The sequence below is a fragment of the Erpetoichthys calabaricus genome, chromosome 1 (assembly GCF_900747795.2).
Source record: "Erpetoichthys calabaricus chromosome 1, fErpCal1.3, whole genome shotgun sequence".
NCBI classification, from domain to species: Eukaryota; Metazoa; Chordata; class Cladistia; order Polypteriformes; family Polypteridae; genus Erpetoichthys; species Erpetoichthys calabaricus.
The window spans coordinates 63,594,824-63,666,912 of NC_041394.2; the positions used below are offsets into that span (position 1 = coordinate 63,594,824).

The following is a 72,089-nucleotide window of genomic DNA, read 5'->3' on the forward strand; positions in this document are numbered from 1 at the left end:
CGTGATATGATTTTTTGGAAAAATCGCCCACCCCTAATTTAACTAATCAAGTTTTCAAATTTATGTAGGATTCATTAACCCTTTGGCGAGCTACTTGGAAAGGGGCTGCAAGCTACCGCTACCGTTGGAGACCCCTGCTTTAATGTATTATACAAAACAATTAATTGAGCTAGAGGATCACCAGAGAGGGGCAGACCAGAGACATCTCTTATCTTGTATTGAGCTGGTGGAAGAACTCAAATTCCCCAATGTATTGATGTGAACTGTTCTTGGCGTTTGAGTTGAAAATGGCTGCATCATTTTACGGCATGATTTCTTCACTTTTTCCCAGTACTTTCCACCTTTAAAAACTGTGACTGTTCCCCTTTTAAATAATTCTGTATGATTTGACTGTGTGCATGTGCCACTTTACCTAAGTCTATTTTTCCTTTTTTTCCATAGGTTCTAAAAGTTCTAAAATACATCGATGATTCTTGCACTGTGCAGCTCAAAGGACGTGTGGCCTGTGAAATCAGTAGCCATGAACTGATGGTAACTGAACTTGTCTTTGATAACGTGCTGAGTGACCTGCCACCCGAGGAAATCGCCGCTTTGCTGTCATGTCTGGTGTTCCAACAGAAGACCCAGGTTGAACCGGAGATCAGTACTTCTCTTCAGGAGGTTTGCTTGAATTTTGTGGGGAGTTTTTTTAGCTCTATAAATGCGTCTGCTGGAGTAGATTTACATTGTTATGTTTTATAAAGCTCTTACGACTTGAAAGGTATTTTGTGACAATTCATAAAGTACTGACCAATATTTTATAGATATCCTACTCAACACTTGAATGTTTAGTTATTGCACGTTTTGTTTTATTTCAGGGTGTAAAGCGCATCGAGAGTGTAGCTGAACGTATAGCATCTATCCAGAGGGATTGTGGTATGCGAGAGTCGGTAGAAGACTACGTGGCACAATTTAAATTTGGTCTGTTGGAGGTGGTGTACTGCTGGGCAAGAGGCATGGTAAGGGATCAGTTCACTGACCTGCTTTGATGTATTGGCCTAAAATGTAACTGTTGTGTACGTTTGTATATGTGAATTGCAATTTGTGCTTTTTTTGTTTTCTTTTCTAGCCCTTTTCTGAGATAGCTCTGCTTACGGATGTCCAGGAAGGCATAGTGGTGCGTTGCATCCAAAGGTTGGATGAAACATGCCGGGATGTAAGGAATGCTGCACGGATCATCGGTGACCCTGTGCTCTATGCCAAAATGGAACAAGCATCAATGATGATCAAGCGTGATATCGTTTTTGCCGCCAGCTTGTACACCCAATGAGCAATTCATTTTTGGACTCATTAGAGCAAATGAGATGTGAACATTGTTGCTGGGAGTTTTTTTGTTCCTTGTGCTTGAGAGACGAGAGATGACAAAGACATTAAGATGTCCCACATTATCATATTAAAAAAATAATAATTCTGACCATCTTTGAGGAATGTAGGCCACCTGATAAACATAGCATTAAAAACTATATGAAAACGGATCAGCCAAAGAATAAAAAAATAGACATAAGTACCCAAATATAGAGGAGGGTAGAGGTACACATAGATATCAGCAAACTGTGTGGTGAAAGATTTGGTCACATACTAAATCTATGCATTAAAAAGACAAATGTCACTGGATATATAGTGTCAGTCGATAACAAACTTCTTTCAAGGGTTAATGTAAATAACAAAATGTTAAAATTAGCATATTTTTTTTATTTCTTAGCAAACCTTTAACCGTTTAAAAGAAATTATTGAAATCGGTGGATGAGTGAATGGACAAAAGTATTGACGCTTCTTCCTCACTGCTTGAGGGACTCTCATTTTATTCTTGGCCTGGATAGTGTTTGTGTCTGATGTTTGCACGTTACTTACTCCTTGTCCATACAGATTTTCTATTGGTGGTCACACCCTAAAGAAGTACAAGGCAGGTTAATGACAGATGAACTGATGTCACTGAACCGGCCTGGTGTAAATGTCTATGGATGTGTGCCATTCAATCGAGTCCCATCTCTTTTAAGGTTGGTTTCTGGTTTGTTTGTGCTCACAGCTTCTGGAAAAAATGTTTAGAAAATGATTGGTTGTTCTGAATTGTTTTTTTTTTTTTATTATTTTGCATTTCATTAATACATTGTCCAGCCCACTCAGCAAGTTTAGTGTCATGCGGAGCTGCTGCCCATTCTAACAGCACTGGGCTTAATGCAGGAGCTAACCCAAAACTGGGCAAAATTCGCTCATACTGAGCTGATTTAGAAGGGAACTGAGTCCAGAACTGAGGTGATAACATGCAGCATCATTAAGCACATCACTAACATTTCAGATTGTCAATGAAGAATAAATTAACCAAAAACATTGTAAAGAATGTGAATTCCATGATGAGGTTTGAAAACTCATATAATTCAGATCATTGGGAGTGTCTCGTTATTTACATACCCATACTTTTAGTGAATTTAATCTTTCATCCTCGGGGCTGAAGAGAGCTCTTCTGTTTTGCTAGCAACCATCAAAAACACAGGCATCTGGACAGGCAGACAGATATTTAATCGAATTGAGCCAAAGTGCACTGTGCCAGCTACTTGAAAATGCACACCTAATTGTCTGTTTTTATTCATTTTGATTATTGAGCATATTTAAATAATTTCACAGAAAACCCCCAATGTGCAAGTGTAACTTTGTCACTGGACATTTAAGACCATTCGCGCTATCCTGGGCTTTGGGTATTGCTAATCCTGAACAGGGAAATTAAAAAGGAGCAATAAAGGGAATGATCCATTCTTGGACATTTTAAAAAGATTTTGGTCTTTGTTGCTGGGTATTCTTACTTTCTGGGTCTCATCAGCAGGGTTGCCAGTTCCTGGAAATATTCTCAGCTCAATGACAGCTGATTTTCGGCCTGATGATGCTGTGGACCAGCCCAATGAATGACGTTGTTGACAACCAAGGGGGAGTTTTGGTGCTGTTGATTTCTTTTTTGGAGGGGGTCCCCTTGGAGTATTGCCACTGTTGACGTTTCTTTGTCCCCCTTGGAGGTTTACCGCTGTTGACATTTGTTTCCCACTTGGAGTTTTGTCATTTGGGTGACTGCACACCAAGGTTATTATAGTTTTGCCTTTTAATATTAGTTTTTATGTCTAGATTTTTTCTGACCTTACTTGGAAATTTACTTTAGTTTTAGTTTTCCTTCATCATGTATTTTTAGTTTTAATTTAGTTTTTATTTCACAAAGACATTTATTTTTATATCTGTTAGTTTCAGTTTTAGTAATTATGGCATTGAACTCCTTTGGAGTTTAGTTTTGTGTCACAATCCAGATAGAACTGTACACTTAACTGATTTGGATATAAGTTTAATGTTAGTGGAAGCTTACTACACTACATGGTTTTTTTACTATCTGGTTTTGTTTTTGTCTGATAAAAACAAGCATAATCAAAACCAAATACTGAATATGAACAATTTTTAAAGTATTTTCTATGTAATTTGTGCTGTACAAATGTGTGCTAACTGTTGGCACTTTTTATCTTTTCCTTTTATTGCCCAAAATGAGCCAATTTGTAATGAAATTTAGATGAATTTTAAGGTTTGGGTTTTTTTTACTCTAAATGTCTACAGCACACAACATATCCTACTCCAAGACAATGTTCTTACAGTGAATGCCTTCAATATTGCATTCAAAAATCTCCCACACTGGGCTTTGTTATTTTCTACAAGCCATATTGAAAAGCACATTCCGATTTCAAGCGTTTACTTTCTGTTTTAGAATTAAAAGTTACAAGGGTTAAAGACTAACAGCAGGAATATTCATTCAAAAATGAAAACTAAAAATATTTTTAGTAAATTATTATTTTATTTCTGTTAGTCTTTCCAGCTACTTTAATAGTTTCATTTAGATTTAGTTTTTCATTTCGGTTTTGATAATTATTTTATTTCAGTTTACGAAAATGTTTTTTTAATAATAGTTTCAGTTTTGATTTTAGTTTTCGTTAACTATAATAACCTTGCTGCACACACCCTATAAAATAGCACAAAAAACTGAAAACTGCCAAATTGAAATGTTTCCCTGCACAACATTTTTTTAAAAACTAGTCCAATTTGGGTTGAAAACCACAAGTGGCAACCCTGCCTATCAGACGTTTGGTCAAATGATGATTCGTTAAACTTAGTGATGTGGAGTGGATGTTGATTAAAATTATTAAGAGTGAGTTTGTTATTTTTTCAAGTCAAAGTAGTTTCTTCACAGACATGCTCTATATGCGTTTGAACCACAAAGTAGTGTTCTAATGTTAATCTTTTTCTATAAATTAAAAAAAATACGAGGGGCAGTCAAAAAGTTTCCGGAATTGTGATATAGCCAGAGAGTGGGAGAGCAGATTACGCACCCATTGTTATAGAGGGGAGCGCAGCACGTCTGTAGACCAGTTACAATAGGTCTGGATTGGTTTTGGTGTGTGGTATTGTTTTAATTACCGTTCGAGTTAGACGTGTGCATAGTCAACCGGCACAATGTTGCAGTTCGAACAACGTGCTAACATCAAGTTCATGTGTAAATCAGGGAAATCAGTTTCAGATAACGCGAGCAAGTGCTGCAGTGCCGCTGCGATGTGTGTGTAATCTGATCAATGACTCACCTGCTATATCACAAATTCTGGAACTTTTTGACTGCCCCTCATATATATCTTACCCACACAGGCACTTTACATTACAGTCTATGGGGTGTGGAGGAAAAGCATGAAAACCTATCGGATACGTCCATTTTTCACTCCAAGACAGTTGCTGAGTATTGATCCATGTCTTACGATTACGCACACACTGTAAAATGGTTTTATGAATGTCATTTTTGAACAAAATACACCAATAATGTGAAATTCAGCTATTTTAAAAGAAGACAGCTCAGCATTTTGTTTTAATGCGGCAAAAACTTTCACACCGCTGGCGCGTGGTTTCCTCCCAACAGACCAAGTCACAGTGAGCTGTTCATGCAATATTGTTAGGTTTCCGTATTTACGTGAGAATTCATGCAAGCAATAGAAAATGTATCCTTACCGCGATAAAAAAAATCATACCAGGAATATGCGATAAAGTGATTATTTCCCCATCCCTTATGTTGTAACAAACGTGTTGGAAACACTGAAGAAGCAGATCAGTACTCAGCAACTATAATTTGCTTGAAAACTGGTCATATTTGGTAAGTTTTTAAGCTTTGTCTCCGTGCCCCATAGCCTCCATTAGAAATCACTTAACTTTAGAACACACTTTTATGCAGCAAATGCATATGTAGCAATGCTTATCATTTTGACTTGAAAAATAGCAAACTTCTTGAACTGTTGTTACTCCAAACAGCCCACTTTATATGGAACAGCAATGCAATCGGGCTAATATTAGAAGAAGCTGAACAAACCCGAGAAGAGGTAACGTTTGCTTTTCTTATTGTCACAAAGCTGAGGCGTGAATGTGTAGCTTCCTCTTCATGTGCCACATGTCTTACAAAGGTAGGAATGTGAGTATATTCTTTTTATTATAAAAAGGGATATTATTAAACCAAAGAATATTTACACCACTGGCTCAAACACAAATATTGTATCTACATAATTATATTTTTCAAATGGATGAGATATTATCTGTGACAATTATTTAGCTGCTATAATTCTGCTTCCTGAAAATAACTGCTTATTATTTATAGTTGGAACCTGTCATCTACTTGAAAGGATTGTACTGACAAGAATAGGAAAGAGCAGCAGCTCACAAGTGCCATTCAGGCTGAAATGAATTGGCTGATTTAATTGAAAATGCTTTGTTTTTACCTTCAGATAGCATTCAAAGGATTGTAAAAATAACAATCATTAGTAAAACTTTACAGTATAGTTAAGTCATTAAACACAGTATATGAGTTACTAAAGTATAACAGTGACTACAAAATATAATTCAGTGTACGGTAAAATATAGTGCTTACAGCTTTCAGCAAATATTCCTAAATTGTTTTTCTTGTTAAATGGCAGTCCAAATCCCCTAACAAATGGCCATTGACCCCTTCTTCATGTACAGACTGACCATCTCTTCAACTTAAATCACATTCCAAAAGAGGAGCTCAACCCAGAGCTTAAATGAACTGTCAGCCCACCTCTACTGTGGGGGCCATAAGGAGAATATGATGGATTTTATTCAGCACTGCTGCTTCATAGCTAATAGCAACGGGAGTTCAAATTTCAGCACGATGTGGGCACAGTCTGCACATTCCTAAAGTGTTCACATGGCACTCATACAGTCTAAGCAGTTGGGGTCTGTTGACGGAATTAGGGTGGGTGCATTGTGATACCATGGCATTCCATCTTATGTTGGTTTTTGTTGCTCTTCTGCAATCTGCATTTGAATACGCAGGTTTAAAAATGAATGGATGGGTGGATGTGTTTCATATGGCTCATATCTGGTACTGTATGATGGATGCTTTTCTTGTTTAAGATCTTAAAAAGATTCACTCTAAATATTAAGACGCAGCTAACTGCTCCAAAAGTGAATTGTGTGGGATGGCCTCTTCAGTCCACGGGTGAAGCACAGCACAAGCTCAGGGGCCGTAGTCCTGTATTTTGGACTGAGCTGATCTGGGAGTTAATTAGAAGACCGCCTGCCCCAGTGAATTGAGTTCATGTTTTTAGTGTCTCCGTCTCATACATTATGCAGCTCCTTATGTAAGTAATACATTCAGTGAAGTGTGACTCACAAGACGGCCATCTCTTTATGGATAGATAGATAGATAGATACTTTATTAATCCCGATGGGAAATTGGAATGCGAGATGTGGCTATTAAATATCAAGATTGATGCTGTGACTTAATTTTAATGAAGACAACACATTCCAATTATCCCTCTACACATTCTTTTGTGCCCATGTTCACATGACGTGTATTCTTTCCGGTTAACCACAATTAGCATCTGAAAAGATTCAGTAGACGTGTTGTTCAATACATAACCTCGGCTCCTAGCTTCTTACACTCCTTGTCGCTCTCTCAGGTCCTCGAGTAATCTCCTTACTGTCCCACACACCAGACTCTCCATCCTGGGGGGCAGGTCCTTCAGTGCTATAATAATAATAATAATAATACATTTTATTTATATAGCGCCTTTCCCATGCTCAAGGCACTTACAGAATATAAGAAGAACGTCAGGGTATACAGTATATGGCATTGTACAAACCAGATAAATAAATAAAGAAGATTACAACAGTGAATTCAGAGAAAAAAAAGCCTAACAGAGAACATAATTGATGGTCTAGCACACACACATACAGGTTATATGAGCATCTTGACAGAGAAGTAAAACTGAGAGAAGGGTAATAAAGTCAGGTAGAGCTAAAAGCCTTCCTGAACAGATGAGTTTTGAGTTGTTTTTTAAAACAATTCATGGAGTCAGCTGACCTGATTAATTTTGGTAGGTCATTCCAGAGTCTGGGCGCTATACAGCTGAAGGCCCTGTCACCCATGGAGTGTAGATTAGTGTGGGGTACAACAAGATTGCCAGAAGCAGAGGACCTTAGTGGGCGGACAGGCACATAGTGATGGAGAAGGTCACTGATGTAGTTTGGCGCAAGGTCATTTAAGGCTTTGTAGGTTATTAGTAGGATTTTATATTCGATGCTGTAAGACACAGGGAGCCAGTGGAGACGGAGCAGGATGGGTGTGATGTACTCGCTGCTGCTGGTTCGAGTAAGGACTCTTGCAGCTGAGTTTTGAATAAGCTGGAGCTGAGATATAAGATTAGAAGGGGCACCTGCCAGTAGGGAATTACAATAATCGATGCGGGATGTGATAAAAGCATGGACAAGTTTCTCAGTGTTGGAAAAGGAGAGGAAGGAGCGAACACGGGATATGTTATGGTGGTGAAAGTAAGAAAGTTTCTTAATGTGATTTATGTGGGCGGAATAAGAGAGGGAGGAATCAAAAATGACACCCAAGATTTTTTACAGTAGAGGCAGGTCTGATGAGATCACCGCCAAGATGGACAAAGGAAGGAGCTCATTTTATTAAGTTGCATTTTAGTCCCAATTTGCAGGAGGTCAGTTTTGTTGCAATTTAATTTTAAAGAGTTCTGCTCCATCCAGGTATTAATTTCACTAAGGCAGGTTGTGAGCTGAGAAAACTGATGAAGTTCCACTTTTAACATTGAAGTAGAGTTGAGTATCATCTGCATAAAAATGATAACCCAGTCCATAGCTACGGATAATATGGCCAAGGGGAAGCATGTAAATACAGAAGAGAAGAGGGCCGAGGACAGAGCCTTGAGGGACTCCTTGTGTGACTGGCACTGAGCTGGATCTGCTGTTGCCAGGACTAACAAACTCTTGCCTATCAGTCAGATAGGGCTATGGCTCCTCAACTCTGGAACTCTCTTCCTCGGTCTCTCTGAGATTGCTGCACTCTCTCCACCTTTAAATTTGAACTGAAAACGTTCCTCTTCTACGAACTTTTTGTCTTCTGTGAATTTTTTTTTTACTGTGTTTGTAAAGTGACATTGGGTTTGTGAAAGGTGCTCTGTAAATGTAACTTTTTATTAATATTTTTAATTTCACCAAAAATTTTTAAATTGATACCTTGCTTGGTTTTCAAACTGACAACTTTTCTGATGTGCAAGAGAACGTTTGCTCCAAGTAATGCGTGACAGAAAACTAATAACACAACGTGAATGAAACATGCAGGACTTATCTTTGTTTGGCAAAGGTCAATGTCCCTCTCCCAGTTCCAGCCCACATCATAATGTTGTCTCAGTCCACAGAAGCCCAGTCTCTTATTTAATAGCCATGTTCTTGGACACATCTACATGCTCAGGGCACATGGAATCTGCAGCAGGAGCAGACGCAGGACCACCACTGGGCACACTCGCTAAGTCTCGATGGGCCAGTAAGAATTTCATTAAAACTGTATGCACAACACAGCATGAAGACATTGTGGTCAGGATGAAGCCTTACAACTCCAGGGAGCTCAATTCAGCTCTCAACGTGGTCGCCGTCTGTAGAGTCAGCAGGTTCTCTTCTTACAGCGTCTGTTTATTTTATTTTTGTGGCTGTCTGATGTGTCAGCTTAGGGTGATTGGTGACTGCAAATTGGACCCGTACAACATACTTCACCCCATCGGAATTTGATTCCAGTGTAGTCTCTGGCTTAATGTAATATGACAATCAACTTTGGTAGGTTTTACAGTTTGCAAGGGAAGCAAAATCTCTGGACAAAACTGTCATGGATATGCAAAGAACATGAAACCTTCACGTGCAGCAATGACATTACCCCAAACTGAAAAGCCCTAGGAACATACAGTAGTTTAACTAGAAATTAATTAATTTTTAAACCATTCATACGAGGGGGAGTCGAGCTAAAGTTAGAAAAAGGGATTTCTTAGAAAATGGAACGAACTTTAACAAAACTGATGTCATTTCTCAATGTGGTCTCCACGTTCTCAATGCACTTGCGCTACCTGCCTGGAAGTGTCTGGATTCCAGCAGAATAAAAGGTTTTGTCTTCTCCTCACACCACTCGTGGACCAGAGTTATTGTCGAACCCTACATGCCGAGGGGTACTACAGTCACTCGTGCAAGTCACTGGGACATGCTGGAGACCAACGTGAAGCCTGCTATTTGATCCAAGCGGTGTGGACTGCTGTCACAAGGAGTCCTTTTACTGCAAGACAATGACACACTGCTAAGAACACCAAGGCTTGTCTGGAGAAACTGAAGTTTGAGGTATTGCCACATCCTCCTTATTCACCAGATTTCCACCTTTTTGGACCACTAAAAAAATATCTAGGTGGTCGTCGATTCAAGACAGATGACGACGTGAAGAAAGTGGTGCACGAGTGTTTGTGTGGACATGACAAAACCTTTTATTCTGTTGGAATCCAGGCAGGTGGCGCAAGTGCATTGAGAAGAGTGGAAACACACATTGAGAAATGACATTACCAGTTTTATTAAGGTTCATCCCATTTTCTACCTTTGGTTTGACTCCCCCTCGTATGTTTTCTGAACTGTTTTTTTTTTTAGCATTTCTTTGACTGTCTGATACAATTCAAAGGATTTTTGTGGTCAACTATCTACCTGTGAAGGATTCATTTTGATCACATTGATATTGATCCTTTTATTTTTATATACTCAGGGTTTTACATCAGAGCCAGTCCCCCTTCCTGCTACTCGTGCCAGTCTCATTTATGTGCCTAGCTGTTAGCAACACAAATGTAAACCTGTGGTCAGTACACATTATTTATTCTTTAGCAGACATGTTTACCAAGGATACTTAAGATTGGCAGAAATATAGAGCGTCTCGGAGTCAAGAGGGCTTGATTAACGAGCATAAAATTGAGTGTTTGATAAAGCAAAATAAGGATTGAGCACAAGGATGAAACGGTGGAGATGCAAACTGTAAACATGGGAACAGACAAATATAATGTCAGAAAAGCTGTAAGAAATCCAAAGTGAGAGGACCACCAAGATGGGCATCACTTGTGTTCAAAGCAGATGTGCTCTCTGGCTGCTCCCATCTTACATGCTCACAGTGGTCCATCAGATGCAAATATCTCAGTGTGCATCTGTTGATAACACAAACTCTGGTGAACGCTGCACATCACACATTTCCTTGTGCTCTGTGTGCTCCTCAGCTGGTACCACTGGCATGAGACTAATATTTCACTTTTATACATGACTTAAGCTGCTGTTCTGCAAGTGTCTTCATTTGATGAACTTCTGTTTCTACTTCTTTATGCCTTTCTGCATTCACTTTGGACTGTGCAGTATATCCATTCATCCATTATCTAACTCGCTATATCTTAACACAGGGTCACGGGGATCTGCTGGAGCCAATCCCAGCCAACACAGGGCGCAAGGCAGTAAACAAACCCTGGGCAGGGCACGCACACACACACACAGACACGGGACAATTTAGGATTGCCAGTGCACCTAACCTGCATGTTTTTGGACTTTGGGAGGAAACCGGATCGCCCGGAGGAAACCCACGCAGAGACTGGGAGAACATGCAAACTCCACACAGGGAGGACCCAGGAAGCGAACCTGGGTCTCTTAACTGTAAGGCAGCAGCGCTACCACTGCGCCACCGTGCCACCCTGCAGTATATTCATTTTTTCATAAATGGTACTTTGCTTCATTAGTATCAAGAAGTCGCAGGTTTTAGTCATTAGGAACTGTATGGATCAGTTCACCACAGCTATTGGAGGTGAGCAGATACTGCACATAAACCTTAAACACATTTCTTTAACATTGTAAGGGTCATGTTTCCATGGTAACCAGTACACATCTCTTCAAGCAGATATTGTGGCCGAGACCCTAATTAGATGATGCGAGGTGTTCTGTCAGCATAGCCAGTAAAAGCTGTATCCATCTCCCAATTCAATTTCCTGTTTGACTATGTGGGTATATATACTGTACATCATAGATCTATCTATCTATCTATCTATCTATTGCTTAAAAAATTAAAGGAACACTTTTTAATCAGAGTATTGCATCAAGTCATTGAAGGTTCTGGACTATTGATCTGGTCAGTTAAGCAGCAGAGGGGGTTGTTAATCAGTTTCAGCTGCGTTGCTATTAATGAAATTAACAACAGGCGCACTAGAGGGGCAACAATGAGATGACCCCCAAAACAGGAATGGTTTAACAGGTGGAGGCCACTGACATTTTTCCCTCCTTATCTGTTTTTTCACTAGTTTTGCATTTGGCTAGGGTCAGTGTTACTACTGGTAGCATGAGGTCATACCTGGACGCTACAGAGGTTACACAGGTAGTCCAACTTCTCCAGGATGGCACATCAATAGGTGCCATTGCCAGAAGGTTTATTGTCTCTCCCAGCACAGTCTCAAAGGCATGGTGGAGATTCCAGGAGGCAGGCAGTTATTCTAGGAGAGCTGGAGAGGGCCCCTCATAGAAGGTCCTTAACCCATCAGCAGGACCAGTATCTGCTCCTTTGGGCAAGGAGGAACAGGATGAGCACTGCCAGAGCCGTACAAATTGACCTCCATCAGGCCACTGCTTTGAATGTCTCTGACCAAACAATCAGAAACAGACTTCATGAGGGTGGCCTGAGGGCCCGATGTCCTCTAGTGGGCCCTGTGCTCACTGTCTGGCATCGTGGAGCTCGATTGGCATTTGCCATAGAATACCAGAAATGGAAGGTCCACCACTGGCGTCCTGTGCTTTTCACAAATGAGAGCAGGTTCACCCTGAGCACATGTGACAGACGTGAAAGGGTCTGGAGAAGCTGTGGAGAACGTTATGCTGCCTGTAACATCGTTCAGCATGACCGGTTTGGTGGTGGGTCAGTGATGGTCTGGGGAGGCATATCCATGGAGGGACACACAGACCTCTACAGCCTAGACAATGGCACCTTGACTGCGATTAGGTATCAGGATGAAATCCTTGGACCCATTGTCAGACACTACGCTGGTGCAGTGGGTCCTGGGTTCTTCCTGGTGCACGGCAATGCCCAGCCTCATGTGGTGAGAGTATGCAGGCAATTCCTGGAGGATGAAGGAATTGATACCATTGACTGACCTAAATCCAATAGAACACCTCTAGGACATTACGTTTCGGTCCATCCGATGCCGCCAGGTTGCACCTCAGACTGTCCAGGATCTCAGTGATGCCCTGCTGCAGATCCTCCAGGACACCATCCGTTGTCTCATTAGGAGCATGCACCCCAAACCCCCCCAAAGACGTTGTCAGGCATGCATACAAACACGTGGGGGTCATACAAACTACTGAGTACGGTTTGGAGTTGTTACAATGAAATTTTGGCAAAATGAACTACCCTGCCACATCATTTTTTCACTTTGATTTTCAGGGTGTCTTTGAATTCAGCCCTTTGTAGGTTGATGATTTTCATTTCCATCAAACTATGAGGCATCCTTTCGTTCCTAACACATTACCCAGTCCATATCTACGGAAGCGTATTAGGGCTACAGTGACACAGTGAAGAAAAAAAAAAACTAAATGTCGAGATTAAAGTCCACATGTTGACTTTATTCTCGACATTTCCACTTTATTCTCGTAGTTTATTTTGTCAGTAGAATGTCGCAAACTAAACTTCATCTTAAAAGGGATGTTTAATTTACTAGATTTTCTCAAACCCCGTCATAAGTTAATGTAGCACATCAAATCCTTTGTGTTGTGTTCCCCAACCCAGTTGTTAATCACTACGTGCTTCTTAAACTGACTTCCTCCACACTAAGAGGAGGCGCCAGCAGCGATCGCCACACATTGACTTCATGATATTCCTGTTTATGAACATTCAGAATACTAAGATCAATACTTGATATCTTTTTAATGATGAAATGCATTAAAGCATGTATTAAACATGGGTGGCGGGGGGCACAGTGGCGTGGCTATAGTGCTGCTCCCTAGCAGTAAGGGGTCCCCAGGTGTATGTTCAGTGTAGAGAACTTTATGGCAGGTGTGATGAGGCTCCAAAAAACTGGATGTATGAATGGGTATCGCACAGGTTTAACTTAAATATTGTGTAAATGTTGGGTTTGTGATCTGGTGGTCGGAGACACGAACACAGAATTCAGTGGATGTTCATGATATCAATGATATCAAGTATTTATCTTAGCATTCTAAATGTTCAGAGGGCAGGAATATAATGAAGTGAATGTATTCTGTGCGGCGATCGCTGCCGGTGCCTCCTCTTAGTGCAGAGGAAGTCAGTTTAAGAAGCTCGGGGAACACTTAACACAAAGCATTTAATGTGCTATATAACTTATGATGGAGCTTGAGAAAATCTAGTAAATTAAATATTGATTTTAAGATGAAGTTTAGTTTACGACATTCTACTGACAAACTACAAGAATAAAGTGGAAATGTCGAGAATAAAGTCAACATGTCGACTTTAATCTCGATATTTTGTTTTTTTTTTTCTTTCACTGTGGCCCTAATATGCTTTCGTGCATATCAGTATAGATATCGAGCAGGATTTTTCCCATTGAGATCTGATGTGTTTTGAAAGTGTTTGTTTAATTTTTTTGAGCAGTAGGCCTATATATTTTATATATATTGTGATAGTTTGAGGTCTCCGTGACCCCTTGAACCCTCAGACTAGACGTCAGACACCAGGTAAAAGTCCAAATATGAATATTTATTTTAATAATAAAGTGCACAAAGCACCCTCCTCTCCACAATACTCAATAATAATAATAATAACAATAAACAATAACCAATCCTCCACTCCCAGACGCGTTGCCACCCTTCCACCCAGCTCAGCTCAACGTCTGGGATTTCCCATCGTCCTTGTATACACCCTGACCCGGAAGTGTTTCCCATCCTACAGTCCATGTGATTTCTTATCACTTCCGGGTCAGATAAAAAGTCCTTTTCTTCAACCCAGAACTTGCCTACGACGAACTTCCGGGTTATAGGGCACAAACTCCTCTCTGGGCCTCCCTGCAGCGTCATCTGTTGGCCCCTGTGATATCCAGCAGGGCTGTAAAGGAAAACTCCATCATCCATGATTCCCTGCTGGTATTCGGGGCACTTCCATGCAGCAGGCCTGTCACCCTGGCCAACACCCCCAGGCCGCCAGATGGAGCTATCTGGCGGCCTGGGGGTGTTGGCCAGGGTGACAGGCCGGCCATATCCCACAGTATTCCCCCCCCCCAGCGAAGAACCAAGGTTCGAAGCGGCCAGCCCCGCGAGGGACGTCCTCCTCCAGGAGGGTCCATGGGTCGGGCCATGGCTACGTCGTCGAGACTCCTCGGAGAACCTAGGGGGAACGTTGTATCGGAAATCCCTCTGATCCCCCGTCCTCCGAGGACAACTTCGCCATAAGTGGCCCGGCCGGCAGCAGTCGTAGCATAGCCGCCGTCCTCCCGTTTGTAACCCTCTGCGTGACTGGAAACACCTTGGGAACTCCGTCAACTCCTCCCCTTTCTCCGCCAAGGGAGGTTTTATAGCCGCCTCAGTATACTCCGCCCTTCTCTCTACTGTGTCAGGAGACCCGTATTTTATTTTGGGGATCTCCTGCTTTCTCTGGGGCTTGTGCTCAGCTTGAGGCTCTCTATAGAGAAAAGAGAGCCTCTTTGCTGTTTGCACGCCCATTGTTCTATGCAATTTAGGAGGCGGCGTCATTAGTACCACATCGCTCCGGGTAACAGCACTTTCCAGCTGCCCCGGTTTGATTGGCACTTCCTCCGCCCCTCCAGTACCTAGTGACAACTCCCTCATCACTTTATCAGGAGACTCCCGTTTCTCTTTTAGGATCTCCTTTTTAATCTGGGGCTTTTCCACAGTTTGGATCTCTCTATTAGTAAAAGAGAGCCCTTTTTCTGTCTGAACGCCCATCATTTTTACCTTAATTAGGGGCGGCGTCTTCAGCACCGCATCACCCCGAGAGACAGCACTTTTCAGCTGCTCCGGTTTGACTGGCACTTCCTCCGCCCCTTCTGTCATCACACCACAATCTCTTGTAGGGCTCGCAGGGGTTTGGCACCCGCTACTTATCAAATGCGGGCCCGTTTCACACTGCGTCCCTATTTCATTATATACGGTACCGGCATTTCCTACTTGTACCGCCAAATCATATAACACGGGACGCTCTCTACCAAACCGCCGTAGGTATTCATCCAGCTTTTTTAACGGCGCTTCAGCTGCTGCTCCCAACTCTCCAACAATCTTCTGTATTGTTGCCACAATCTGTAAGAAACTGTGCACGGGCTGAAGCAACTTCTCCAGCTCGTGCACGTCCAAAAAGTTATTTAATTCAGCCGGAGGTATGCTCAGGAGATCACTAGCCTTACCCTCCGGCTGGGAGCCAATGAGCACGCCCGCTCCTGGCACGTGCTCTGACGGGTTCCGCAAGGGAGCCTGGGATTTGGAGTTTTCGGAGGTCCGCGGTGCCGCTTTTGGCTGACTGCGGTCCGTCTGTCTCAATTTATCGACAGATCGCTCAGTCATTTCCCGAACCTCCTTACCTTTTTGTAGGGAGAGCGGTGCTTCGCTCGCCTCCCCTTTCCTTTTCAGAAAAACCAAGTCCGTCTTTTCCGGGGTGAAGACGAAAACATCAGGACGCGTACCGTCTGTTTCCCCCACTCTTTCCGGGGTGGTCACGTGTCCTTCACCAGCACCCGACATGCGGAAGTCCTTCGTTTTATTTTCAGGCCGTGATGAGCGTACACCATCATCTTCAGGAGGTTTTCCTGCCCTCCGCAGAGTCTCCAGATGGACACCTGGGAGGTATGTGCACGGGACAAAATGGGTTATTTTAAAAAGGTTTTCAAATGCTTCCCCGGCACATACCTCTTTGAAGTCGTCCTCTTCCGGATGTCTCTCCCGAGACGCGTAACCGCTCCATGGCTCGTCTTGAGCATAGGCCATATTAAACATAGGACCTCCACTTGGGCTGCCGCTCTGCTTAAGTTTTTTCTTCCCCATGACGTTCTTGAAAACTGAAGGTTTTAGCGACGTTGCAGTGTGTCAGAAAGTTGTCTTCTCAGGGTTCTGTCCACAGTAAAATTATTTAAATTCAGGTCCTCTGCCAACTGACGACCAGAGAATCCTGTCGGCTACGCCAACTGTGATAGTTTGAGGTCTCCGTGACCCCTTGAACCCTCAGACTAGACATCAGACACCAGGTAAAAGTCCAAATATGAATATTTATTTTAATAATAAAGTGCACAAAGCACCCTCCTCTCCACAATACTCAATAATAAACACAATAATCAATAATCCTCCACACTCCCAGACGCGTTGCCACCCTTCCACCCAGCTCAGCTCAACGTCTGGGATTTCCCATCGTCCTTTTATACACCCTGACCCGGAAGTGTTTCCCATCCTACAGTCCATGTGATTTCTTATCACTTCCGGGTCAGATAAAAAGTCCTTTTCTTCAACCCGGAACTTGCCTACGACGAACTTCCGGGTTATAGGGCACAAACTCCTCTCTGGGCCTCCCTGCAGCGTCATCTGTTGGCCCCTGTGATATCCAGCAGGGCTGTAAAGGAAAACTCCATCATCCATGATTCCCTGCTGGTATTCGGGGCACTTCCATGCAGCAGGGAGGGCTCCATCTAGCGGCCTGGGGGTGTTGGCCAGGGTGACAGGCCGGCCATATCCCACAATATATATATATATAGAGAGAGAAATGAAAGTCTGTGATACAGTTTGCATATTTATAGCTAGAAATCCACAAAGGTAGAAAATGAATCACATATTTTAAAATATTCTTTTATTTCAGAGCTTTTGACACCTACTGGGTGTCATCATCAGAGGAAAATGATTAGACATCCAGGAATCAAAGGCAGTACATAGCACATGAGGAAGGGGTGTAGGAGGGGTGGATTAGTAAGGTGGGGTTCAGAGGGTGTTGGTCTTAAAGTCTTTTTTCTTATTTGGATGTTCTTCATTTCAAGCCTGCATATGCTGAGTTTGTGCCCAAGTGTCAGTTAATGGCATTTTCATTTGGTAGCCATGATTCAGCCAGCTCTCTGACACTCTTAGTATTTGCCTAGTGGGACACAGTGCAAGATTCATCAGATACGTGTGTGTGTGTGTGTGTGTGCGTGTGTGAGATTTGCTGATCATGCACTTGCCTCTACGGTCACAGTCTTAACCTTTTTCACATACTTAGCTCCAGCACGGTAATCTGCCATATTACATAAAAGAAATCTCAAACTGGTTCCACAAATGTGACAATGACTTCAGTTTACTTCAGACTGGCCTGCACAGTCTTGACATATAAATTCAATACAACACCCATGGGATGAGGATGGCAGGTCGAGAGTATGAATGTTTGGCCAAATATTCAGCAGGAACTTTGGGCCCGTATCAAGTCTGTATGGACCAAAATCCCTTAAACAGCATCTTGTTGAATCCAAGCCTCAAAATCTTCAGGTTGCGCTGGGTTGGCAGATGGGTTTTACCTGGAACTACATTGGTGTATCTAATTAACCAGACACTGAGTGCTAAGTGTATTATCCATTTTGCTTCAGATGGCACTGCTTTAAATATTCTTGCACTCCTTTTCATAACTTTGGGCAGCTGTGGTGACAGCAGCTGTAAACAGAGAAGCTGGCCAGTGATGACATCAGTGAAAGAGCAAAGTGAATAAAGTGAATGGATCTTCTAAGAAGAGCACAGACACAGAATAGACGGTCTTCTTGTTTTTCAGAGTTCCTAGGTTCAAGCCATGCCAGTGTGACTGCTGGCAGGCACTGATGAGGAATCCAAATCTGAAGAAGATCCCAGATGGAGGAGAGCTGGAGAGGCTGAGAGCGGAGATGTGTGAATTCCTTTTTTACAACACTTCAAGGTATTTCTTTTTCATTCTTTGCTGCCTAAGAGCATTTAAAATGTGTGCCCTCCATGAAATTAAGTTCACTGAGTGCTCAGCTCCATGCTTTTTTTCACACCAGGATACTCACAAAGCCCATTTTCTGAATTTCCTAATTTAAGCACTTTGTCACAGGAGGCCAAAGCCTATTTAAAATTCATTATTTTAAATATCAGGTGTTTAAAGTGCTTCATTCATTCAAAGTGTGGTTTTTGGATTAGTTAAATCTAGTAGCTGCGGCAGGATTTAATTAGAGTGTGGGTCTAAATTTGTCATGAGTGGGCCTAATGTCTTTTTTATTACTGTTAAATATACTATATATATATATATATATATATATATATATTATTTATAGCATTATATACTATATATATATTAATTTAAAAAAAAAAAGAAGTCCAGGCATACAATGACTTTTTTTGCACTTCCAGTTTAAATGTTTTTTATTAACAGTAATTTAAATCCACTTACAATTGATAAAGTTAAATTGACTGCCATGCGTTGGGCTGGTGCTCTGCCCGGGGTTTGTTTCCTGCCTTGCTCCCTGTGTTGGCTGGGATTGGCTCCAGCAGACCCCCGTGACCCTGTAGTTAGGATATAGCGGGTTGGATGATGGATGGATGGATGGATGGAAATTGACTGCCTACCTTTTGTTGATACGTAAATGGCAGTCCATTGCAAGGCACAAACGGCCAAGTAATATCGGTTATAATTTTGACCAGTGTAGAATTATATAACAGCAAACATTCAGATTACTATTTTGCAATTCCTTGCAATTTGTGTATGCATATATGATACGTGCTTCTCCAAATACACGAGTGAATCTGTCCTTAACTAGATTATTACAAAAATGTCAAAATGTCCTCTTCTGATATGCCATATTCCTCCTGTGCACTGTTATCTGTTGTATCAGTTAGCAACAAAGCTTCTTGTCTTACCGACTGTAACAGATGTTGGAAACTTTAATAACGATTCAGTCTGTGGCTTGTGGACATCCAACAAATCCGTAATCTGGCTGTTGCCACACATTTGGCGGCTGGGTGGTTGTATATTTTTCCAGGATACTCAGTAGTCGCCTTGGTAGTTACTCATAGCTAAAGCGAACACAACTAGCCGTGGGGTTTGTACTCGCCATTGGTGCTTCACTTAAATTTTACTACCTACTTTAAAACTCTTGAAACATTTTGCACTTCATGTTTGTTAATCTCGCTAATCTTCTTATATAATTTGCTACCGTGGCTGTTCGTTTGTCTGTTCAGGATTTTAAATCACCTGTAGCTTGCAAACCGTTTGAACTATTGACCTGAAATTTGGTTCACATATACTACGTGACGTCTACTATCCGCTTTCGGGGTGATGATTTTTATTACTCTTTTTATTTTTATTTTATTTTATTGTAGAATCAACTCTCAGCAACGGCCAGCAGGGCGGCCATGCGGTGTATGCATACGAACGCCGTTCTTATTCCCTACCACCTTCGCCATCACTTCCTCTACCTCTTTATATCTTAAGTCTTCAATCTGCCTCAAGAATGATTTAAGTGCCAGCTTAAGTGAAAAATTAAGGAAAATGTACTAAGTAATTGCAACACAAACACCGACTTAATCAGTTTTAACACAAAAAGATGCTGATGAAAGAAGAGAAGAAGTAGGCCGCTAAGGTGGAGTAAAGAAGAGCTGCTCTGGAAGAAGCAAGCGCATCAACTTCTGAGCAAACGAATGCTAAACGTACAGAGAAAGAGGATGAAAACTAGGAATGCTCAAGTCAAGTGTATTCACTACGCCGTTACTGGTAAAACATAAAATGGCTCTTTGTCAAGACATCGTTTACGTTTCCTTCCAACAAGACCCAACTCACAGGTAACTCGTGATGGGTGATTTACAAACAATTCATTCTTTTTAAAGAACTCTTTTCAGTGAATCATACAGATCAATTCAGAACTCAACGGGATGGCTAAGTAACTCCAAATATGTAAAGCTGCATTCCATTTACCTTGCAAGTCAGATGTCGGAGCTGGGAATGGCGTCACACCCGAGTTGATCATGTTCCAGTAAAACATTTGGAAAATCAATATTCGACACATCCTGGAAAACCTTTTTTGTGCTCCGATATCTGAGGTAAATGGAATGCAGCCATAGCCTCCTGTTAAAGTCGTGTTTGAGTAGCTGTGATTAGCAACATTTTAAGTCACTCGTATTTTATAAACATTGTTACGCTGTATAATTGCCATCCAAATATGCGCTTTTCAAAATATTTTTTGTAAGAGTTAAATTAACTTTTGTGGTGATAAAGTGAACTGTGTAAGATATTTTAATCAAAGGAGATATGTATTAAAGTGCATGTACAGTATGCAGTCAGAGCCAGTCGATCCATTAGGAGACACAGGTTGTCGCCAAGTGCTCCGTCATTTGAGGAGTGTAATTTATGCAAGTTAAGGGGCATGCGCTGCGGACACCGAGGGGGATCATTGGAGAACTAAGTTAACACAAAGGAGCACCGTTTGTGTTTCTGAAGGCACCCGCATGAGCGCGTTTGCTCTGGACTCTGAGGTGGTGGTCTTCCAACTCTGATAATATTGAATTGGCGCTGTTTACGAAAGTAAAAATGCCCACCCTCCGTACATCAATAGGCTATTGAAGCTCATCCAAGTCTACTAATACTGACTACCTACTATAGAGGAGGGACAACATCAATGGCTCCCCTTTATGCATATTCCATGGACTCTACCAAGGTGCAACATACATCCCCACCAAGGGCCACAAATGGGCTTCGACCAGCACTATATGCAATAGAGGCTAATTTTAATTTGAAGAAAAAAATTAAAAAGCAAAGTTATAGAGTGGGCCAATAAGGAAAGTAGGTGGGCTGCTTACCCAGGCCCAGTCCTGACACCACCTCTGGTTAAATCATTGGCTACTTTAGGGTTTTGATAAGTTAAATGAGACAATAGGAACTGCCAAATGGGATTTGTGGGACGAATGACTCTTAAATGTCCTCACAGGTGGCGCAGTGGTAGTGCTGCTGCTTTGCAGTAAGGAGACTGTGGAAGATTGTGGGTTCGCTTCCCGATTCCTCCCTGTGTGGATAGTGCTTTGAGTACTGAGAAAAGCGCTATATAAATGTAATGAATTATTATTATTATTAAATACTTCCTGGTTGCAATCAATCAAGTAACTGCCAAGTTAGCTATTCCATGTAAGGTGGGGTGTGCCATGCCAAGCATACTGGACACAACCTGTTTTAAATGTACTTTAATATCACCATTATAATGGGAACGTTTTTCATTTTCAATATTGAATCATTAATCCAAAAGCTCTAAGTGCCCGACTTTTCAAAAATGTGCTGTAATAAGATGCCTCTCAGCTCTTCTATACAGCAGCTTATATGTCAAACATTCATTCTTGTCCAGAGTCCACTGTTAAAGTTCAGAAGTCAATCGACCTACACGAATATCTTTGGAACAATGGAATAAATGCAGACCTGTACATTCTACATAGAAAATAACCAGAAACTGAGCTAGGAGTTCAAGGGGAAAGAGGAAACCATATCCACTTTTTAGAATGTTAATATGAATTTTAGAATATACAATGTTCAATGTCTTCAAAATAGACATAGAACTTGAACTGTGGGTATATGTTTTTAAAGTCCAAAAACATAAAAGATAGTGAAAACCATTTTCCACAATGATTCTCCATTATTTCAAAAGTCTTCAGAGAGTTCCTTTGGAAGTGAGTGTGTTCTAACAGTTTGAAACAGTCGCAAGTCCAGTCACTGGGGTGATTCTTCAGGCGAGTGCCAAAGTGTTGTGTCTAAATCTGTTAGTCTTCAAGAGAAAAAGAAAGGATAGGGTGATAAAATTTTAAATGTAACATATGATTAATATGACTTAACTCAAATAGCAAGAATACGCTTAAAGAATATACCTAAAAGTCACGAATTTAAACATGTCTTTACAATAAAATGTGTCAAAGTAAACTTTGGCAAGTCAGTACAAATTGTCATTTTTTGCACAGGTTGACACAAACTACAGACAGGTAACAACAAAACACATCGTTAGCACAAATGGCTGAAAAGAAAGCACGTGGAACACTGAGGGAATAAATAGGAACACCTACTGGTGAGGACAGCTCTGCCATGTCTCAGCTCAGTGCAGCCTTTCTATGCGATATCCAAGAAAGGTGAATTCCACAGGAGCTAAAGTATGTATGGTAAAATGTTCTAGAAAGAAAGTTTTTATCTTACCCTTAGTCTCTTCTGAAACACCCTCTGTGGACAAAGATGAAAATATATGTAATCATATTTACAAGTACATGTAAACTGTGAGTTGTCAATGAGAAATAGTGTTCAAGATTGATCAGAGATACACAGCAATGTAAAATTGTTCAGGACTCTAAGAATAAAGAAATGGTAAAAATGGTAGAAACCAGTGGCTTATAAAATCTTGTTCTTGACCGGAATACTTAAGAACATTATGTGGTACCAGACGTGAGACTTGAACTCATTCCGATGTTCGTTTAACAGATAGTGCTTAAAGAACGTTACAATGTGCAACTTTCATAACTAAGATGTTTGAAGGAATTACCCTATCCAAAATGATTACTTACACAGTAACACTTGATTACCACCCAAGCATGGTCTTGATGGACCAAGTCACTGCAGTGTATGCATTTTCTAATTTGGAGCAGATGATTATGAAGAGTAAACTTAGTACCAGACCAATGTTCAGAGGTAATGAAGCGGATTTATTTTGGAGGTGTTTAACATAGCATTCTCAAACTCACTTAATGAAATTCAAGATTATGAGGGGCCAGCAACCTGTTCTGCCAGCATTTGTCAATAAATTCTTACTTCTCAGGCCAGTAACAGTCCATTGCAGGTATCACTAACAAACACACACACACACAAACACTCACATGGAAGCCAAGTTGGAATCACCCTACCTAATCTTTTTGGGTGTGAAAGAAAACTCTGAATACCAAAAAGGGGAGAATGTGAAAATTTAGGTTGGAGAACAACCAAGAGTGGGATCAAAGATTCAAGTCTACAAACCACTGTGCTGCCATCATAGAAAAAAAGGAGTTGATTAATTGGACTAAAAAGCACCAATCAAAATTAAACTCCCCTTAACAAAGAAAATCTTTTTTATTTCCATGTTAATGGAAGGTAGGTAACGGGGTTAAAATGAATTATCATGTTATATTCAGATTCTGATTCTACAATTTTTACAACATCAAGAAAAATTAATTTCAGCATTGTGTGCAACAACCTCAAAAAAATGGTCCTATCTCCTCATATAAGTTGCATCATGTTTGCCTTGTTACAGGCTCCAGGCCAGTGGCGTAATTAGGAGGGGGCGGAACATTTTTGGAGGCGGCATTATTGGCTAAAAGGCTCAGTACAATTTGTGTGTAAGCAGCAGGGTTCGGAAAAATATCACTCATGAATGAAAAAAGTAAACTTCTCAGATTTTTATCCACAAATGCTTCAAAAATAATTTTCAGAATGTCCTTCTGTGATGGCATCAGACACAGCAGTTGAAATTTATGAGGCAATAACAGAAAAAAAAAACAAACATTACACTGATAATAATTTCTAGGAAGATAAACAATTTAAAATTTACAATTTCGCTTTATCAATCCGCATGCGTTCTTGCTCTGCACAGAAAACATCCCCACCTATCACTTGTACACTACACTGGTTCTGGTTTTCGCAGTGTAATTATATTAAACTAATAATAAGAACATGGCTTATCAGTGCATCTATACTTTATTCTTGTCTAGTTGATGCTTATAAATAATTATATGTCAAAAATTATTGCTGTTTCTCTATATATGAATAAATCTATGCAAAAATTATCTTAATTTTTCTCTATGCATCATTTTAATTTTCTGTTTAAATAGGTTAACATATTCAGATATGCACCGAGCAGCACAAACTCTAGCTACGCCATTGCACCAGGCCTATTGTTATTGCTCCCCACATCTTTCAACAGTAGCTTGCCCTATTCCACATTTTTGCATGAGTTGTTTCTGAGATACATATTTTTTTAGATTTACAAACATGCACACCCACACTCTCAAAGAAATGACAACTTGTTTGCCTGCTACAGTATATGCTTAAAGATGAAGAGAAAGAACTGCACACAAACTAACACACACACCCAGATCTGTAAAGGTGGACAGAGACATTAAGTCACCTCGGGTCCAGTCTATCTATCTCTGCAATTTGTTTACTTCATTGACTCAGTGTGTTTAGTTTCAAATGAAATATTGTATTATTGATGCTGTTCATTTGATTCAAGTTACTGCTCATTTTACTCCACATATATTTGTGTACATATTAAATATTACATAGGTGAATGTACTTGATTGTATATTACTGTGCAGTATAACTGGTTGTATTGTATTGTAAAATCTTCCATTGAGTGATTTCCTGTGGTTTAACTGAGGTGGAATTTACATGGAAGTATTATACGGACAATTCAATATCGATTTTTTTCACCTGCATATTTGTTATAACAGAACTCCTAATTCCCTTGTCATGCTGACATTCCACAAAAATGAAATCTCTATCCAGATTCAGTAAGAGAAATTTTGTGTGTTAATGATGCAGTACCTTATAGTTCAGCAAAAATGTTTTCTTGAATGAATGTTTGAGGAAAAATAAAAATATCGAGGTCACAATGTTAAAATAAATGAAAGTTGTGACTTTATACTGCTATGAAGATCAAAAAGGAAATGTGGCTTGCCACAGACACCCTAGAAAGTTATAAAATACCAATGGAAGATAATAAAATGCAGAGTGCAAGTTGAAACATGCAAAGTGCAAAGACCTGGATTAAGTTATGTAAAAGTAAAGAGGTCAAGTTTTATAAAGGAGGGGTGTTACTTTTATAGTTTGTGTCACGTCTTTTAATACATTAGTTCTGACCTCCCGTGCAACACCAAACAGTTAGCTAGACGACAGAAAAGGATTTCAGTAAGGGGCAGATGACCTAAAATGTTTCTAAATCCGATGAACAGCATGTGAAGGTGGTATACTTATACAGATGCACTATATACAAGGCAAACGTTTCATCTGTATTTCTGTTATTCACATAATTCATATAGTGACTTCAACAGTATTTAACCAAGTAAATAACCAAGGTGAGATTTCCTTGAGAAAAATACCCTTTTCAAAGTTTGGAAAAGGGTAGATGACAAAGTCAGCCTTAGGGAATATTTAAAATAAAAATAACATTTAAAAAAGTATGTGTGAATGGTGATCTAACTGCTTGCAAAGAGAACTTCACACAGTAGAAATTTCACTGTTTTTGAAATTAAATAACCATTTTGCGTGAACTTATCACATGTTAAAGTAACAACTGACAACAGAGCATAGCAGGTAACATATTTGATTCTTGTACTTTTTGATTATACTGGAAACCTGAACTTTCATATTATCTTGAGAAATCAGGAGCTGTAACACAGATAATAAAATTGTACCTTTCATCTGCTTAGTATCAAGTTCACAAGTATGCATGATGAGTGAAACACAGTTTAACAACTAATGAAGTCTATGTCTAGACATGGAGAACATTGTCTGTGTTAACATAATTTGGTGAGTAAAAACAAAACTAAAAAAATGTGTTTCTAGCAAACCTGAGGCTTACTGTTTTAGTGAAGAAGTGTCCTTCTACTGATGTCTTGGTGAACGGGTGTAACGTTTGTATATCATAAGATGCGAGGGGCTCAGTGTTGCTGCCTCACAACCAGGAGTTCAGTATTTTTTTTAAACATTTTTATTTATAATAAAAGATGTAAGAAACAATCAATATGAAAAATAATAGCAAACAATAATTCAATTATAGAGGTAAGGTTAAAAGTGCAAAGATAATTACAACAAAAATCAACATTACAGATGATTAGAAGAGTTTAAATAGGTCATTATGGACATTGACAGCATAGATAACCTTCTGTACCTTTTATGAAGTTTAAGAGATTAAAATTAAAGGCTAAAGCTCAAGTAAAAATCGTGAGTGGTCTCCCCTCGACTTTCTCGTATACTCAGATATGGGGATGGATATTTGAGGAGTAAACTACAAGACGATGATTGTGTTTTTATATCATGTACATTAAAGAACCATTAACATCAAATCAAATTAATAATATATCGAACAATTATTATAAAAGTAAAATTGAATAAATCAGACTCTGCAGCTGCATGAATAAAAAGGTAAAGTACCATTTTCGGTTAGCGGAAATAGCACAAAAGTTGATAGAAATCTACGTTTTTTGTACCTAATACTTGTATGCGAAAATTGGTTGACCTAAGTGAAAGCGTACACACAGACACACACACAGACAGACATAATTCTAAAAGTAGTATTTTCTGACTCAGGGAGGTCTTAAACGTTGAGATTCATCAAAATCTCGAAATGGAATTTTTGGAGGATTCCAATACTTTCCCTATACTTTGTATACGAGAAACTAAAAAGGAATTGAAAGATGCAATATTACGGCTAAATTGCCATTTGCAAATGTGAAATTTGGGAGATTAGTGTTCGAAACTCAGTAACAATGTACGATGACACAGAAGCGAGCATCCTACCAATACGCGTGCTTCAAAAGGAACTATATGTTACGAGGAACTTGCAGAAATAGATTGAGGTATTGGTGGTTCCATCTTTCAGATTTTAAAGTGAAAAAATCTTGGAAAATGACTATTCTATGACTATTTTTTGTCATGTTAAGCTTAGCATAAATAAAGTGTTAGGTTATTATCAGTAATAAAATTTTTGCAGTATATGTCATGAAAACAGCCCAGTGTACAATGGGACAGCCAAGGAGCTTAGAGAAGCTGCATTTCCTTCTTTAATTCCAGACCACCTTAAGTGTAGTTTACCTACAACAGAAATGGTTTTAAATATCCCAAAACAATAATTACAACAGTAAAACATACAGTAACAGTGAAGCAAACATATAATTCTAAAATAAGGTGAAGTTTTTTTTAGATGTTGGTGTGCAAAATTTGTTTTTCTTTTTGGAAGAATGTGCATACTTAAAATATCAAAAAACCTCACCTTGAGTCACTTCAGTAACTTCCTCTGTAGGGAGAACAAACATATACAGTATTAGTGAAAAGTGTTGTAGTCTATGGATGAGCCTGCATTATATTCACAGCCATTTCACAATTCAACCCCACTCTGAAAGAGTTGTTCCGTTTTATTAGGCCTACTTTGTGGAAATCATAATTTGTATTTGTAATGCTTGTTCACTTGTCACAGTCAAACACTAACTCAATTCATGACTATGTTTTGAAAAACAATGACACAAATGCTTTGCTCTGCCACAAATACCTTCATATAGTCCTTGTTGGGCGCACATAAAAGTCCACCATGGAAGGGCTCAATTACTTACTATTTTATCAAGAACACCCTAGAAATTATTTTACAATAAAAAGGGCTTTTAGTAGTCTCAGTTTAGTCAGAGAAGGTGAACACAGCAGCTCAGTCCTCCACTATATCAAAACTGTCTCATCTGCAGCCCTGGAGCAGCTCATTTTATTGAATGCGTCCTTTTTGGGTGGTTTTGCTTATAATGTAAAAAATCACCTACTGGCCCTGTCTGTCTGTCTGTCTGTGTCTGTCTGTCTGTCTGTCACAACTCGGCTCCCAGTGGAACAGTTTTGTTGAGATTTGGCATACTTATTCTTTAAGAAAATCTTTTGGGAATGATCAGTTTTTCACTATGATATCTCAAATACAGTGCACTGTACACATTTTTAAAAATTTAAAGTCTCTCATTGAAAAGTGAAAATTGGTGAATTTTCAAATTCATCAATCTTAAAACAGAGAAACCTGTTTTAAGACCTCAATTATGGATTAGTTTATCGTTTTGAGAGTGGTCACTTCAGCTTTATATTTTTTGCTGCTTTACTTGTCCAACATCTGCTCCAGACAAGCTTGTCAAATTTTGGGGAGAGGTGCACATACACTAGTCACTTGGACACCTGCTGCTTGAGGTACATGTAAGTTACCAATAAAAACAAAAACAGAAAGTCTCTTATTTAGAGTAACTGATAACAGGAATTATGTGTCGCTCTGCATGTATATATAAATATGTCCTTAGTGTTTACTGTACATTACGCTAGAAATGTCCTCAAAGCTGCATTATCTGCAGATTGTAGTATTTCTCTAATGCTATACTGTAATTTATCGGGAAAGCTAAAGACTTGCTAACCATCATGGTCCAAAACAACCAACAACTTTACGTTTAGGCTATAACTCTCCATTGGGTACTTCTTTCAAAAATGTTATGTTTAAGAAATTTGAACTACAATTAACCATAGACCCTGCACAACCAACAAATAACCACAGGACATGAATCAATGCCATTTTTATATTACATGAATTGGTCTCTGTTGTCTATTAAAGCTGTTGAGCCTTAGGCTACTTCATGTATTTAAGTACTTTACTGTTGAACCTTAAAATACTTACACATTTTATATGACTTATCTTTACTTTCTATTAATGTGTGCCTCCTTAGTTTTTGAGTGATTTGATTAGTTGATATGACACAAAGCTTTTACTAATATAGAGTAAGTACAGGTCTGGTAGTCAGGGGTCTTCAAAGCTATATAGGAAGTCACTGCGCACTGGAGAGATTCCGAAGGACTGGAAAATGTCAAATACCATCCGATTATATAAAAAGGGTGACAGGGGAGATCCAAGCAACTATAGGCCAGTAAGCTTAACATGCATCACTGGAAAATTAATGGAAGGAATTATTAAGGAGAAGATCTGAGTAACACCTGGCAAGGACAGGAGTTATTCTGAACAGTCAGCATGGGTTCAGAAGAGGGAGGTCGTGTTTTAAAAACATGATGGAATTCAATGAGGAGGCAACAAAAGGATATGATCAAAATGGAGCATATGATATTATTTATCTGGACTTTTAGGAAGCATTTGATCAGGTTCCACATGAGAGGCTGGGCATCAAACTAAAAGAAGTGGCAGTTCAGGGTGATGTTTTTAGATGGGTGCAGAATTGGCTCAAACACAGGAAGCAGAGGGTGATGGTGCGAGGAAAATCATCAGAATTGGCCAATGTTAAGAGTGGAGTTCAACAGGGGTCAGTGCTAGGGCCGCTGGTATTTTTAATATCTATAAATGATTTAGAGAACCTTAGATCTTCAAATTAGTGTCTACTTAGAATTCCAAGAGCTAAACTTTAAAGAAGTGATGAGGCGATCTTCTGCTGTTATGCGCCTAAAATCTGGAATAGTTTGCCAATACGAATTCGCCAGGCTAATACAGTGGAGCACTTTAAAAAAAACTGCTGAAAACACTTTACTTTAACATGGCTTTCTCATAACTTCATCTTAGTTTAATCCTGATGTTCTATATATTCAATTAAGTATCATTATTATTCATGGTATTCATATTCAAAATCCGTACTAACCCCTACTTTCTCTTCTGTTCTTTTTCTGGTTTTCTGTGGTGGCGATCTGCGCCATCACCACCTAATAAAGCCCCATGATGTCCCTACATTGATGGATTAAAGGCCAGAAGTCCACATGACCATCATCATCAAATTCTTCCATGAGAACCCTGAATACAATGAGGACTGATTGAGGTCATTTATGTTAGGTAGAATGCCTAGAGGGGGCTGGGTGGTCTCGTGTCCTTGGAACCCCTGCAGATTTTATTTTTTTCTCCAGCTGTCTGGAGTTTTTTTTGTTTTTTCTGTCCTACCTGGCCATCAGACCTTACTTTTATTCTATGTTAATCAGTGTTCCCTATTTTTAATTATTTATTTTGTCTTTTTTCTCTTTCTTCATCATGTAAAGCACTTTGAGCTACATTGTTTGTATGAAAATGTGCTATATAAATAAATATTGTTGTTGTAGATAGCAATATAAGTAACAAGCTGGTTAAGTTTGCAGATGATACCAAAACAGGTGGATTAGCAGATAATTTGGAATCCGTTATATAATTACTGAAGGACTTGGATAGCATACAGGCTTGGGCAGACTTGTGGCAGATGAAATTTAATGTCAGTAAATGTAAAGTATTACACATAGGAAGTAAAAATGCTAGGTTTGAATAGACAATGGGCGGTCGGAAAATCGAGAGTACACCTTATGCGAAGGATTTAGGAGTCATAGTGGACTCTAAGCTATCGACTTCCCGACAGTGTTCTGAAGCCATTAAGAAGGCTAACAGAATGTTAGGTCATATAGCATGATGTGTAGAGTACAAGTCCAAGGAGGTTCTGCTCAATCTTTATAATGCACTGGTGGGGCCTTATCTGGAGTCCTGTGTACAGTTTTGATCTCCAGGCTACAAAAAGGACATAGCAGCGCTAGAAAAGGTCCAGAGCAGAGTGACTAGGCTGATTCCAGGGCTACAAGGGTTGAATTATGAGGAAAGATTACAAGAGCTGAGCCTTTACAGTTTAAGCAAGAGAAGATTAAGAGGTGACATGATTGAAGGGTTTAAAATTATGAAGGGACCAGTAGATTGAGACTGTTATTTTAAAATGAGTTCATGAAGAACATGGGGACACAGTTGGAACCTTGTTAAGGGTAAATTTCGCAAAAACATTAGGAAGTTTTTCTTTACACAAAGAACGATAGACACTTGGAATCAGCTACCAATTAGTGTGGTAGACAGTAAGACTTTAGGGACTTGATTTGATGTTTTTTTGGAAGACATAACTGGATAGGTCTGGCAAGCTTTGTTAGGCTGAATGACTTGTTCTTGTCTAGATTGTTCTAATGTTCTAATAACTGTGTTAGTAGAAGTATTTGTGTTTCTATTGGAAGATGTAGTGGGTTTACACATGTAAAGTGAAGACCAGCTGTTCAACAGAAAATTGAAGAAGATGAAGAATGGAAGACGTGGCACTACACTGGCAATGAGGTTGTAATTCTTCATGAGGGGAGATATTGATCACTATGGAATAGAAGGTCTTGTCATTTGTGATGTTGTTGAAGGTGTAAATTCCAGGGCAAAAGAGAGAGTTAAAGAGGACTTACGAGAAGATGAGAACAGAACACTATTAGCAAGGAAAAGAGCTAAGGCTGTAAGCACCTGTCCTCTACTTGGAGAGAGAAAAAGAATGGAGGACTGGCAAGGATAGGTGTAAGCATATGGTCATTTGGTGGACGAATTCAGACTTGATTTCTCTTTTAAGGATAATGTGAGAGAAGACTGCATAGAGGATAATAATCTCTTGGCCAGGTAATAGGGGGGTAACACACAGTCTCTAAAAGGCTGAACTGCGATTGAGCTGTCCTGTATCTTTATGGAAATAGATAGCAAGGAAGCTGTTTTGCCCTGATTAAAATTCCACAACCCAAAGAAAAAACATAATTTTCTTTCTTTTTTCTTTCAGAGAAAATGGACCAAGAGATAAAAATAAGAGTTAACACGCTAAAGATCAAAATGTCATAGTCAAAATAAAATTAACTGGAGGCAATAACCAGTTCCAGAGATAAAATTCTCTAAGCAAAACATTTGTTTATTGCACTTTGTTTCGTACTACACAAAAACACAGGAAAAGAAAGAGACATCATAATGCACTTCATAGCATCACATAACCAGTAAAAGATAAACGCACCAGTGAAAAGACAGCATTAAAACTGGTGATGTCATGATTCGGTTTTGTTTTATTAATTGTTTTTGGACAGAATACATTTTTCCTTGAGGTTTGCTATTTTTTTCTGGAGCTTTGAATTTTGATTTGAGTTTCACTTTTATTTGATTTTAATATTTTGTTTCACAGCTATGATTTTATTATGTCACTTTACTATTATTGTTTCCGTTTAGCACCATATTACTCAATGATTGTTACAATCCTCTCTTCAATTGAGAACATCATGCTGATCGATTTGTGATGACCTCCAAGTAATGCTTTTTAAGCTGGTGCTACACAGAGATTGTTACCAAATGTGATGCCTTTGTAGCCAAAATGGGTGGCCCTTCAGCCCAGAAGTTATTTCAGCGTTTGCCCAAAAGTGTCCACAGAAGGGGTTTTAAAGCAGATTTCAGCCAAGAGATGTGTGTCTACCTCAGTTATGGAATGAGGAGAAGTGAGGACTGAAAAAAGAGAGCGGTTTAGTGGCAGAGAGGTATGTCTGCCAGTCTATCTGTCAGTGAGATATACGAGTTGTATACAATAGGCCCAAAGGGCGACCAAGGTTTGTTTTCTTCAATTGTTCCTTTATATGTTTTGCTCTTCCTTTTCCCATTTGTGTGTTCTTTATTTACACAATTCAATACAATCAACACAATCAATTTTTCATCTCCAGTCCTAAGCATTATTTTGGATTTGGAGAAATGCCAGGGTGTTATGTAAATGGAAGTTATCATTTGATTGACACATTTTTTACAAAGTGAATTGCAAAGTTTCTGCACATTTAATTTATTTGTGGCAGCTTATGAAATTAGTACATTTATTATCAAAATGAGTAAAACTGATATAAATGGAAAGTCACAGACACAAAATAGATCTTTAAAAATCTTACCCTGTGTCACTTCTGTAACTTCCTCTGTGGGCAGAAGAGAGAAAAAGATAGTTGAGTCAATGCAGCAAATTGTATGTACTGTATATGTACACATTAGTTGTACTTGTAAAGCACATAGCAACATCCCAGGATTTGTATACAGTAGCTCCTACTGACACTTGTGAAAATCTAGGCATACTTCCAGGGTCCTCCTGGTATCTAACAGTGTTGTAGTTCTTGCATCGACTCTCTGTGTGCTTCTTATACTGTATTTTGTTACAATTGTGTTGGGCATGTGAAGCACATTATGATGTTAATGGTGGTGATGTAAAGATCGACTGTTTGATAGTTAATGTACATGTATAATAAATATCAATACTCTCCACACACATCTCTCTTATTATATAAAAAAATCTTTCGACGTGACGAGACTTTTTAAGAGACGAGACAAGAATATTGCCATGATATTTTTCAAAGTCACGCCCTCCTAGCAACCATTTTGAAACAAGACCACAGTACTCTCACCTCTCAGTTTTGTTAATGCTTTTGTCAGATACACTTCCTGCATTCTCAGCTCTTATAAATTTTAATGTTTTCCTCACTTTAAGTTCCCAATTAAAGAAGACCTATTGTGTCCAAATCTTATTGAAGAATTTCATCATGAAAGGTTATCAACAGAAAAAATGAGTACATGGGCAATCCTAGCATCGAGAAACAATGAAGTCAAACGAATTAATGCCAAAAATATAATTTGGTTACACTGCAAATTGGTTAAATGCGTGTCAATAGACTATGCTGAAACAGTTGGTGGTGATTGTGCAGAAGATGAAAACATCAGCTTACAATATCCTGAAGAATATTTACAACTGTTAACACCATCCAGTCTTCCACTGCACAAATTACCGTACAAAGAAGGGTGCAGCCAAGAAAAGTAATGTAGTAAATCTTCAGGGGATAACATTAGACAACAAAGGAGATCTTGATACGCCATTTGTATTAAAACGTTAACAGTTCCCCATTAGAATAGCTTTTGCAAAGACAATTAACAAATCTCAGAGCCAAACATTCGAAAAAGTCATTTTATTTAATAGAGAGAAAGAAATGAAATGCAATCATGGGCAGTTATACATCACGCGGATGCAAATGTGACACTTCACATGAAAATTAAAATCTGTTTAAATTGTACATGAACATCCCCATACGCAAGCGACAGAACCACAAAAAGGCTAGCGCGTAGCACTGGCCTGGGGGTTGGCGAGCGAAGCGAGCAGAGGGCAAAGCCCCCTGGTATACATACAAATTAATTTTTTTTACAAGTACACAGGAATGGAGGCATACAAAAAAGTAAAACAAAGGTAGCATAAAATTAATTATAGTGTTTTATTGTACTTATTTAGTGTGACAAGACATCACAGTGGCTTCCTCAAAGAGCCAGTTTCAAATCTGTGCACATTCTGCCATATCATTTCTCAAATGAATCCTCCCAACATCCACAGACCTGCATGATAAGCTGATTGTGTGTGGACAGGCATCCCACCCAGGACTGCCATTTGTCAGATTGTACCGAGCACAGGCTGTGATTCACCACAGCCCTGCTGTGTAATAAAAGAATTCAGACGAATAGTGAATGAATGTGTAAAATGCATGTGTCTACCCTTTTTGCGAGGTTTCTTATGTAAGTCAGGTTCACCATTTTTTATGACATTCCCATGTTTCAAGACCTTTGCCAGTTGGGGGCAAGTTAAGCAAAATAGGAAAAAATAAAGAACATAATTAGGAAAATGATATCAAATAATTATAATTTTTCAGAATTTATATATTTTGATCATTCCTTTATTCTTTACTAGCCGTCCCCCGCGGCTTCAGTCGCATATAAGTGAAACAGGAGAGCGAGGAGGGGCCCTACTCCCTACTCCTGATGTCATGCTTCCCCCTGCCCTCTGCCCGCAGCCTCTGTCTCAGATTATTGCAAATATATCACTCCTGCAAGCGAAATATGATCTTTAGTGCGATGAGAGAAGTCACAAAATCATCCAGAATGTTTAAGCAAATTCTAAAAAAAAACCCGATCTAAATCCGTTAAGTAGTTCTCTTGTGAAAGACTAACAGACATTCAGACAGACAGACGGTGGATTTATATATAGATATAATATGGTGGCAGAGATTTACTTTTTAAGTGTGATGGATTACTTTCAGTTTATACAGTATATTACGCCACTATAAATGAATGATTTTTCAAAGGTAGACCTTCAGCAGTACCTTTCTGACTGAAGCAAATTTCCCTTAAGCTATATACTTATTTGTCTCACCAATTCAACAGCAATTTCTTTTATTTACCCTTTATTTGAACATTTGTCTACAGGATGTAAAATTAACTGGTTTTAAGGTTTGACTAAATAAATAAATCTATATCTGAAATTAAAATGCTACTGACATTTGATGAATTGATACAGAGGAAGAAAAACTTCAGTATACCATAGAACTATTCTCACCTTCTTTTACTTCAGTCACTTCTTCTGTTGGGGGGAAAAACATAAATATTAATATGGTGTTGAGTGACTGCTTATTTTCTTCCTCTAATTAAATGTCTACACATTCAAAACAAAACTCTACCAAAGATGACACAAGTGTAGAACTTGCTTTCAGCATGTCTACAATGACAGTTTTCATGAACTCTGGGATACCTCACTGTTTCTCTAATGAACAGAGAACGAGAAAGAACAATGGGAATATGCTATTCATTCATTTTTGAAAATCATAGCTTTGTTTCATCACTGAAACTGAAATTTGAAAACATGAGTCTAAAATGATTAGATAATTAAACACAGGGGATCTCTGAGTCACACACTAGTATTTCATATTTCATTTTCTTTCTCTTTATTCTTCTGTTTCCACTATAAAACACATAGTTACTCATTTTTTTTAGTTTTATCATAAATTTTGAATGCATGACATTTTACTTCAGGGCATGTAACATATCTTATACTTCCCTTGTTCACTAAAAACATTATATTGATTGAAAAATAAAGATTAAAATATGGGATTCTGTATTTCCTTTCTCCAGGCTTTGAGAACTTTGCTGTTTCAAAAAGCATCATCATTTTTAAAGTTGACCTGAAATGTCCACTTCACAGCACCTGTAAAACTGATGAGCAAATGCAAATGTGTGAAAACAAGCATGTTTTTCAAGGGACGAGCGTAACATTTCTTCCTATTAGTCCTGTGGAGCACAGACATTTACAGAGATGTAGCGTCTTATATCAGACTCAGTGGTGCAAATACCGCCACGTACCACAGTATGAATGAAGCAGTTCATTGTGATTTGGAGTATGACTGCTGTTGTGATGTGAAATTTTGCATACAAGCTGATAAATATTTTGTATGTCTTTATTTGTAACTTAGACAAAGCAATGTAATATTAGTGTTACATTATTGATAATAACAGCAATGGTTTGATGGTTTAAGAACCCCTTCCCCCCCCTTTAGGACTAAGTCTCTTTGAATTTTACGACAGGATTTGGGGGAAGTGCCTCAAACAAGTTTGACCAATATATCTCTGCTAAAGTCTCTCAGTCAACCCCCACAAAAAGCCAGGCTGCCTAACTGCCAAGCTTTACCTTAACATATGGTTTTGGTGGTGGCAGGTGTGAAGGTGTTCTGTTCCCCCATTGGTCTGAAGTATGGCTGTTTGGAACTGTCTTGTATTAAAAGCCTTTGAGTACCACGATGCCCTACTGGCTGTAGGGGTTGGACAGAACATCTATAAATTTGCTTGCTTTACATAACCCTCTCTCTCTCACCAAACTGATGAAGACCATCACACACCATGAACTGAAAAGGACAACACAATGAAGAGCACAGCTCGGCAGCCATATTGAGACAGGTTCTGAAGAAAGCTGATCACAAAATGATGCCTTAACTAGAGACATTTTAAGTAACTAACAAGTCTGTGTGCCGCTTGAAATTACACATCAACATTTATCAGGTTGTATGGTTGCCAATATTCAAATGTACTTTGCATATTGTTATTATTTAAAAATATTATCAATAATACATTGTTTAAATTGTAACTTATCTCCTGCTTGTCTTTTACTACACCTAATTGCCTGAGGTTATAGATGTAGAAGGGAAGGTGGGGAGAGGTTATATACTGTAATACCTTATAAACAGTGCTAAGTCTGTGAGATTTGAAGCATTCTGACAAAGGCTACATACTAATAATACTAAAGGGGAAAGTAGAGTAATATATTACTCTACCAAGACAAAAAAATGCCATCCCATGTGTAAGGTAGGAGGACTCTAGCATTCCTAACGTGGACTGTTGATGCCCTTCAGGTAATGCGTAGGTAGCTAATGAACATTCATGTTCTCTAAAAGACATTTTGTAGGATGTCAAAACCATGGCCACAGGTCCCTTTACTCATTGATGTGTGTGATTCCATATTCAAAGCTTCAACTAGACTGAGTAAAACAACCTTCAAAATTGATACAAACTGCTTGGGTGGAATCATCTATAAAATATGGCACTATTTGAAGTCTAGACCTTTTAAATCCCCTTATGTGATCATTGTGTACTGCTCATCAATGATCTACAGTGCCTTTGTTGAGTTTGATTGAAATGGGAAATGCATCATACTTACCTTCAGTCACCTCTGTAACCTCCTCTGTAATAATAACAAAGAAAATGAATAAACAATCTTGTTAATTTAATCACAAATAGTAGTGAAACATAACTTACTCCATTTCTCTAGTACTAGGGTGTTGTAATATGTTAGCCATTATGAATGTAATGAGAAGTCATGTAGAATGACACCTTTTATTGGCTAACTAAAAAAGATTACAATATGCAGGCTTTCGAGGCAACTCAGGCCCCTTCTTCAAGCAAGATGTAATACAGAAATTGGACAGATACAACATTGGAAAACCTTTAAGTAAAACAGCTTAAATGTAAAAAAATAACAGACCTTTTCAGGCTAAGACTCATTTAGCACGAGAGGAGAACAATGTATAGTCAAGATCTTTTGATAAGATAACTGTCCAACAGTCTTTTGAAGTTTCTGATGAGTTTTTCAATACAATGTGGGTCTCTAGACAGGTTGTCTGTGTCAATCTAAGAGATGCAAACAATCCTCATATCTGGCCATACAACTATTCAAACCATGTTATAATGTATTAAATTTTAGCATGAGTTTAACTTCCCATTCTTTTCTCTCTTGCTGTGTTCTGAAGTTGCCCATAAGTACTGTGTCTTACTGTGTCCATGGCATTTGAAGTGAACTGCTACAGAAACATCTGTGTTGCCGTATTTGATGTGGTCTCACAGGTTCCATAAACACAAGGAACTCCAATTTCTGTATTACATCTTGCCTGAAAAAGGGTCCTGAGATGCCTCAAAAGATTGCATTTTGTAATCTTTTTTAGTTAGCCAATAAAAGGTGTCATTCTACTTGACTTCTCACTCCATTTCTCTAGAAACACTAACAAGTAGAAACTAGTAAGATTCAAATGTATCCTTTATCAGTTTCTCTCATCAAATAACAACCCCCCCGAAGATTTCACAATATGCAACTATCATAGGAGGCCTCCTACTTTGACTTTGCAGATTCCATGGTTGCAGCCACGGCAAGCACCAACCATATTTTACCAACAGTTCCTTGGTTTCCATGTATATTACTGTATTCAACAGGGTCCATTCAGACTCCCCTGAGAAACTCTTTTGAAGCTAAAATTTTATATTGCTATGATTTGAGCTTGCTTTTTTACCTTTTTTTATTTAGATACATTTTTTTAGTTTCTTAGGGTTTTATATTTTCAAAGTTAGAGTCTCAAGGTTTATTATTATGTATTTTATGTTTTTCCTTTTAGTGGTCTTGCCTGAGGGAGATGAATTTTTTTAAGTGCATTGCAATATTATTTTCCTTTCTCAGAAATCAGTTAATGAGTTGCTAGATGCACATCATGATTGCTAAGGACCACCTTCAGGACTCATAACATTAAGATTTCAGATTCTTCAGTATCAACCCTGAGTGCCGAATGCCTGTAGAGAAAAATACATTTTTGAGTCTTGATTTTTGTGGTGAAATGTCTTTAAGGATAAATACATTCTCAAGTCTTGAATTCACAGCAAAGTACATTGTTGAGACTGGACATACAGTATGTGGTGGCACACCACAGTAATAAAGTGTACAGTGGAACCTCGGTTTGCGAGTAACTTGTTTTATGAGTCCTTTGCAAGATGAGCTAAAATTTTTTAAAAATTTTGACTTGATAAACGAGCGAGGTCTTGCTGTACGAATAGTATGTATATGCTTTGTCTGCTGAACGTCATGTGATCACAGCTGAGCTGATGGTTCTTCTCTCTCTCTCTCGCTCTCCTATTCTCCGTCTGAGTAGGCGTGCCTCACTCATATAGTCAACATCCATACGAGCGTATACTGTTTACTACAGCATTGTGACTGTGTGTGCGTGTGTGTGTGCGCGTGCTGTGACGTGCGAGTCCCTGTCTTGCACCCTAAAACATGAAGCTGAGTCTCAGTACTTTAGCAACACCAGCTTTATTCAACTTGAAACAGCAACGGCATGGTTATTTATTGTAGCGGGATCTGCCAGTCTCCTATACACAGCAGTCAGGCAGGGTCGTGGCCAACTAGTACCGTGCCCTGCGCTTTTATAATGTTCCTTGTTCCTTGTATCACCCATCGATGGCAGGCGCTTATAGCATGTCCGTGATCTTTTCGGATTCGCTTTTTACGGTGAACTGCTACAGCGCTGGGAGACTGTGATTGCTTTGGGAGGCTCGTCTGCGTGTCGTCCCGTTGGGTGGAATCCCACAAGAGTTTAGAAACTCACTCAGACCAGTCAGGATTCTTTTCAAAGGTAAAGTGCAGGTTAATTTGTTTTATGTATTTTTACTTTATATTTTGTATTAATCATTTTTATATGAATAGTTTTGGGTTGTGGAACGAATCATCTGAGTTTCCATTATTTCTTATGGGGAAATTCACTTTGATATACAAGTGCTTTGGACAGCGAGCACATTTCTGGAACGAATTATGCTCACAAACCGAGGTTCCACTGTATTTTCAAGTTTGAATTTTGTGGCAGTCGCAGAGAATGTCTGAGTTTTAATTGTTGTGGTCACCACTTGTGTTGTGGGGTACAAAAACTGTACATTTTGGTGTATATTTCCATTATATTTTGTTCAAGACAAAACAACAGATGAACTACATTCATGACACATCAAAGCATATCCTCTTTCTAGTTGTACCTGACTTTTAAAACAGCTGTTCCAATAAAGAAATGCTGGTGCCTAAGGCTATTGATTAGTTTATAACCTGGGCATCTGGGACAAAAGTAGCTATATTATTTTACAGCCTGGGAAAGGAAGACATGGCAACACCTCAGGCAACATCAAAAAAGTTTTATTGTTTGGGAAAACAGACAGTGAATTCATTCATCATATTGACAGCCAACCAATCAGAATATCTAAAAATTACATCTTGCAAAACCCCGTGGTAGAATTTTAGAATAAATATGCCTTGTCTGAGGAGTGATATAGGAAGGTGGGATGAAGAAGAAGGGAAGAAGACGTCAGGAGAAGCTGCCGGTAACACGTAGGCATTTCCATCTGATCATCAGAAAAGCATCTCACGAACAGCAACGAGTGCTAGATCACAAGCTGCCTGTGACATTCATCCTTGTCATCTTTAACTTTTCGTAAGCTTTTTCTAAAGACTATATATATCCAGACTTTACTATCAGTTCTACTTTCTATTATTCTTTGTTCCACTGGTAGTATTATTCCTGTAATAAATACCATGCTGCTTTTAACTTTCTATGCTTTGTCTTAATGTCTAAAGTGATTGAATAAATAAAGTAGATTGCTTTGAGTACCTAGTGCAGCTGGAGGTTTGCTATTACCTCTGTGCTGAGCGGTTTATTAAGGGCTGAGGGTGAGAGCTCCACCCAAAAGTAGGGAACAGTACGTAAAGTGAGGCATCCTTGGCTGATAAATGGCCTATAGTCAAGGATGCTGAGCCTTTGCAGGTTTAAAAATATTCTTGTAGACCAAAATTAATATTTAGGTCTAAGATATCTTTAAATCACCGTATGTTGTTTGTGTCGATAATAAGTAAGTCTCTTGAAGTGCTGAGAGAGTGACAGGCTGTGTTATTCCTAAAGCACTTGTGTGGTTTAAAGTGCCAGAGGTTAACCAGCTGTGTGTTTGTCATTCATTGGGCACTGTTCAGTTTCTGCAGGTATGCCTATAGATATGTATGCGTGTGTTAATCTTAAGGTGCAACAGTAGATCAACCCGGTAACGAATCTGATGAGTACACTTACCTCTAGGTAAAGGGTAAGTAGTGGGGAATATCATGATAACACAACTTGTTTTATAATTGTGGTACATTTTTGATTTTTTGTGTTGTCACGGTTTGCTGTTCAGTTTTTTGTATGGATTCAATCAGTAAGCAATTATTCTTCTAAAGTATTTTTGGTATTCTAGTTTTGACATATGCTCTTTGATTTTGACATATTCTTGGCATTTTGTCTCGGGTTGTATTGAAGTATTTTGATGAAGGACTCTCTGCATTCTTTCATGACAATTCCATTTAAACTCTCCAGTTTAGAAAAACAAATGTCAGTGCTCAGAAAAGTAAACTTTTGATTTTCAATTTTTGCCATACTTTAGGTATAATTCATCCCCAGTAGCATTTCCTGACACACATGCATGACAAAACATCAGTCTGCCTTTGTGTTTATAACTTTACTTTAAACAAAGATATCAAGTGTGGGCAACATCTGTAGTTTAGCACATGTTAGCCAACATGGACAGTTTTGAATACCTCATGTTCACCTATTTTTCCAGTCAATCCAATCTTAAAACAGCAAAAGTCAAAGAATGAGTGCTACTACCACTCTGTTGATTTCAACACTCAGATTTCTTGCCAGATACCATTATCATCAAAAGCCCACTACTTATTTATAAAGCAACTACTATCATTGGTTATTCTGTACCAGATTTTTCAGATCCTCATATGCTGGCCTTCTCAGTTCTCTAAGGACTATTTTAAGCAGCTCTCAGTTAATATTCATTTATCCTTGCAGTCACTGTTCATTCCCTTTCTCATCCTGCGATGCTCAGTTAGTGTTAATGTTCAGATCACGCACTAAGTCTCACATTTTCTCTCTTGCATTGTAGATTGCATATTCTTTTCTAACTGAATCAATTATTAAATTGGAGTGCTAGTTAAAAGCCTTGACAGCAATATAGAACCTTTGATAATTCTTTTTAATAAAAAAAACTTCACTTATATAAGAGCTAAATGGTGGAAAAGATTGAAATGAATAGACAGATAAAGCAAAACACATCTTTTTTTCTTTAAGTTCTGCTATTTCACAAGACTACGCTATTTAAAGTTACATGCAAGACAAAGCTAGCATAAATGTGCAGAGATCAACCAATGTTCTACAAACAGAATATAATGATTTTATTGTCCCTTTGGGCCTGGCATAATGTATTGCTTGTGCGTGGTGACAGAAAACAAAGATCTCAGGACGTGTAGCCAGAATGGTAGTGAAACAACAGAGTGGTAAGCCATAGGCCATAGGATGTAACTAACGCCAAGAAACAAAATGTATAAACTACAATCAGAGGATTGAAAAAAATATAGTTGTAACCAGTAAATGTAAAACAAATACTATGAAATGACACAAAGGTTTTATTTAAATTTGTGAATTCAATCTTGGATGACAGCGGTGGGCTGGCGCCCTGCCCAGTGATTTGTTCCTGCCTTGCGCCCTGTGCTGGCTGGGATTGGCTCCAGCAGACCCCCGTAAACCTGTGTTAGGATATAGCGGGTTGGAGAAATGACTGACTGACTGATTCTTGGATGACTAGGAATGTTTGGTGCCAGCAGTAAAACAATCTTCTAGTTACCATTAGTCCTTAATGCACTAGCAGAATTTCAAAAGACATCTGAACTCAAAATCAATTTGAATAAAAGTGTGTTTTTTCCCAGTGAACTATCTAGCATACCATAATAGACTGGCCATCTATATGTTCATTTTATCAGAACAGTTTAAACATCTAGAGGTATAACATCACAAGTAAATATAAAGATCATTTTCAATGCAATGTTGCTATCAGCATGGGAAAAAACAAACAAGATGTGAACAGATGGTCTTCCCTCCACCTCATGAAAACAAGTAGAATCAATAATGTCAAAATGAACATGCTTCACAAGCTTCTATTCTTATTTCAGTGCATCCCTATATACATTTATATATTGTTCTTTAACAAACTAGACCCAATTATATCCTAATTTATAGAGCTGGAGTATAGATGTCCACACATTCAAACGTTGACTCTACAAAGACATAAAGCAGAAGGTAGAATAGCACTACCAAACTTTCAATTTTGTTAATAAGGTGCAAATATAATCACTATAAAGACCTAGAAATTGGCACAAATTAATAAATTTACCAGTCTGGTCAGCAATGGAAATAAAATCTTGCTGTACTTCTTTATATGCCCTGCTTTGTCCCCCAGTAAATATTAATGTTTGTCAAAATACCAGTAATCCAACTGTCCACCAATTACTCAGAATAGGGAACCAATACGGGACACACTTCAAGGCAGAGCTTTAATCTGTTGTTACTCCACACGACAATCACCTTTTTCAACCCGCTTTAAAATGTACACAATGTTTAATCTTTGGAAAATATCGGAGATTAAAACAGGTAATTTTATACAGATGTCTTTGCATCTTATGAACATTTACCCTTCAAATTTAACTTTCCAACAACAGTTTTTCCACTACTTTGAAATGATAAATTTTGCTAAAAGACACCTACCCAGTTTTCCACACCACCCTCTCATCGCTATGACAGAAAAATACTGATCAGTCTGGAAGACTCAGACAGCATCTCAACAGTATATAAAAAATCTCAAAGAATCTTCCATTAAAAGATCTTAGGGTTTGGTGAAAAAAGGATATTTCAAGTAATAGCTCAGAAAAGGAGTGGAAGGCAACTATGAATTAAATACACTCTAGTCTATATGTGCAAAGCATTCTATAATTCAACATTAAATCTTTCAGCGATCAAATCTGTGTTGTTTAAATTTGTCCAAAATGAATCCAGGGCAATATCCAACCTGTGAGCATTGCAATCTAGCTCCAGCCTCACTGGGCCACATGTTTTGGGAGTGCATCATCATTAACATTATTTTTAGACAAAAATCACTCCAAACCCATTAGCAGTTGTGATTGGTGAACTCCCAGAATGGTTTAAAGTGGAAAAGAACAAATTGATTGTACTGTAATTGCTATACCACACGACCGCATGTAGACTTATCTTGCTTAACCGGGAGAATCTCAATCCACATTTTATAAGTCATTGGTAACTGATGTTCAATACTGTTTGAAACTGGAAAAAGTCAAAGTCTCGCTTAGTGAAGATCTGTTCAAATATGGCAAGATTTAAGTAATAACATTTAGAATTAGCATTTATTTTTTGTTTTTTATTTTTTATTAACTATTTTTGTCCATGCTTTTGACAATCCTCTCTTTCTTTCAGGTGGGAGCTGAATTCTGTTTGTTAGAATTTCTTTTTTGTTCGATTTTGTATTTTTTTTGTTTCTACTTTCTTTTTGAACTTTCTAACACTTTTTTCCCCACTAGTTTTACTTTGAAGTCATTCATTTTTTAAGTTTGTGTCAGTGACTTGAAGATGTGTAAACTCCAGGAACCACATTCCACCAATAATATTATAAATAAAGATCTAAACAAGACAGTGCCATGAAAGAATGTAAATCACACTTTACAATGTTTAAAAAAATGTGGCAATAAAAAGGAATATAATTGCTTGATTTATTGGCCTCAGAAACTTTGAAAAACATACTCAAGTTATTTTTAGAAGCCTGGAAATAGTTGGAAATAATTAAAATCATGAGTCAGTTCATAGCAGATAAAACCCTTCTGCTAAAGATAGAATACTGATATTTTCCTCCATTTAAATACAGGACAGCATAGCTTAAGAGGTAATTCTAGACTCCCTTAACAATAACATCTAATTTCTTCATTCATGTTCTCTTTCAGACACTGGGAGTATGGTCATCTAATTGTAATGTGTGTCTTTCAGACCACGTCTGAACCTAATGTTGCACATGTTACATGATCTATACTACACCTGTAAAACAAGAATTTGATGCAAAATGAAAAGATAACATGATTTTTCCCTTCATTTCATTCAGTAATAATGTCTGTAAGTAAAATAATATGGATAAAAAGTTGCATAATTTTCCAGTTACAGTAAAACAAAACATTTAAGTTTTTCTTTTATTATGGTAATAAATATTTTTCTCATGAACATATTTATTTGCCATTCTGCTGATACTGAGCTGGGTGAACTGTACATCAATACAATAGAAGACAAAGCCCGAAGAACTCATCACCAGACTATATCAGATTTTACTTGGAATTGGATCCATAGGTGATAAAAATGGAATGAGGTATAAAGTACAGTGTTGCAAAGTATTGGTGCCGTAAAGTTTCTTACCTTCTTTCACTTCAGTCTCTTCTTCTGAAAAGATAAACAGAAACAAAGTTGTTGTTTATTTAAAATCTTGGCCATAACTTCTATGTATTGTTGACTTTGAGAAGCTAAGTGTAAAAAATGGTCACACTCTAATATTTTCTGTTATAAAAATAATATGTCTTAACTTCTTCTTCTTCCTCCTCTTTGTCTTTTTACCACTTCTATGTGAGGTCCACTTTGGCTTCCCTCTCTTTGTCTTCACCCTTTTGCCCACATATTCATTGTCTTTCCTTATCACATGTCCATACCACTTCAACCTACCTTCCGGTACTTTTTTATTCTTTGTATCTCCACATCCATCTTAACATTCTCATTTCAGTCACGTCCAACTTCTTCTCCTGAACTCCCTTTACTGCCCATGTCTCAGCTCCATCCATCATTGCTGTTCTTAAAAAACTTACCTTTAACCTTCACCTTAATTTTTTGAATACTCAATACTCCTAATACATTGTTCCAATTGTTCCATCCATACTGGACTACATGGGTTATCTCTGCATCTAATTTTCTATCTTGAGCAACCATTAATCCTAGATATTTAAACTGATCCACTCTTTTCAATAGCTCTCCCTGCAGGCTAACTTCTCAATCCTGATCATCATGAAACCTAGTGTATTCTATCTTCTTTCTATTTATCTTCAACCCTCTGTCTTCTAAAGCCCTTCTCCATTCTTCCATCTTTCTCTTCACTTCCTCTTTTCTGGTGCTACACAACACAACGTCATCAACAAAAAACATACACTGGGGGCACTGGTCTTTTATCCCATGAATCAACGCATCCATAATCAGATCAAAGAAGTAAGGACTTAAATGAAGATCCCTGGTGCAGACCTCCTCTAACTGGGATCTTGTCTGTTACCCCAACCCTGCTTTTAACTTGAGCCCTCACTCACTCATACATATCCTGGACAATTCTCACATATTTCTCATGCTTTAACTTCTGATTTATTACAATATCATATAGACAATTTAAAGGAACACACTGTAGCTTTACTGTTATGAGAATTTACCTGTGAATTCACATTATTAGTGACTGGGATCTCGACTTGATATTACTGGAAATGGTGAAGAGCCACTTACAAATTATACTGGACTTTTAGACCCCTCACAGATTTGGATTACAGAACAACCGTCTCAGCTAATAGAGCTAAAAGAGAATGCCCATGGCTACAGTGGCTAATCAGGCTTCTAATTGCGAGGTGTCTCATTCATTGCAGCAGGCTCTTTCTCTTTTATCTCACGCTTACTAGAGATCTGATCTTCTGAAGACATATTCATGGTTTCTTACCTGGATACTAGTGGATTTACTGCATCCTCTTAATAGCTTATTAGTTAATTTACAATGATAGGGTGAATCAGGTCTGTTTAGTATTTACCTTCCTATAAATTTTATAGTTACTATATAGTTATAGTTTTTATAGCTGATTCATGCCTTTGTCTCATCCAGACTGGACTATTGTAATTCACTCCTCATCAGAATACCCAACAAGAGCCTTCAAAAGCTCCAACAAATTCAAAATAGTGCTGCAAGAATCCTGATGAGGGTGTGGAAATATGAACATATCTCACCAATCCTTCGGTCACTTCATTGGCTCCCTATCCATCTCCGAATACAAACTGTTTGTTTACTCACCAGTGTATCCATGGAAATGCTCCACAATATCTTAAAGAACTCCTTATATTACAATCCACTACAAGAAACCTCCGTTTTACAAATACCCACTGCCTTTGCCCCCCTGTGACCAAACTAAATACAATGGGTGACCGAGCCTTTGCAGCCGCTGATCCACGGCTCTGGAATGCCCTACCAGAGAGCCAAAGAACACAGCAGATTGTGGGCTGTTTTGAAAAACAGCTAAAGACTTTTCTATTTAGGAAAGCTTATTAACAAGAATGCTATAATTATTGTTGTTTTATCTCTGTTTTTATCTTGCCTTGCATTTGTTTAATCTTTTTATGTTGCACTTTGAGATTTACTGCTAATGTAAAGTGCCTCTATAAATAAAATGCATTATTATTATTATTATTATTATATATAGTAGTTAGATGAATACACTGTTGTCATGTGTTTGTCTACACCCAAAATACAGTAAAGGGAGCTACAAATGTCAAAATATGCATTTGATTAGTAAATATAAAAGGAAGAAGTTACACCAGGTGAAAGCAAAGTACCAAAGGAAAAATATGAATCAATCTCACTTTCCTCCAGTTTGTAGTTACATAGGCTTGGAAGTGGCTAAGCATCCAAGAAGCTGTCTCCCTTATCACCCTCTGTTTCCCTCTCTATCTCTTTCTCAACCCTAGCCTCTTACTTTCACTAGTGAATCTTGGCCTTTTCTCTTTCGTCAAAACTCTAAAATCAGGTAAAGTCTGGCATGAAATGACTTTAAACCACCTGCCTATTAGGGGTTCACGTAAACTCCTCCAATTCTTCTTTCTTCCTGCTGTTTGCCACTGGCCCCTCTTATATGTTTCACTTGCTAAGCTACTTTAATGATGTAACTGCATACTCCTGACTCTCCCAAGATTGGTCTCCCAGCTGTCATAACTCACCCTGCACAAAAAAATAATTTTCTGTGACAGAACCTTACGTGCCACACAGACGCCAGAGCTATAGTAGTAAAACAGATACTATATTAGAGTTCAGCATGTATAGTAAAAGAGTCAGCTAAACAGAGGTTTTACTGAAGAGTCCACGTTGGCTTGCTTTTCTCACACAACTCTAGCTGGGGAATCATGAAAGCCTAGTTAAATTAGCTCCTAAGGAGCAAACAAAAACACCAGAGAGATGAAAAGGAAAAGTGAAAATGTTTTGAATAAAAAGCACACACACAAAAAGATACTATAAGATTTCAAAAAGGAGAAAAGAAAAATAATGTTTAAAGTGACCAGGCAGAGATAACCAAAGTATTTAATAATAATACAAAATGACTGTCAATAAGACAGTGTCTAGTAAATTAAATTAAATCATAAGAGTTCATAATGTTAGTTTGTATTCTTGTTTTTTTTATAGGTGATAATGCCACTATAACATTAAAGTACAGAATCCTCCACATCACCTGGCCAAGCCTTGAAATCACATATGCTTCTACTTTTACTGTAACAAAACCAGGCTAGAGCTTCAACTATTAACCCTCCATTGTCCATTGCACTCCAAAGCCTCTTTGGCCTTTATAGAGTTAACTTCCTAACCAACCTCTTGTCTCTATTCTGTGCAGTCACACGTTTGAGCTGACTGCTATTACCTGTTGGCCTGAAGCTTTTCTGGCCTTTTGCATGTTTTCTATGAACCCCCATCCCCTTTCCAAATGCAACTACTGTATTTGTCCTCCATCTTTAAGGAAAAAGTGAGAGGGTCTCTGACCTCTTGCTTAAACTCTATTGCATCTTTTTCATTCTAACCAGAGAGTCAGGGTTACTTGGCATCTACTCTTGTCCTCTTTCCCCTAAGAGTCTGTGGGTACAATGGGTATCTTACCAGAATGTTACTGTTTCTCTTACACTGATGACTCTGTCCATTTCACTTCTAGGCAACATATATGCCTGGAATGACTGGTGACTGGCAGCCACTGTGTTTTCACACTGGTCTGGATTGACTATCCCTGCTAGAGTGGGGCACCTTCATGGTTGATTTCTTTAGCACATTGGCACTTTGGTGGTACCGTAGTATATGGTAATCTATTGGCAGCTTGTTACTCCTTAACAATGTACTTTACATGCAGTATATAGTTTTCAAAATTGGCATGCAAACAGGACAATTCATTTGATTAGGGTCACATAGTGTGGTGAATGAAGAGACAATCTTGAGTTTTACAGCCAGTGCCTTTAAGTACAACTTAACTCCTACATAACTCCTTCTATTAAAACTTCTAACTCACAACAAATAGTAAGGTATAAAAGAAAGCTATGAATACTAATACACCATAACATTTACACAGTATATTCTAAATACAGTATTTTTGTTTATGAATATTTTTATAATATTGCAACAGGTGATATAAATTGTGTGAACGTGAAATTATCATAAAAAATGGTCTCACCTTCTGTCACTTCAGTAACTTCTTCTAAAAGGAAAGAAAATATGTATTTCATTCAAAAGCTCAAAATTGCCATATATGGATCCTTAGCAGTTGAACAAACACTGGCATCAACGTGTCAACCTTCACATTCATTAATACTGGTTCAATTCAGAGGAAAATCAGAGTGCATGAAGAAAAAACCTACAACATGCAAGTTATGCCCAGGTAGCAGTGAGGCCAGGATTTGGTGCTCAGTCTGTCCCTGGGTCATCTTTAGGCTGTGGCTAACTGTGAACCCCCAAAACAACAACTTTATATAATTTGCAACAAAGGGAAAATCACAGCTTTCATTAGGGCTTGTAAAAGGCAAAGCATGCAAATAAACTTTTGAATTGAGTTTAAAATGTAATAAAAACCTTTGTGTATTAATACAATGGTATGAAAAAATATTTGTCCACCTCCTAATTTCTTCTTTTACTTCAAATTTCTGACACTCAATGTTTTTGGAACTTTAACCAAAATCCAATATTAAATAAAGGGCACCCAGCTGGACAAATAGCACATTTTTGCTTGCATAAATTTTTGGAGTGAACAAACATATTCAAAACCAACCAAAATTACCCTCTTACATTTGTTAAGTCAGCGTTTCTCAACCTTTAAGTATTTGCGACCCGAGTTTTCATAACAGTTTTAATCGCGCCAAACCCCCCCCCCCCCCCCCCCGTAACGTTTTTTTGAAAGGAGCCCACTAATACCAATTTGTTTCTTTTTTAATTAATGATATGCATATTTTATTATACCTACTTAATTTTTATCGACATTTATCTAACTCTATATTTATTTTTCTAGTATCAGAATGTAGTTTAAGTTAATTTGTTTTGGTTTCAATAGATGTATTTTTCATATTTTCGATTCTTGTTTTCTTTTTTTCACATTTTTACGCCCCCCTTTTTGTTACTTCGCGCCCCCCTAAGGGGGCCCGCCCCACAGTTTGAGAACCACTGTGTTAAGTGATTGAGCCACAGTCAGCTGTAATGACTGAAGCCAAGGGTTTCTGATAATTTAATATCAGTCATTCATAAAGCTGTAGGGCAATTTTAGCCTCCTCTTGTGTGTAAAATTTAGAAACATTTGTAAGTTTTAAGGTCCTGTCGCAGTATTTGTGTTGGGTTTATGTCTTGACATTGAACAATGTAGTAAAAAAATGTAATTTAACTTGTTTTCGGTCATTCTGAAGTGGGGCTCAAAAGCAGCTTCTCCTGGAGTCCCAACTGAACATTCAATCACAGTCCTGCCTTGTGCCAGAAATGAAGGCTCAAAAATGATCCCTGCTGACGAGAACTTGAAAATAAAAATCTGGTGGAGCCCAGCTAACAGAGGCAGAAACCCTGATGGGCCTTCGGGTGGTGGGATCTTGAGCAGCAAGTTTAGAACCACCTGTCCCAAGGTCATGGATGAGAGAACAGTTAGGCTACCTCCTGGTGAGAGCGAATTAAAAGAAGTACCACTTCATGATTACTAGAAGTGGATAGCACCTCCTAACAGGGATGAGTGAGCTAGAGGCTTAGGCTGAGTGGCAAAAACTTAAAACAGTGAAACTGGAAACAATGACTTAATCTGAGCAGCCAAATAGACTACAGTGGGTAACTACAGCATAGACAGGAACTTGTGACTCACTGGAATTAGTGACAGTGAAAAACGGTGGGTTCAGCTTAGGTGCAGATTTTTAAGTTTTTCTTTTAAAATCATTATTAAAAAGTCAAAAAGAGTTCAACACATATTACAGTTGCTGTAGACATTATTTAAATTATCAAAAATCTCTTCAAACTGCCTTTTTAAATTTGCACTGAATCTCCAGGGCTTGTTGTAAAAAAAAAAAAAGAATATTCATTTGCTGAAAAACTAACCTTTGTTTTCCTGAATATTTTATCAACTTCATTAGAACTTTCAAATAAAAAATTGCTGTAGTATTTTTAGATTTTTAGAAATGGCTTTGCAGGGCTTTTTTGTATGGCTGTGGAAATTTGTTATGTATAAGGACTACTCAAAAAATGCCCGAATTCTTCAAAAATGGCCAAAGGCCTATAATCATAACACTAAGACATAGCAAAATTAATTTTTTCTTCAATTACGACAAGTCATCCAGGTCTGCAGGCTTCCTCACACTACCACACTGCTGCTACCATATTTAACTGTTGGTATGATGTTTGTGCTATAGAATTTCATGTTTGTTTTATGCCTAATATAATTGGACACGTCGCCCAAAAGAATTTCCTGTAAAATAAGGGATGCGTATTTATGTTCTTCATGGTTAGCAATGTCCTCTGCCTTGTTACTCTCTAATGAAATCTGTTTTTGCCTGGGGTTTTACTGACGCTCGAGCCATGAACATGGTTCTTTGCTGAGGCAAGAGATTCCTGAGGTTGTTTGGATGTTCCTTTAGGATTTTTTGTGACTTCCCATGTAATTTTATACCAGGTCCTTGGAGTAATTTCGATGGCAGTCCACACCTATTAAAACTTGATATTGTTCCAACTTATTTATAGTATATTTGCAGATAACAGCTTCACTGCAGTTTGTTGTAGTCCCAGAGCCAAAGAAATGGTTTTGTAGCCCGTTCTAAACGGATAGATATCATACCATTTTTTAGATCTTCAAGAATTTACTTTGATTGTAGTACAGTATATTGGAACAAGTATGGATAGGAAATTTTTTATAATCAACTCATCACAAATAAACTGAGTTCAGATGCCTATTCCAAAGCATTGCATGAGCAATATTCTTGCTCACACAGTAAACAGTTATAGAACCGGTTCTATCTGATGGAGAAAACAACTGTTGCTGATTTCAGGTAAACCACAATGGGAACTAAGTAATCATCCCCTAAAAAAATATCTTTCTCGGAAGTTCAGTTTAGCCTTTGTCCCTTTCTCTGGGACAATAACTGCTTACTTGCACAAAACACCTGTTTTGATGTCTTCTGATATCAAAGTTGAGCCAATTACATGAGCCGCACTTAACAGGAGTCAAAGACTTGTGCCTCATTCCATCTGATAACTGTTGATTTGCAAATGTTTACGGAATTGTATTCCTGTCTTTGCTTTCAGTTGGTGCTCCAAAAATGCTCAGTTGAGTTCCCTCAGACTGTACAGCAGATTATAAGAAGTCTGGAACCCAAGTTCATTTTGGAAGATTCTAGGACAATCTCTCACAACACACGTTTTCAATTGAGGATGCATGCTGGAAACTCAGCCACTTAGGTTGATAGACTCAATATTCGTAATTAATGAATATTCTGTTTACAGTTAGGCTTTGAATTAAATGTAATATATGTTATGTTAAGATGCCTTGCTTCTGAGGTTTTATTCTGAAACACATGCTAAGGAATGCTACTTATCCTTTAAGGTTGGATGTGAGCAATTACTCATGTAACACATGCTAAAAAAGCTACTTAGTCCCTGAGATTTCTGCATCAAGCACGCACTAGTTATACCAGTGGTTCTTAAACTGTGCGGCGGGCCCCCCTAGGGCGGCGCGAAGTAATAAAAAGTGGAGCACGAAGATGTGAAAAAAAGAAAACAAGAATCGAAAATATGAAAAATACATCTATTGAAACCAAAACAAATTAACTTAAACTACATTAATAAATATAGAGTTAGATAAATGTCGATAAAAGTTAAGTAGGTACAGTATAATAAAATATGCATCTATGATATATCATTAATTAAAAAAGAACAAATTGATATTAGTGGGCTCCTTTCAAAAAAACGTTAGGGGGTGCGATTAAAACTGTTATGAAAACTCGGGTCGCAAATACTTAAAGGTTGAGAAACGCTGAGTTACACAGTGCTTAACCTCTACGGTTACATGTAAAAGGTGAATATTAGTCATTTCTGTATTTCATTATAAGGTTATATAACTAAAGCTTTGCTAATGATAGTAAGTCAATGCTAATTCAGATATTACAGTAACATAACCAATTCATAATTTTCAGTAAAAGTAATGTTTAAATATTAATAATAAGTTGAAGACTAAGACATCCGCATCTTTATTTTGTTGGTGAATTGGTGAGGCAATTGTAGCTTAAAGCTGGTGAAATAAACAATTAAAATAATAACCAGCTATAAAGGCCTACAGTGGCCTTGTGTTTTAGTTGAATCTTCATATTTGCAACTTGATTGTGATGGTAAGGGTCACAATAAGATAGACTTATATGGACCATGGCTGGTAGTAGTAAAGCATGGCTGTATTCCATCAGATGACCCTAATTATCCTTTTAACTGGGGGAGCAGTCACTCTATCACAGAATGCCAGATGATTTTGACTCTGTTCATAAAAAAATTAAATATTTAAAAAATATTATTTATTCTCTTCAGTGCTCTTTATCTAAAATGGCTTTTTGATTGAAGATCTGAGACCATTCAGCATCAAACATTTGCAATAACAGATGAAATTAGGAAAAAGGAAAACAACTTTTTATGGCCTTGTATATTGACCTATAATTAAATATTAGAAAGCCCATGTTTGGTTGAATTGTATTAAACATAACACACTTGAACACTGGACAACAATGGTTTGATAGCAGAACTATGAAAATTCATCTCACCCTCCGTTGTCTCAGTCACTTCTTCTGTGGGAGAAGGAACAACACAGATTTACTAATGGGTGCTTAGTACACTGGATTTTAAATTTGAAATGAGCATTTAAGAAAAAAAAGCATTGAATTTAAAACTGAAACTAATTTTGTTAAAGCTGCAGTTTCACGTATAAAAATTAATAACATTATTCAGCAGTGGGTTAGTAGCTTTTAATTCTAACAAAAATTGCTGAAATTTTAAAAAGGACTTAGATAATGTTAGACCAAAATCAACACATTTGTGAAATAACCTGCAACTTTACTGAACTAAGATTACAAATTTAATGCATGTACTTACACAAGTTGAAAAAGGTTTAAAATAAAGTTTGCTTGGAATATTTGTTTGCACTATACATTAGTACATAAAGATGAGACCCTATGTTGCTGGCTATTTAAAATTTGCATATACCCTCCACATAAAGTGAGATACCCACTCAGATAGGGTGCTGCATAGTGAGTGGTGTGTAGGGAATGGAAGGAGATAAGAGTTTCATGAAGGAGAAAGGGAGGAGGCATTTGAGGGTTTAAATGGGAGGTGAGTGTGAGGTGCAGCAGAAAGAATGTAGATGGGGTAGCTAGGAGTGAAAGGGATGGAAGACAAAAAGAAAAACCAACTGAAGTGGAATAAATCAACTCAACAAAATGTGTGAACAAGGCAGGGAAGTGATGTGTCCTCAAAGGAAGGGGTGACATTACGAATAATGGTGTTTTAGCAGTGTCAGCACAGTGTATGCTGGCAAGTATACACACCATGCCAGAAACAAATGAGAGCCTATTGGTGATGGAAAGTTAAATGTATAGTGAGTGAACTTACCTGATATTCCAGAAAGTTAAACTGAGCATTTGCTATCAAGTAATTTCTGTGTCAGATTGCTTGGAGAAAATGGCATTCCTGCAGCATGGGGTTGTGCATGGATGAAATAGGCATCAGCTTATCACAGAGGAGCTGAATAATGGATCCTAAGAAGCTGTAAATAACTATTTAATTTTACACACACACACAAACACTCATATGTGTATATATATATATATATATATTAAAGTCAATGTATGTGTGTGTGTATGTATGTATGGCTGGCTGGAGCGATTTTCATGAAACTTGGTACACATGTTTCTCATTGGATAACTAAAAATACTGTAGGATGAAATCAACCCTAACCCACCCCCTTGTGTACGGTAGGGGGTGATCTTGCGGTCTTCTATGCATGTTATCATCCAGTTGATACGCAGAACGACCACCAGAGGGCGAACTGGAGGTGACTGCCAGCATTCTTTATGTTTGAGCACCACCGCGCCCCTGTTGCTTTTGAAATTAAAGAGAGTTGGCCGGTTCCGAACGTCAGCTGGATGATAACATACATACAAGACCGCAAGACAAGCACAATAGTGAGTCTTCATTGTTTGTTTGTTTATTTTCATTTTTAAAGTTGTGAGTTTTTTTAATTATATTTTTCTCAAACAATTAAAATAAAAAACACTTTATTTTCCTCCCAGACAACGCCGAGTATTTCAGCTAGTGTATATATATATATATATATATATATATATATATTTGCAGTTGGAGATCCACGAAGGGAGAAAAAACGAATCACATATCATAAAATAGTTTTTATTCCTGAGCTTTCAACCCCTATCAGGGGTCTTCATCAGAGGATAATGCTTAGACTTATAAGAATCAAAGGCAATATATAGTAACACATTCAGTATGGGGGGTTGGGGGGGGGGGGGGGGGTGGGTGGCGGTGACTAAGTCAGTATGATCAGACATAAACCCAGCATATGCCAACTTAATAAGGACATATAAACAATGATTAAACTATACAACCAATCCCCCCCCCCCCCCCCGATCATACTGACTTAGTCACCATATATATATGCTTGCTTGTGATACATAAGGGAAGGGGCAATTACTGTTTTGTTTGTGGGGCCACAATACAATCAAGCTACAACACAGGCTTGCTAATTTGGGAAAAGGGCATTTTATGTTAAAGGGTACACAGACACTGAGAGTTCATGTGTGCTTATTGGAGGAACTTGTTAAATTTTTGTGTTTTTGTACAAACATGTTTCTAAAGCCAAATACTGTTGAATTTTATCGTTGAATATATATTAATTAAAACTGAATAATCTGAGCTGTTCATGCATACTGTATATGCATTTAGTTGACTAAATGAAGTAAAATTGAAGTTTTTCTTCAGGGCACACACATACACACACACACACACACACACACCAAGCACACACTAGGGACAATTTAGGATCGCCAATGCACCTAACCTGCATGTCTTTGGACTGTGGGAGGAAACCGGAGCACCAGGAGGAAACCCACGCAGACACAGGGAGAACATGCAAACTCCACACAGGGAGGACCCGGGAAGCAAACCCAGGTCTCCTTACTGCGAGGCAGCAGCACTACCACTGCGGCACTGTGCCGCTCATATCTTTTATTATTTTTGAATTATTATGTGATATTTATAATTATGTACGGCGGTTCCTGTAAATATCTTGATATTTCTTGTAATTTGTGGGTGGAGCCACAGGAGGCGGGCCATATTAACATCACCACTCTTGAGCTCTCCCTCCATTTATTTAGCCAAAGAAGAGAAGGCTCAACAGTAGAAAAACACTATTTATGAAGCAGTCATATGTACTGTATTACTATTTTCTTTGATTTTTTTGTTTTTCTGGATTTGGACTTGTTTGCTTAGGATTGTCTTTTAGGCAACTCTTTTTTGCATATGTTTTTCTTTTGAACATTTTACTTGTATTTTCCTATTTTTTCTAATAAATTCTTTATTTAAAAAGATTCTTTGTTTGCACATTTGTACAGAAGTCAAGGGTTTACAGTCATCCTTCCTCTTGTGGGTTTTTTTATATTTACACTTTCTGAATTCACTGTGTATATGCAGTATGTGTGCATTAATATAAAAAGCTTTCTATGTACTCTCACAGTTATCTGCTTTATATCAATTTCTTCTTGTTAATGTTTAAATGGTTAATTTTATTTTACAAATAGAGTTCCAATATATACTGAATGATTTAGTATGGCATGATTTACCAACAGAAAGTGTGAAAAACATTCAAAGAAAAGCAAGTAATCCTAATACTGTACAACCTTACCTTCTGTCACTTCAGTAACCTCCTCTGTAAGGGTAAAAAAAGTGTTTGCATAGATAGGCATTAGTTTAGGAGAATTTACAGCAAATACTATACCTGTTCCATTAAATGTTAAATATAACTGATTAAGAATTATGTAACACATTTTTAAATTAAGAAAATAAAATAAAGGTTGTTGCAGCCATTAACACTGCCTGCTACTCTTTGTTTCCTACTCCATGAAGAATTGTAAGAATTTTTCAGTTTGGGACATTTGGTAAATATGCCAAAGGCTAATAAAATATTTTTACTGAAAAATAAAAATTTCATTAAACTAATTTAGGCAATAATTTCTAAATTCTGCAGCTAAGGCACCAGACTTTAACACACCACACAGCTTGTTCAGCCGCGATGTAAAACGCACTGTGACCCTAAGTTAGTCACTTAACCTGCCTGGACTGTGATGATAAAAAAACTGCAAGTAGAAAATCTTAATTCAAGTCTTCTTAGATAAATACATGATAGTATTGAGAAAGAACAGATGAACTATTAACCATATATATATAAAATAAATTCACGTTATTCCTTATTATAAAATTGTGTTCTTATAACTCACAGTATTACGCTTGCCCCACTTCAAAAAATGAGCACATTTTCAGTTAAACAAGCATTTTTCAAAATAGTTGCAATGTGAAGTTGATGTTCTGTCAACTTTTATTTACAGATGATTGATGTTTCCAATTTTTTTTTCTGAAAAACATCTGCCGCCCATCAGCCTACCAAGTTATCAGCAGACTAGGTTGTGCCCCACATTTAAACCATAAATTGGGGTGCTAGTCTCAGAGGGCCAAAATAGAGGTGAGTTTTAATTACAACCATTCAGTTATTCGGTGGCTATTCCTTGCTTTTAAGTGAGCTTTTTACCATTTTTAAATGAATTCCACATGTGGATGCAGGAAGAATTTCAAATACAATACTTAACATCATTTGTGTTTTTTATTACACATTTTTATAACGAGCTATATCGTATTTACCTAAATCTTTTCAAAATACACTATTAGCAGAAATCAAACAGAGTCGTGCTTCATAATTAAATGGAATGGCACTGAATTCCATTGAAACTGAAATCACACAAGAATGCCCTTGGTGAAATACAACAAGATGCTAAATCTATGCAGAAGGTGTTGAACCTAGTCAGGTAAACTAGCAAGCAGCCTTTGGTCAAGAAACTGCTATCAGTGGAAATTTGTAAACATGGGACACCATATGACTAAATGAAACAAGGGAGCCACCACACAACATGGACTGCACATTGCTGATTATTTATTATCACCGAGATTCATTTATTTATTTATTCATTTACTAACAAACTGCTTATTCCAATTGTTCATGAGGAGCTGACACTCACAGCAGAATCAGGAGCAAGGCAGGTAAGAACTAACACTAGATGAGATTCCAGTCCACCATAGGGAATATACACACAAATTTCAGTAAATTGCTATTATTAATTTTTTCAACTGTATAAAAGTCTTGTTTCTTTAAAATGCATCAATGCTCAATAATATAAAATCCTTATGTGGGAATATAGATATACATTTTCTGAAAACTAGATTTATTGCACTTATTAATTAGAAAATAAAGAACCAGTTTTTTGATGACCACTCCCTTCACTGTGCAAAATCAGTGTTTGACTGTTAGGATTACGTTAAAGTGTGGGGATATATCACACAAATCAGACCTCTAGAGGCAGTGCTTAGTGTTTCTTTACATTGCCAAGGATGGCGATTGGATCTTTAGATGCTTCTTTACACTCAAGAGTATGCACACAAAACTTGAATGTTTCTTAAACAGCGTGTGTTTGAGTGAATTGGCTTTGATTCGTTCAATTTACGAAGGAAAACTTAGCAGAGTTTTAGCTTACCTTCAGTGACTTCAGTAACTTCCTCTGTGGGCAGAAGGAGAGGAAGAATAAAAGGAAGGTAAGGACTAAAGTTGGAATGACTTATTTTATTTAATATATATGTGATAATATGACAAAAAAACAATCAAAACTAGCTCAATATATAATGTTTCCCTCAGTGTGTTATACAGTACAGCATGTAAAAAAATAATACCTTTCGAAAAAAAATTCTGTTCAATTCACAATTCTAATATGAGAGTTAAAGGATCAGTCCCAAAAGTCTGCATCAGTTCTTTTCAGACATGCAGTATATTGTAGAATAATAAAGCCATGCACCTATTCATTCATTCTGTATTCTGCTTAAGCCAGCTTTGAACTGTTGGGGATTGCAACCTATTATGGTAGAACACAGCGTGGCTGGATGCCACTCCATATTTCTGCAAAGTATCATTGCAAATGCTTATTTTTTTCTTTTATAGAAATGATTTGCCATTAAAGGCCACAATGAACTATAATGTAACATCCAGATGCAGAAATTGCTTCAGTGAAGGTAAAAATAAAAAACCTTTGACAACTTTTGTATTTCTTCTTTCTTTCTTCTATAGTTTTCAGGTACTGTGGCAGTTGTACCGCAAATTTAAATGTGTGATCATAATCACCACAGTGCAGATTTACTGTATGTGAGCTTTTTAAATTGGAACACTGGAGGCAGTGCTTACTGTATCCCTGCATTGAGTGGGAAGTGGACATTTATAAGCTTCTTTACACATTGGGAGGTTTTACAAACACAAAATGTAAATAGTGTGCAGATCAAGGTTTTTGTTTTGCTTCATTCCATTAATGAAGGAAAGCATAGCAGAGAAATTAACTCACCTTCAGTGACTTCAGTAACTTCTTCTATGGGCAGAAGGAGCATAAGAATAGAGTAAAGAGAGGTTGTGAACTGACATTTGAATGCAAAACGATGAACATGAATAATTGTATTATAAAACTGTATTCATATGACAATTACATAAAATAAACTCTCAAAATATCATGTTTTCCTCAATGTACTATGAACAGGTAGAAAAAAATAATGAAAATCCTTTCAAAGTATTTTTCTAATATTAGTCTTAAAATATTCATCCCAAAATCTGTGTCTCTTTTAAGAGACATTGTACCTTCTATAATGGGAAATGGATCCACCTATCCATCCACTGTACAACACACTCAATCCCTGTTCTTTGGGGTGGGAGCATCTCCCAGCAGCACTGTGTGTAAGCCAAGGAACCAACTCCAGGTAGGATGCCTCTTATAGTATGAAATGTTGAACAATTTCCTTGATTGACTCGAAACGCAACTATTAATATTCAAAATACTATAACTGAAAATCATGAAGGGTCTTGTTACAAATACTTTGTCACCTGTTAGAACCCCAAAATAGGTTATAACTGCCCATCTATTAGCACCTTTCTTATAGTATGCTGTATATCTATGTTTTAAATGCATAGTGATGTCTATTATGATCATTTAAATTAAATAATTTAAATATAAATATTTAGGGTAAAATGCTACATAAAGTGAAAATGTTAGACTAACTAGCTAAATGGTTCTTATTGGCAACGTTATATTCTTAGAAAGTGTGATAGATGGCCAGCACCTCAACCCGGTAGGGACGCCCTGAGGATGGAAGGATGGTATGGGATAGCCACTTTTGGACACTGTCTCCCCCAAAACGCTAGGGACTGGGACTTGGAGTTCGGTTTCTCAGCCCTATTGGGTGCCATTGGTGCCGCCAGGGGGAGCTGTCAAAGGACCTGGGGATTCATCCTTTCCCTAGAGCCTGGAAGTACCAGGTAGTAACGAGGACGGAAGCCCCAAAGTACTTCTGAAACTGAAGAAAAAAGGCAGTTCTTCATTAGACCTGGAAGTGCTAGCCAGTCACATGGTCGGAAGGACAGGAGCACTTCTGGGTCAAGGACTATTTAAAGGACTGCTGGGAATCCAGCAGGTGAGCCGGAGTCAGAAGGAGTAGGACAGAGCTTGCTGGGAGGTGTGGAGGAGAGATTTGTGTTTATTATTATTGTTATTAGTGTTTTCTTGCCTGTTTATTGGTGGCTGTGGTGCTTGAAAGACATTATTTAAAGAAGAAATTAAAATAACTTCTTGGTGCTTTTATCCTGTGTCCACTGTCTGTTAGGGTTAACGGGGCAACAGCGACCCCTAGCATTTACAAAAAGCTTAATATGAAATAGGATATTGTATTACTTTATTGACTTTTTCTAACCTCACGGTGCCATATCTTCATTGTAACCCTAAATAGAGTAGTCTAGCTAATGTGAAATAGATATCTTATGAAGTAGAGTCTCACCCATGATAGATTCAACTTTTTCAATGTCTATTCAGAGATGTATCTATTTGGATGATCATCTCAGAATTTCTCAAACAGTAACCTGTACTAAAGCCACCAGGTGTGAATTCTGTTATCGTCTTTTTAAATATTTCAATGGCTACCACCATTGTTACATCTATGTGGGGCATTTTAAACTGGAGGGTATAATACCTTACGAAAAAATGTTGCTATGAAAACAATAAAATAATTTTTACACATAAAGTATTTGTTATCTCTATGGCTCTCAAAGGACAATATATAACATAAAAGTGGTAGAAATGAAAGAGAAGTTCTTGATGTTAAGGCTTGCTCTCCACATTTGTTGGAGGTGATATGAATGTGCTACAGGTTAGTGATGAAGGAGTTTGGAATTTCCTCAGTTGGTGACAATGGCTCATCACATGTAGATCTGTGTAGTAATGAAAGTAATGAGATGCAAAGAAGTAGTAGGATAGAGAGTTGTATGCCTAGGTAAACCTTTGTTAGTAGCTATAATAAGAGGGGAGCTCATATTATTTATTTTGATTTTCAGAAAGCTTTTGATAAGGTCCCACATATCATGCTATTCACCCAGTTAAAAGAAGTGGGAATTCAGGGTGCATAGTGTTGATGGGAACAAAATTGGCATAAACACCAGTAACCAATCTTGATAAGACTATAAAAACAAGCTTGTTAAATTTGCAGATGACTTTGCAAATTCATTACAGAGGGACTTTGCAGATGATACTGACTGAATAATTACAGATGGACTTGGGACAGCATACAGGCCTGGGAAACATTTATATTAGATAAAATTTAATAGGATTATAAAGTATTATACATAGAAGTAAAACTGTTAGATATGGCCTTATGTGTAGAGTACAAGTCAAGGCAGGTTATCCTTAAGCATTATAACGCACTAGTTAGGCCTCATCTGTAGTTGTGTGTGCAGTTTTTGTCTCCATATTACAAACATAGACATAACAGTGCTAGATAAAGTCTAGAGCAGCGTGAACATCCTAAATATAGATCTGAGTGGTGATGAGTTATTAAGAAAGACTGAAGGTGCTAAACTTTTTTACTTTAATGATGTAGATTAGCAGATGTCATGATTGGAATGTAAGATTATTAAGGGAATTAGTACAGTGGATCCCTGCTTTTACTTTAAAAGGAGTTCATCAACAAGAACATGGTTTGAAACCTCTGAAGGACAACTTTTACAAAAAAAAACCCTAAACTTAAAGATTTTACACATAAGCAATGTATAGTTTATTAACACTCAAACTTACCTTCTGTCACTTCAGTAACCTCCTCATCTGTGGGCAAACCACATAAGTATAATAAATACAGTATATCAGTAAATACAAAATACACCACTACAAACATGCAGGACATCTAGAGCAGGCAGTCATGCCATCAATATATAAGACAGTAGTCTGTAGAAACCTCCCCTTGAATTCAAAAAATAATAACATCATAGTACTGGTCTTTCATAACAATGAATTTGAGATAAATTTACCCAGAGCTGTATAGAATTGTGTAACCGTGCACATCTGTTTAAACTGAAATTTCTCTTTCTCCCAACTTTAGCTTGTCTCTTTTTAAAATTCAATATACATAATACTGCTGTGAAGATGACAAACAATATGGGGTACTGAGATCCAGAAAGAATTTATCTACGAAAATCAAACTCCTTTAGTTACTCTACCTGTATCATTGAGTCTGGCATTATTATTGAGTCTCTATTTTCCCCAAGCAAAACATCCAAAATGCCTACCTTACACCTCAATACAATTGTAACTGGGATTATAACATAATAAACAAAAACACAGATGGCTAACTTACTGGTGAAAGATATATCTTGTTTCTTTTAAATTCCAGCTTAACCTACTGTATATTTATTAAACATTTTCCATTTTGTTATAGATTCCCTTCCTTATAGATTTAATTTTTCCTTTCCTTTGCCTGTCATATTTTTAAGGAATAGCAGTTAGATCAATTAATTCTAACTTTAACCCTTATCAGCTACTCCTGATTCACCCAAGAATTTAATCCAGACAATTCAGTTTACACTATCATCCTTAAGGCAGGAGGGATTGGATTTTAAAACCAGAATCTCCGACATTACGGGGAGTAATAGAAAAGCTGCAGTTATGCTTACCTTCTGCTTCTTGATTACTTTCATCTGTGTACAGAAAAAAAAAGGAATTTGATTAATTTTAAATTTTAAACTCAATTCTGAATCATATCATTGTATTGATATACAGTAATAATTCAATTGTTTAGTGTTTGGAAATGAGCTACAATGATGTGTACATAAAATAAAGGGGCATGGGTCAGTATGAAAATGAGTGTTAAATAATATCAATTAAATGAGTTTTAAAAGCAAAAGCAAACACTTCAGTGCTTGGGATAGTTACAGAATAGGGTTTGCTTTATGCTGCCAAAATTAATGCCCTCAATTTAATACCTGCAAAACCATTTACTTGAACATTTCTCTTAACTTTTCTGATATAAATTTTTGAACTATGCATCGTTAATGTGGAACAAATTTAAACATGCAGCCGTATACCCACACCATTCATTCATTATGATAATGTCTATACTTTGCTTTTAGTCTGTTGTTCATTACCTTACATAGTACGTGGAATGTATATTATAACAATATTTTTGAAGAAACATTTAATTTTCTGTTGGTAGAGTGAATTGACTATAGCAAGAAAGAAATACATTGCATGATAAAAAAATGTACATTTTATAGCAAATTATATAAAACTTCATTTGCTACAGATTAATTGTTAAGTTTGCATTCCTACTAAAACAATTTAGTTTTTCTCATTTAATTTTTTCATTTGGACTGAAAAATATTTTTTCTTCTGCCATCCTTAGTTATATACTTCATGTCTATTTATTATGCCATATTTCAAAAAGCAAATCAGTCACCTGAGTGACCCAGTCAGTACTCACACAAATGTTCAAATTGATTTTCTGATAATGCTGGCTACTCCTATTGATCATTCATATTATAAAATTGCTAGATCAGTAGCTATATGTTTGAGCAGTAGCATATTTGTTTGGTAGAATGGTTATTCAGGAAAAAACTTGTGAAAGAATAAGCTCTGGAGAGTGTTTCCATTCATTTATTTTTACATGATTCAAAGTTATTTTCCTTGTGTATTCTGGTGGATATAAACAATAAAAGTTTTTGCATGAATTAAGGTAGTGGCCAAAATATTCAAAGTTTAAAAGAGTCATAAGGTAAAATTTAGGTGCTATTAATGGGTATTTAATTATTAAGGTTTTGGAGATAAAAATAGGCAGGGTATCATTAATATCATTATCAAGAAACTGGACTGGCATCATAACTCAAATATATAGTGTCACATGAGGCTTACAAAGAGTGAAGCTTCATTTTAAATACAAATTCTTTTCTATTGTAAGGTGAAGTTGGTTGTACTTTAGGGAAGGATATTGGCATATTATTTCCATAGAAAAAATCTGGTTGTGAGTTAACTGATATTTAAGATTTTATAAATTAATATATTCAGGTGAACATATAAGACCAGGATACAGCCCATTTGTTAACATTTATTTTTATAATTGGATAATGGACAGGTCAAGTAACTACCTGTAGTATCAGATAGTGAGGTTCTGAACTGGTATACAGTCATGTGAAAAAGTTTGCGAACCCCTCTCAGCCTGCATAATAATTTACTCTACTTTCAACAAAAAAGATAACTGTGGTATATCTTTCATTTCCTAGGAACATCTGAGTACTGGGGTGTTTTCCGAACAAAGATTTTTAGTGAAGTAGTATTTAGTTGTATGAAATGAAATCAAATGTGAAAAACTGGCTGTGCAAAAATGTGGGTCCCCTTGTAATTCTGGTGATTTGAATGCATGTAACTGCTCAATACTGATTACTTGCAACACCAAATTGGTTGGATCAGCTCGTTAAGCCTTGAACTTCATAGACAGGTGTGTCCAATCATGAGAAAAGGTCTTTAAGGTGGTCAATTGCAAGTTGTGCTTCCCTTTGACTCTCTCTCTACAGGAGCAGCATATGCACAGGATTGTGAGAATGGCTACAGACAACCCACAGATCACCTCCAAAGACCTGCAAGAACATCTTGCTGCAGATGGTGTATCTGTACATCGTTCTACAATTCAACGCAATTTGCACGAAGAACATCTGTATGGCAGGGTGATGAGAAAGAAGCCCTTTCTGCACTCACGCCACAAACAGAGTCACTTGTTGAATGCAAGTGCTCATTTAGTCAAGCCAGATTCATTTTGGAACAAAGTGCTTTGGACTGATGAGGCAAAAATTGAGTTATTTGGTCATAACAAAAGCACTTTGCATGGTGGAAGAAGAACACCGCATTCCAAGAAAAACACCTGCTACCTTCTGTCAAATTTGGTGGAGGTTCCATCATGCTGTGGGGCTGTGTGGCTAGTTCAGAGACTGGGGCCCTTGTTAAAGTCGAGGGTCAGATGAATTCAACCCAATATCAACAAATTCTTCAGTATAATGTTCAAGCATCAGTCACAAAGTTGAAATTACGCAGGGGTTGGATATTTCAACAAGACAATGACCCAAAACACAATTAGAAATCTACAAAGGCATTCATGCAGATGGAGAAGTACAATGTTCTGGAATGGCCATCACAGTCCCCTGACTTCAAATCATCCCATAGATTTTCGATGATATTCAAGCAGGCTGTCCATGCTTGCCAGCCATCAAACTTAACTGAACTGGAGAGATTTTGTATGGAAGAATGGTCAAAAATACCTCCATCCAGTATCCAGACACTCATCAAAGGCTATAGGAGGCGTCTAGAGGCTGTTGTATTTGCAAAAGTATTGATGTAATATCTCTGTTGGGGTGCTCAAATTTATGCACCTGTCATACACTGTCATATATGACGTGTCATATATTAAAAGCAAGTTGCTACTTTGAAAGCTCAGCCAATGATAAACAAAAATCCAAAGAATTAAGAGGGGTTCCCATACTTTTTCATATGACTGTAGTTAGTGTTTAAAGTCCAATGTCTTAGCAATAAGCAACAAGCTGAGGCAAGCAGTCTTTATTGAATCCATTATAGTCCGAGGTTTTTTTATTTAGCGGGAAATGTAACGTCACCTGTGGACCAAACACTATACAAAGCCCCCATATTTGAATGTTGAATTTGGGTTGTCAGACTGTATTGTTTTCATGGATATAATATAATATTTAGTATCCCTTCACATGTATTATACTGTATATCAAATTGAAGAAATAACGTAGAGCACTTCACCTTCAGCAGCTTCATCTGTGGACACAAAGAATGGGAGTTAACAAAAATATTACCATGTTTCAAAGATTTACATAAGAACATATTGAAAAGTCAAGCAAAATGACACCTTTTATTGGCTAACTAAAAAGATTACAATATCCAAGCTTTCGAGGCCTAAGTTGTAGCAGTTGGAAATTCTTTTCCTGTTGTTGTTTCTATTACACTGGCTCTTTCCAGCAATCATTTGACATAGAAGTGAATGAAACCATTATTTATATTGCCAGCTTCCACCTACTCAGTAAGATGGTGGATCCCTTGCCTTATCAACTCACCATTCTCCATCGTTAGCACTTGGTGAACGCACTCATTATTGGAACACCTCTTCTCCTAACAGATGACTCCCCTTGCCTCCCACCTTTTGATGTTGATTGGTTATTTGATTACATTCATTTTTGGCATGATTGATGCGTTGTCTTATATTGCAATGCAATGCACTCGGAGTAGCTGCTAAGTGAAATGCAATATGTTTGTTTTGCTTTTAGTAATGACATGCAATCAAGGCACATGAATTAAAATGCAATATGCTTTTGTATTGCATTTAAAATTGACACAAAAATTGTGTGTCGTAGTGAAAAGGAACCAATCATTTTGTTGATATGTTTTTAATTATGAAGCGATAAAATAGTGTGAAAAATTTAATGCACCACATGCATATGAATTGCATTGCAATGTAGTTACCACATTTGACTAATTTTAGCATAAATAATCTTCCATAGTTTTTCACTATTTTAAAGATGAATTGCATTTCCTGCAGCACCATTTGTTTTTGCTATGGGTGCCACCATTTTGCAGTCTTTGTTGTTTTGTTTCCTAGGCTGTGGCTAAGGTCAACAGGAAGTTTGCAAAGCATGACATCACATACTGTAGGTATAAAGGTTGGTGTTGGCCACTTCCTGGTTTGTCCAAGTTTGTGGATTTTTTAACTACTCTGCATTTGTGGCCCTTGTTTTTTCTGGATAATGACTTTCACTTCTGTTTCTGACTTTAATTTTTAAATTTCCCTTTTTGACAAGATGAAAGATTGGATTGATTAATTTGATTTAGATCCATGCTTTCTTTTGAGTATGTTTGATTTCCGGGTTCTTCCATTAATCTTCTGCACACTTATGTGGTATCAGAACATTTTCAAAATCCTTACTAAAAACACATATTTTAGCATCAAGAGTCTTCATTTGAATTATAAACATTTGAATTTTATTAACAAACTGACTTAATAGTGGGTAATCATTCTTTTACATGCAAATAAGAATATAGAAATATTTTTGCAAGAGAAAAAAAATGACATTATATACAACTGACATTATATATTCAAAGTTGATTCTATATGTATCAAATATTAATCCTTATATTACAAATTGCCACCCCTTAAGATATATGCACACATGTACTTTATATATATGTATATATATTCAATATATACACACTTGCATACACATACTGTATGTACAGTATAATGTTAAAGCATATAAAAGATTGCATTGAAAGCCATCCTTACCTTGTTCTGTTTCAGCTGCCTCATCTGTGCTCAATAGAAGCATAGTGTGTAATTAATAAAGAGGCATGTATTATAATAAACTTATCAGACACAATTTGGTAAATAAGAGCTGTATTTCTGTTTCAGATTTTCATATTTATCTTTGAAACTGTCAGAATTAGTGTTTGTATTAGTTTTACATGAATTACTATATAATTTATGATTCAAGGTAAGACTTGTGGCCCTTTTGTATCTTCATGGATTTTTGTCTGGGGTTTCTGTTTTTTTCCACATCTTGGTAACTCTAAATTAGCCTAATGTGTGGGAGAATATCTTGGTATGTATGAGTATATGTTACGGCCAAAACCTGACATTGGCCAAAGCGGGAAGTGTCCGGCCAAACTGGGAAATGGCCAATGTCGCTGTAATTGACCAGCCAATGTCCGATCTTTTCCTTGATTTTGGGATTTGGCCAGCCAGTTTGCGAAATAGCACAGGGTGATTGCCCAAATCGGAAGAAAAAAGGCATGTGCAGCGATTTGTTGCGCACTTAGTAGTGCAATTGCATCGAGTGTAGCCTTGGCGGCTCTTGTTCAGAAAGCAGATGCCACTTGATTGTTTCGCAGTAATTAAGATTAGGTATATAAGTAGGTTTCACATTTCTGTTATCATTTTAGCCCTAAGATAGTGACTTAACATCAGGGACCTATTTTATTGACCTTAAGGTTAGTTAGTTAGGTTCAAAATTATTTTGAAAACCTTATGTTCCAATCTTATAAATGTATAATGCCCAGGTTGCCCGCAACCCTGGTACTTTCTTGAACCCAGGTCATCAGTAGTCATGACTGGATAGACTAGTACAATAAGGACAGAAAACAAGTAAGATTTTCTCTCACACACCTACACTCATGGGCTCTCTGCTGCCTCACTGTTTTGAAAAAGTCTTGCACCACCATTGACCCTTAACACGCTTTACCACAAAATATCTATGCTCTTTAGATGTGGCAGTTAATGGATGTTTTGATATAGTTTTCTAATTCACTGCCATTTTGGTTTTTCATTGTTTAGGCATGATGTGCACCTTTCCTTAACTTATTGGAGGAATGACTGGGGAAACGCAGGAATACAGCAATTCAAGGCGATAATGAACAGAAATTCTAACAAAGGAAATGATAATTTTGATAATACTGAATAGTTGCAGAATTACAGTCAATTTACTTATAAAGAATTCACTGCAAAATCCTACTCTAAGAAAAGGAAAATCTAAATATAAATCTCACCTTCTTCCATCTCATCTGATTCCTCTGTAAATACAAAGGAGAATTTATAGCAGAGCCATTAAAATTATTTTTTTAATTAACAGTATATTAAAAATATACAGTAAAAAATGAATGTAGGTAACATTTAGAATTTCATAGCTATTCAAATCAATATGTTTATTATTGTATGACACTCAAAAAGTAGCCTGCAAATTATGGAGTACAGCTGATATCTTTTGACACGTCTATCTGTTGTGATAATTGCTTCTTTCCATGTGATCCATAATGGCTGTGACTATCTCTAGGGTGCAAATAAAAGGCTCATTTGGTTTTGGTGCATTTCTCACAGAACCAGTTGTATGCCACTTTTTAACTAAATGCTAAATTTTGCATTTTACAGGATCACTCGCAGCAGGATATTGTTTGATGAATCTGTCGTGTAAAAACTTGAAGTAGCCTACAAATCCACAACTGAAATGCAATATTCCAATGAATATGATAAGTGAATATCTTCTCTCCAGCAAGCACACAGATAACAGAACTATAGTAACAAGACAAAACAAAATGCATATGGAGTCTTCCTTCAAGTTTCACCTGTCTATGTTTGCTGCTGCTAAAACCAGGGTAGACATCCTTACCACACACCACCTGGCTTCTTGTTTAAAAAGGTAAAATTCTCAAAAATAGGTGACTGATGTTACACATTGTACTGAAATGATGCAGACAAGCATCATTATAAAATATGATAAAACTCATGAGAGATGACTCTCAACCCAACGCTGATGAATAAATGTACAAATATTGAATTAAAAAAAAGATGAGCAATTTTTAAATATACTAAAAAATGTCATAGTACAGAACACATGTTATTGACACTATGGCACTGCCCAGTACTGCATGAGAGGAGCTGCTAGCTAACTTGTAGTTCTTGATTTCAGAGAGAAATTTCATAACATTTACTGCATTTTAATAGTGTAAGTTAGCAGAAACTAAACCAAGAATTAATAGGGACAGTTAAAATGATAGAAACAAAGCATGATATCGAAAATCGTGGTGCAGTGGTTAGTCCTTCCACTGCATAAATAGAGGGACCTGCTTAATTACTCTGTGTTTTTTACATATTGTCCTACCTTGTACAGGCTTTGCCATCCATTTGTGACATGGTTGTCACCTCCCCAAGGTAGCATATTTTTGCTGCCAAGCCTGGAGAATTTTTATTGGCATCTCAGTGGTTCTCCACAACTTGTCTTTCTCACTTAGGTACCAATTAAATATCTATGTGGGTTGTACCAAAGCTAATGAGAATCATGAAATTAACAAGATATGCCCATCTCTATTTAAACATATAATTTTGTATATGTTCATGGTTTAATGTGAGAAAAGGACTGACAAAAACATGTCATTTTAGCAATGTGTGTTGATTTGTTCTCTGGTAAAATCCCCATTTCAGCAGTCGCATAGAAACTTGTTAGGAGCTGGCATTGTCAGAGGATCGGTAAAGCACTTTAAATATAGGAACTGCTGATATTGCAGATCAGTCACATATTACGTGCCTATAAACTGTCTTGAGCAAAAAAGGAAAAAAAAAAACTGACAAGCTTAAAATAATCAATACTAGACAATTGGAAAAGAGCAATGGGAACTGGTGCTGAATGTAATGTGCTTGAATAGGATCTTCATATACCTGAATGGTCGAAAAACATCGATTGGACTTGGGATTTTGGAAAGAAAGAAAGACACAAATTTTATTGAAAAGTATTGATTTCTCTTTGCCATATTTATGAATAGTTAAATTGCTATACTTATTCCTTAGTGATTCCAGAGTTGGATCTGTAGTTGTACAGCATACTATCCCCACAAACCACTGCATGTTCGAACCGGCATATAAAAGTACTCTCCAATTACAGTGTGGGCTTCCCTCTTTCTCTTTTTCGTCCTTTGGTCCTTCCTCTGACACACTCTAGCATCAGTTCTCCCTGAGGCTATCCCTATTTGTATACATAAATAAGCTAAGATATTCAGCTTGAGGACCAGGCCTGAGGAAGCACTGTCAGTTATTGTTAAATTCAATGACAGTATGGGCTTATGCATAACACTGTGAATGTATTAAATGAATATTTTTCACTAAAGTCTTCCCAGTTGCTGTTTTTGCAGGTTATTTCAATCTCTCAACTAAATTTTTAAACCAGTTCAGTCAAAGTTTTAGAATTCATGAATAAGGCCCTTGAAATAATCATTTATGAAATATTGGGAGAGATAGTCCCTATTATATTTTAAGCCCACGTATATATGGGCTGCTACCATTATTCCCAAACAGCAATTTAGGAGATTTTAACTGTTAACCTGCTGTCTGTGCCTGCCTAGCATAATAGATGATATTGTGACCTCATTCTGTGCTGATCTGTCAAGTTACAAGGTAGTAACTCTCATGAATTTCAGTGTGGTGTTGGTATGCATCTACCTTTTGTATTGTTTTAATTTTTTTTCTTTAGCAACAACATGCCACCATGTACTGGAATTCAGCTTGTTGTTAATTGTCATTATTGGGATACAATCGAGGAAGGAAAACTGCAAAGATATGTGTATATTAATATGGAAATAACAAAACACAAATATT

At 37.5% G+C, this 72,089-nt stretch overlaps 1 protein-coding gene and 2 long non-coding RNA genes across 3 annotated transcripts in view; 1 reads left to right on the forward strand and 2 right to left on the reverse strand.

Moving 5' to 3' along the window:
- The window catches only part of skic2 (SKI2 subunit of superkiller complex), a 59,470-nt gene extending 56,664 nt beyond the window's left edge, over positions 1–2,806 (forward strand). The window contains exons 27-29 of the mRNA XM_028800965.2: positions 442–660; positions 858–998; positions 1,109–2,806. Of these exons, the coding sequence (XP_028656798.2) occupies positions 442–660; positions 858–998; positions 1,109–1,309 (561 nt within the window). The 3' untranslated portion in view covers positions 1,310–2,806. The remainder of the gene's footprint in view (positions 1–441; positions 661–857; positions 999–1,108) is intronic.
- Positions 2,807–21,947: 19,141 nt separating this feature from the next.
- LOC114645719 (uncharacterized) lies at positions 21,948–27,402 on the reverse strand. Its single transcript, XR_007933572.1, has 3 exons — positions 27,378–27,402; positions 22,559–22,582; positions 21,948–22,139 (listed from the first exon to the last, which is right to left on the reverse strand). It is a non-coding gene; the product is annotated as an uncharacterized LOC114645719 (long non-coding RNA).
- Positions 27,403–57,177: 29,775 nt separating this feature from the next.
- Positions 57,178–59,952, reverse strand: LOC127525959 (uncharacterized). The gene is made up of 3 exons (XR_007933570.1): positions 59,927–59,952; positions 59,075–59,098; positions 57,178–57,201 (listed from the first exon to the last, which is right to left on the reverse strand). It is a non-coding gene; the product is annotated as an uncharacterized LOC127525959 (long non-coding RNA).
- Positions 59,953–72,089: the final 12,137 nt, after the last annotated feature.